Source organism: Cajanus cajan, chromosome 4 (assembly GCF_000230855.2).
Source record: "Cajanus cajan strain Asha chromosome 4, NIPB_CcT2T_4, whole genome shotgun sequence".
Lineage (NCBI taxonomy): Eukaryota > Viridiplantae > Streptophyta > Magnoliopsida > Fabales > Fabaceae > Cajanus > Cajanus cajan.
This window is the reverse complement of record NC_138520.1, coordinates 72,817,617-72,876,029: the sequence shown is the minus strand read 5'-3', so window position 1 is coordinate 72,876,029 and position 58,413 is coordinate 72,817,617. Positions and strand designations below refer to the sequence as shown.

Sequence of the window (58,413 nt, the reverse complement as noted above, 5' to 3'; positions counted from 1 at the left end):
ACGAAATTCACCAAGTTATATATCATCATCAAATGAGGTAGTCGGTCATATTCCAACCCATGCTTTTTGGGATTGCCAGTTTTCTGAGTAGAGTGGCGAGAAGTTCACCAAATTAGAAATTATCATGAAATGAGGTAGTCGGAATTTTGCCGACAATTACAAGTTTGGTCTTCGAGTTATTTATACTCCCCCAGTCGGACTCTTGCCGACAATCACGAGTTTGTCTTCGAGTTATTTATACTCGCCCAGTCGGACTTTTTTCGACAATCATGAGTTTGTCTTCGACTTATTTATAATCGCCAAGTCGGACTTTTGTCGACAATCACGAGTTTGTCTTCGAGTTATTTATACTCGTCAAGTCAGACTTTTGCCAACAATCACGAGTTTGGTCTTCGAGTTATTTATACTCGCCCAGTTGGACTTTTTTCGACAATCACGAGTTTGTCTTCGAGTTATTTATACTCGCCCAGTCGGACTTTTGCCGACAATCACGAGTTTGTCTTCGAGTTATTTATACTCGCCAAGTCGGACTTTTGCCGATAATCACGAGTTTGTCTTCGAGTTATTTATACTCGCCCAGTCGGACTTTTACCGATAATCACGAGTTTTTCTTCGAGTTATTTATACTCGCCAAGTCGAACTTTTGCCGACAATCACGAGTTTTTCTTCGAGTTATTTATACTCGCCAAGTCGGACTTTTGCCGACAATCACGAGTTTGGTCTTCGAGTTATTTATACTTGCCCAGTTGGACTTTTGCCGACAATCACGAGTTTGGTCTTCGAGTTATTTATACTCGCCCAGTCAGACTTTTACCGACAATCACGAGTTTGTCTTCGAGTTATATATACTCGCCCAGTCGGACTTTTGTCGACAATCACGAGTTTGTCTTCGAGTTATTTATACTCGTCCAGTCGGACTTTTGCCGACAATCACGAGTTTGTCTTCGAGTTATTTATACTCGCCAAGTCAGACTTTTGCCGACAATCACGAGTTTGGTCTTCGAGTTATTTATACTTGCCCAGTCGGACTTTTGCCGACAATCACGAGTTTGGTCTTCGAGTTATTTATACTCGCCCAGTTGGACTTTTGCCGACAATCACGAGTTTGTCTTCGAGTTATCTATACTCGCCCAGTCGGACTTTTACCGACAATCACGAGTTTGTCTTCGAGTTATTTATACTCGCCAAGTCGGACTTTTGCCGACAATCACGAGTTTGTCTTCGAGTTATTTATACTCGCCAAGTCGGACTTTTGCCGACAATCACGAGTTTGGTCTTCGAGTTATTTATACTCGCCCAGTCGGACTTTTGCCGACAATCACGAGTTTGTCTTCGAGTTATTTATACTCGCCCAGTAGGACTTTTGCCGACAATCACGAGTTTTGTGCCTTTGAAATAACACATGTTAGAAATCATAGAAGAGAACAATATGGGGTGATATTTATTAGAATTGAAAATTATTAGTTTGTGGTGCCTCGTTAAAAACCTTCTCGGCAAAAACCCCTCTCATTTTTATGGGGAAAAAATACTGAGTTAGGAAAAGAGTGCACCTAATACAAATGGAAAGAAAGACTAGCTATAATAGAAGCGTAAGTTTGCAGCGTTCCAAGTTCTCGGTATCATCCCTCCATCCAAGGTTCTCAGTCGGTAAGCTCCCTTGCCGACCACATCATCAATTTTATAAGGACCGACCCATTTAGGTGACAGCTTGTTCCTCATCTGAGTCAGCTGAGCACGCTTCAAAATGAGGTCTCCTATAACAAAGTCTCTTGGGACGACCTTTGTGTTGTACTTGAAAGATGCTCTTCTCTGGGCTGCTACTTGATTTATCCTTGCTTTCTCTCTTGTCTCTGTGATCAAGTCCAAGTCAACTCGTCTTCCCTGGTCGGATTCTTCCTCAGAAAAAGTTGTAGTACGTACTGAGGGTTCTGCAATTTCAATCGGGATCATGGCGTTTGTTCCGTACACTAGATTGAAAGGAGTGTCTTGGGTCGACGAATGAACAGTTGTGTGATATGACCATAACACCCGGGGAAGCTCCTCCACCCATGAAGCGCCTGAGTCCTGGACGCGCTTTTTCAAACCCGAAAGTATAACCTCGTTAGCCGACTCCGCTTGGCCATTAGATTGGGGGTGTTCGACGGAGGTGAACGTCATTCGGATGCCGATCCCTCAACAAAATTCGCGGACTCTCCCACTCGCGAATTGCGTCCCGTTATCTGATACGAGGACTTGGGGAACGACATATCTGCATACTACATTCTTCCATAAAAATGTCCTTACCTTCTCCGCCGAAATAGTTGCTACAGGCTCTGCTTCAATCCATTTGCTGAAGTAGTCTACAGCCACTATCAAGAATTTCAACTGTCTCACTGCGATCAGAAATGGGCCATGAATGTCAATACCCCACTTGTTGAATGGCCAAGGAGATAAGATCGAGTGGAGTCGTTCAGTTGGGGAGTGGTGCAAAGTCGCGTGCCTTTAACATCCATCGCACTTTTGAACCCAATTGACACAGTCATTTCTCAGAGTTGGCCAAAAGAAGCCTGCCCTCGCAACTTTGTATACTAGTGCTCGTCCTCCGATATGGCTTCCACACATGCCACCATGCACTTCATCCATCATTCTTTGCGCTTGCGATGTGGTCAAACATCTCAAAAGGGGACTGCTGAAACCCCTTCGATATAATCTCTCATTGATGACCACAAATCTGGCTGACTCCCTTTGTATCAATGATGCCTCCCTCTTATACTCTGGCAACTCTCCCTTTGTCAGGTACGCAATATACAGTCCCATCCACGAATCGAGTTCTTCTTGGATGAAAAGAACACTTTCCTGTGGAGTATTGATACTTGGCTGAGATAAAGTTTCTTGGATAACTGACCGAGTGGCTCCTGGCTTCTTTGTGCTTGCGAGCTTGGAGAGCAGATCAGCCCGCGAGTTTTTCTCTTGTGGTACGTGGTTGAGTGTGAACTCTCGGAAGTTTTCCGATAGAAGTTTGACCTTTTCCAAGTACTTGGCCAATTGAGGATCCTTCGCTTGGAAGGTTCCAGCCACTTGTCCGGTGATCAGCTGGGAGTCGCTTCTAGCTGATAAGCTCGTCGCCCCCATCTCCTTTGCCAAACTCATCCCTGCTAACAACGTCTCGTACTCGGCTTGGTTGTTGCTTGCCCGAAACTCAAATCATAATGACTGCTCTAGTAGTATTCCCCCCGGGCCTTCCAAGACAATTCCAGCTCCACTTCCTCCTAGATTCGAAGCACCGTCTACTGATAGAATCCATTGGGTTTCTCCGGCTGAGCCCTCCTCAACCGGAGGGGTCAACTCCATCAAGAAGTCGGCTAAAGCTTGAGCTTTGATCGCTCCTCTCGGCTCATACTTGATGGAGAATTCTGAGAGCTCGACCGACCACTTCATCATTCTACCTGCCAGATCGGGTTTCTGCAGGACTTGGCGAATCGGATGGTCAGTTCGGATTACCACCTCGTAGCTCTGAAAATAGTGCCTCAAATTCCTCGCGGTAACTAGTATTGCGAGGGCTAGCTTTTCAATCTTCTGGTACCTCGTCTCTGCTCCCTGTAGGACCCTGCTCACGAAGTAAATAGGAGCTTGTAAACCTTCTTGTTCCTGTACAAGAATCGAACTGACTGCTCGGTCGGATGCTGATATGTAAACCAACAGAGGGAAGTTTAGTCGTGGTTTTGTCAGGATCGACGGCGATGCCAGTGATCTCTTGAGTTCTGTGAAAGCTTCTTCACACTCGGTCGTTCAAGCAAAACGATCATTCTTCTTCAGACATTGGAAAAGCGGGTAACGCCTTATCGGCTGATCTGGACAGAAAACGAGACAACGAAGCCATTCTTCCCGTAAGTTGCTGGACTTCCTTCACCGTGGAAAGACTCCTCATGTTGATGATGGCCGAGCACCTTGTCAGGGTTTGCTTCAATGCCACGGTGAGTCAGTAGGAAACCGAGGAACTTTCCTGCTTGGACCCCGAAAGAGCACTTTTCGGGATTCAATTTGAGCTGGTACTTGCCGATAGTGTCGAACAACTCTTGCAAGTCGTCGAAATGCCGATTGACGCTTTCTGACTTCACCACCATGTCGTCCACATAAGCTTCCACATTCCGATCTAGCTGATTCACAAGGACTTTGTCCATCAGTCGCTGATAGGTCTCCCCCGCGTTCTTTAGACCGAATGGCATAACCCTGTAGCAGAAATTGGCTTGATCGGCTATGAAGGCGGTTTTGTCCTCATCTGCTGGGTGCATTCGGATTTGGTTGTACCCCGAGTAAGAATCCATAAAGCTCAGCAACTCGTATCCCGACGCTCCATCCACCAGGCAGTCTATGTTTGGCAATGGGTACGAGTCTTTGGGGCAGGCCTTATTCAGGTCGGTAAAATCCGTACACATTCTCCACTTCCCGCTACTCTTGCGCACCATGACTACATTCGCCAACCAGATTGAATACTGGATTTCCCGGATATGTCCTGCCATTACCAACTTTTGCGTCTCTTCCGCGATAGCCCTTCGTTTCTCCTCGTCGAACTTCCTTCTCTTCTGGATCACCACCTTCGCACTAGGGTCTATAGCAAGTTTGTGGCACAAGAAATCTGGATTAATGCAGGCATGTCGCTGGAATGCCACGCAAATGCCGACACATTATCTTTTAGAACCCTTACCAACCTCTCTTTGTCCTCGGGAGTTAAAGAGGTACCTATCTTTACATTTCTCCCCTCCATTACTTCCACTTCCTTGTCATCTTCTGCGGGGGGCGGGTCGGTGATCGAACTGACCCATTCTAGGGTCCAGTTCGACGGAATGGATGTGCTTCTCAGCTGGAGCGGTATATAATCGCCTTCTTGCCTTCAGACTGTCCTCGTAACACTTTCGGGCGACCTCTTGATCTACTTTGAGGACCCCGACAACCCCATTCGGCAATGGGTATTTCACCTTCAGATGTGATGTTGACACTATGGCTCCCAGCTTGTTCAGTGTAGGTCGGCCGATAAGTATATTGTAGGATGACTGAGCATTCACCACTAAATATCGGATAGTTACCGTTTTCATCTACGAACCCTGCCCGAAGGTTGTTTCCAAATCGGCGTACCCTCTAGCCATAACCTGGTCTCCCGCAAAACCTACTAGGGCTCTCGCGTAGGGTACTAGTCGGTCGTTGGGGATCTTCATTCCCACGAAAGCTTCCCAAAAAAGGATGTCGGCCGAGCTCCCTTGGTCGACCAGGACGCGCTTCACATTATAGCCCGTCATGATCGTCGAAATGACGATAGGGTCATCCTCGTGAGGAGCCACCCCTTCATAGTCGGCGTCCAAGAAGGAAATCGTGGGTTGGGGTGGCCGGCGGATTTCCGAGATGGACATGACGGATCGGGTGTACCTTTTCTGAGCAGCCGCGGTGACCCCTCCTCCTGCAAATCCTCCCGCAACTGTGTTAAAATCCCCGTGAATTGCCTACTGATGGACCTCCGATGATTTTGATGGAGTGTCCTTGGGGGGAGTTCTCTCCCTACGCCCATCCCTCCTTGTGTCGTCCTGTGCACGTCTGTGTCGCCTATCTGACGAGCCTTCTTCCTGTTTTCTTGCCACAAACTTTTTCAGGCGTCCCTCCTTGATCAAGCGTTCAATCTGTCTTCCAAGGATGAAACAATTTTCCGTAGAGTGTCCGTGAGTCCTGTGAAACTCACACCAGTCGGTCTTGAAGGGACCCAATTGGCGCTCCGTCGCTGCTGGGAATTCGAACAATGCTACGCTGTTGACATCATGGAGTATCTGCCTCCTAGGGACGTTGAGTGGGGTAAACATCTCTTCGTCGTTGGTACGTGTCCACTCGCCCCTTGGCCGACCTCCCCGATCGGCCTGTCGGTAATTTGCCTCCTTCACATTATAGCGATCATGTCGCTTATTCCAATCTGAACGCGGTCGAAGATGTTTGTTGCTCTCCTTATTACCTCCCCCTGCCTCCTCTCGGCTTTCAGCAGCCCTTTTGTTAATTTGTCCTTCCTCCGTCTTGATGTGACTCAGGGCGAACGCTCTCACCTCCGACATCGTTTGACAATTCGCTCTCTCCAGCGCGATGTCGAAGGCCCCAGACCTTAAGCCCTTCTGGAACGCGATGACAGCCATCCTCTCATCCAAGGATGCTATCCTCAGGGCGACTTCATTGAACCTTTGCAAAAAATCCTTCAGTGACTCCTCCCACTGCTGCTTGAGGTCGAACAAGTCCGACGTAATTGGTGGCTTCTTCTTGTTAGCGGTAAATTGTGCCATGAATAGCCGACTGAAGACATCGAAGTCGGTGATGGATCGGTTAGGGAGGCCACTAAACCAATCAAGGGCAGCTTTTTTGAGCGTGCCCATGAACAGCTTACAGCGAACTTCCATGCTCCCGCTGCAAATCAACATTTGTGCCCGGAAATCCGTCAAGTGTTGACTAGGGTCCTGGGTTCCATCAAAAGGCTCGACTCGGGGTATCCGATGATCCCTGGGGATGATCTCGGCCTCTATCGCTTCCGAGAAAGGTCAAAAATCCCTAGGGACTTCCATCATGACGTCTTCCTCCACCGTCCTGGTACTGGCCGCTATTCTGGCCTGCATCTCATCCGCTCTCCTCCTGATCTCCTCGTTTTCGCGTTGAATGGCCTCCTCTCTTTCCCTGGACCGCGCATTCTCCTCCCTTAAGCCATTGATCATGGCCATCATCTCCTCCATGGTAGGGTGTTGTGAGTCGTTGTTGTTATTGCCGCCTCTCGCCATGGTAAAGTGCTGGTTCTTCTATGTGACTTGGGGCGTAGGAAAAGTTTCACCGTAGCCCCACGGTGGGCGCCAAAATGTTCCGGCCAAAGGTTGGACTAGGATTTCTTCCTAGATCAAGCCTCAAAGCTAGAGCATTCAAAAGTGTAATCTGTCGTCTCAACTCTAGGGTTTTAGGTTTTATAGTTTCTTGTTTATGGGCCTCTCGAGCCCCGAGAACGTAGAAATTTCCTTAACCGTTCTTATCCGCAAGATACTTGATGAGCAAGGGTGGGGCCTTACCCACGCTATGTGACGGTATCAGTATAGGGAGTCCGGATCAGTTCCCGACCGACTAAGTCCGTTTAAGGGACATAATCGGTTATTGACCGAGTAAGATCTTAGCAAATGGGTCGGAATAGGGTCGGCCAGACTGCCGTGGAGGGGTATAATCAGATATAGACCGAGTGGGTTTTATAAGCTGCAGAAATCGGGATGGGGCCAAGCTGGCTCACGCCAAAATGTCACTCGGGCGTAGATCGAGTGACCCAAACAGAAGGAGTCGGCCGAGGTCGTAGTCGGCCTATTACTAAGGAAAGGGTAGTGTAGTGTCAGGTTTCGATAAGGATTACAACCTGTTAAGGGAAACGGGTCGGAAATTGACCGAGACAGTACAAAAATAAAATTTGAATTAACGATTAAATATTTTACTTATTGTTATGGACTGGCCTCCAGCACTTTCATTCCACCCAGGTTTGCACTAGTTATTAAATGAAATGAAATTGTATTTATTAACCTATGTTTCTTTTATTCTCATGGAGGTCATAGGTATTTTTGAGTAAGATCATTATATGTAATGATAAAAACATTATTTTTAAGATAACTACGGACTTGAATTCGGAACTAATAATTAAATTAAAATAACTTTATGTCGGTTGATGTGTGGGATGATGTTAACTTATATATTTCAAACATCCATTTATGTGAGGGATGATGTTAACTTAAATTAAATTAGTGACTATTTAACTTACTTCTATATATATTTGTTTCGTTTACAATAATTTTATGGAGATTTTTATTCTATGACAACGTTCTCAACACTAACATACATACTTCTAGTCACATGTATATCAATAATTGACATTTCATTGTAATAAAACAAATAATTGGTGTTAGATATATGTTTTGTTCAACGAATCATCTTAAGCTAATGCCTTAATCAATTGAAATAGCTTTAACGTTATCATGATGACGTAGAATTATCACTTCATCACGCAAGTTACTGTAATTAATTATAAGCTATTTATACCAACTGAATTTATTTTTCCCGTTCGTGGCTTCATATAGTTCATTCAGTCATGAGACGTAGTTTTCGTCAAAATAATGGATTCAATATTTTCAAATTATAATACGTGTTGTTTCGAGAGATTGCATATGCAAGGTAGCGACATGGCACCAAGAGAGTTCCGGAAATGATTGAACCATATCAAGGATAAAGTCTTTCATTCCCATTTTACGATTCATTTGTAGCAGTCGAAGTTCGAGAGAGGGGAAGTGAAGAAGATAAAATTGTGTGAAACTACGTAAAAAAATTATAAATAAAAAAAAAAAGTCGGCTCAATATATTATTAGGCCCGGATGAAACCTTCATATGAAATTTTTATAAATAAAAAAAAAAAGTAATATAAAAATTAGAAGTTTTATAAAAATAAAATCAATCTTTTTCCTAACAATGTTTCAACTCTATTTATCAAGAAAATAATTAATGTATCTTAATTGTCATTCTATTATAAATCAACTAATAATAAAAATTGTATAAATACTAATATATATTATATATTATTTTGAAGGCTTAAAGTAAAAAATATACTTGATTTTATGCTTGAACTGACTCTCACCCTATATGTGAAAGTAATTTGGTGTAGTGAAAATAAGAAAAAGTGTAGATATAGATAAATTGCATTAGAATTGCGATTCTTATGTATGTCCTTAGCTTTTGTGTTGGTATTGTGTGATCCTTATGCATGTAGATCATTGTGGTTTTAGCTTGTGGTAGACTTGGATAAATTTTAGATTAAGTGGTTGCAAGTATTAATTAACTAACTAACACTAATAGAAAACTTTGATATAGAGACAGAAATTTTCTGTCTCTAAAAGTAACATTTCATCCTTAACAATTTATAGATGGAATTACGGATGAAAAGAGTTTCATCACTATTCCAAGCATCCTTAATTAATTAGAGATGAATTATTACTTTCTATATTGTCACTATTTTAATAAAAACTCGTCTCTAAAAAATTTCAAAAAATAACAATCCGTCTCTAATAGTGACTAGTTTATTTCATCTATAATTAATTTTATTCTGTCTCTAACCATGACTGATTTTTTTTTTGACAAATTTGTTTCCAAACAAATACTAGCTTGTTTCTTTTTTATTGTATTAATTTCTTCTGAATTGGACCAGAAAAATAAATGCTTATTTCTTTAAATTTAACTTGTTTTCTTAAACTAAAAATTTGTTTTATTTGTTGTTCAGTTGAATTTGTTTCTTAATATGAAACTAGACCTTAGTCAACAAAGATTGATTTACTTGATAATGAAATGAGCACATATTTTAAAATGATGTATATTTAATTTTTGTTGATGTAAAGATTTTGTTAATGAATAATTTGCTAGTATCTCAATAAACATTCATAAAATCTTAAAGTTATTTCATTTTCGTTAACTCTTTAGATTTAATTCACCTTAATTTTTATCTATCCAAAACCTAGACCATCTCCAATTCATATTTCATAACCTAGTTTATCTTTTACTTATTTCTTAACAAAGTATTTGGTGATCAACCAAATAAAAAGGTTTATATATATCTTACTGTATCAGACTTTTTCCTCACTTTTGTTGAATATATCTTGTATTGATAATATATTCATGTCTATTTTTAAAAAATATTATTTTGATTTCACCACAATTAACTCGAGAATCAAAGGTTATCTTTTACTTTAGGTGACGAACCGGACTTATACAACAATCAAGCTTATGAACATTATATATATATATATATATATATATATATATATATATATATATTAAAAAATTAATAGAATGATCGAACTTTAAAATACTACAATCAAAAATCTGTTTTCCTATTACTATTCTCTCTATTCTCTAAAATACTCAAACTAGAATTAATATGAATGAACTTAATATTGTATTTATTTTAATACCTACTCCAATCCAAATGAATAAGATATTCATAACCACACACCTAAAACCAAACCATGGGATAAAACTAGCACCTTATCACAAAATTAATATATGACCTCCTAATATGATACATCATTTAACTCATTAATTGTAGCTATATCTTTATGTCAATTGTAAATTGATATTACTTTTTTATCTCTTTTTATTTTTCATTTAAAAAATATATTATCTATTAATTTGAAATTTTAAAATAATGTTAATTATTATTTTATCAATTATAAAATAACAATAAAATATATAAAATATCAAAATAATAAATGTGAGACACAAAAAATACGTTAGAAAGTTATAAACGATTTCAAAATAAATTATAGATCAATTTTTTTAAAAAAAATGTATAGTATAATTTTAGGCAATAAATGAAAGGATATACTTTTAATTGGTAGAAGAAAAATAATATTTATATCATAAAATAAAATGATAATTTTTTTTCCTAATATTAATTATGAAGAGGACAAAGTTAAAAGAGAATGGAATGAGATGCGTACAAGTCTAAACAACAATGAGTAGTGGGGGTTCATCAAAAATTAATTCCATCAATACCAAAAATGTCTCAAGAAGATTATATTTGAAATAGAGAAAAGAAATTAAAATGGAAAAACAGTATTTCAAAACATGTCAAATCTCATTCCAATTTGCACGCATGTGTCCACTTAGAGAACAAATCCTCGGAAAGATATGAGAAGCCGATAATTATATATAGCCCCTACGCATCTTTTCACTTTTCAGCATCACCTTGGGGAAAAAAATTCTAGAATACGTGTTCCTCCTATTTAAATTAAGACACATAGAATACATGTTTATTTTTAATATTATTTTAGGAAAATAAAATATTAAAATAGAATAATTATCCATTAAAATCTAGAATACGTGTTCTTTTCTCTATCATTTTCTTCTGCTTCCTTTCACTTCTAACCTTTTGTTTTATTCTTGAAAGCATGTTTATCTCGAATGTTTTATTATTAGAATTTAATATCTTATTCTTCATTTATCCGTTTTTCTACTTGTAATTTTCTTATGGTACGGTTTGCTTCATCATTCATTTTTTTGAAGTATGTGCAATCAGGTTAATTAATGTTTATTATATAATTAAATTTTAAAATAAATTATGCATATAAATAATATTATATTTGAATATATAAATTATATTTAAATTTTGTACAAATAGATATTTTTAAACATATAAATTATATTTTAAAACTATGATAAATAATTTATACTATAAAAATATTATTTTATTTATTGATAATTTATTTTAAAATATTAATATTTAATTTATATATAATTATGATAAATAAAAATTAAATTAAATAGATTAACAAAATATCTATCATAATATTATGTTTTAATTTTATTAATTAATTGTATGATTTCTATGATTAATTGTTGAATTGTTGTAATTATGTTATTTTAAAACTCTGTGGTTAAAGGGGCTCTTAAAAGTTAAGTTTAGTTAAATTTTAGTTAGCTTAATTAGAAAAAGAGTATATAAGATTTTTCTTAAGACGTGAACATCAAAAGTTTAATTCTTAAGAAAAGTTATAGAGAAGTTAGTGAGATAAACTCTCGAGGCAAAAAAGATCCTCACTTCCTCTAATTCTTTTGAGAACCTTAGAGATCCTCTCCTTAGTTGAGCATCCATAGTAGATCATCGAATTCAAAAGTTCTTCTTCCATTTTCTCTTCCTCTCTCATTTTTGAACAATTGGAGTTAAGGGAAGTTTGTGATTGATGAGTTGTGATGTTGTATTGCTTGTAAGCTTCTAATTGAATGCATCAATTGTTGGATGATTTTGACTAAAATTTCATAATTAAAAACAATTTGCTTGAGTTTTGGTGCTTGAATGTGCTTTTAGGTGAATTTGATGATGATTATGAAACGTAATGCTTGCATTGCTTAGTGAGCTGATTTTGAGTTGTTTATGATGCATATATGTTGAAATTATATGTTGCATGTTGATCTTTTTCTAAGTTTCAAATGGATTGAGCTAAAATGAGATTTTGCTAAGTGTGGAAATTCTTATCACACCAAACGCACCTTCATGGCATCAAGCATGACTCAAGTTAGAGGCTCTTTGCCTGAACAAGGCTAGGCGCGTAGGTTTGGCCACACTAGGCTTGATTGACTTGGAGACTTTATGTCTCATTCACATCGAGTGCAAGTTGATTGGCATCGGATGTGGACGAGCTAGAAACTTTCTACGTACCTCAATTGACGCCTAGCATGGAAAAGTGGCGTTAAGTGTGATTTGCTGGATAAAAACTTGGTGTTTTAAGTTGTTTAAGGGTTGAAGAATGATAATTCTATTATATAAATTATGTCATATGATAGTAATTCATTATGCATTGATCTAGAAGGATGTATGATGATGTTTAAAGTTGTTTATGAATGAGAGTGATTAAAGTTGAAAGATGTATGTTGTTTAAGTTGTATGTAGTAAGTTGATTTAAATTGATGAATTGTATATACATGTGGTGAAGATACATATCTAAGTTGAGATACATAAAAATTATTGGAGAGTAAAGTTATTTAAACATTAAAATATTTCATTGTGTGAATATAAATTGTAATGCTCTGAGAGTCTAAAGTTATCCTTCAGTTAATAAGTTGGTTTTTGAATGAGTAGTTGTTTTAAGTTATTTCCTCTAGGTTTTATATGGAATTGTATTGGGTCAGACTGAGTCATACATGTATAAAGTGACCAACTAAACAAAGTATGAAGTCGAGGAGTAAAATCCTTAATTAACTGATTGATGGGAAAATGCATAGTATTTGAAGGGTAGTCAATAGACTAATTCCATACGAGGCTTAGATATGCATGCTAAGGTTGTGATAGGCTTACACAAAAGTTGTTCTACCCTAACAATAGTAGATTTTTTTAGTTTAAGTGGTGAAATCAGATAAATTAGTTTAAGTTGTTTACTAGACACTTTGAGGGGTCTAACATTGTATTTACTTGATTTGGTTGTGATAGATCAAAAACAGTTATCTGATTAAGGTCAAACCACTTAAATAACTCACATCTATTATCTTTGTATGTTGATATACGTGGCAACGTGTTAATTATTTAAAGTTGTTTATTTGTATATATTGAAAATGTTGCAAGTTGTATTCAAAGATTGAAAGTAGTAATTGTTGATAATGTATGTTGATATTATGAACTGGTTGAATGTTGTTTTAAGTTGTTGGTGTTAGATAAGTTGTACATGTATATTATTGCTATGTTGATTCTTTCATAACCATACCTTTTTTTCTTTAGGATTGGACTACAATGATCATACTTAGTATGAAAGCATACATGATTAGCTTTGAAGGTTGGCTTGTTGGTTGAGGGTCATGCTAGAAATGACCACTTTTGTTGTACTGCTTTGATATAGTGTTGATTGTATAGAAACACTGACCAACGATAGAGTTTAACTTTCCAACACCTTGTTTAGATGTATATTGTAAATATGTATAGGGTATGTATGCAATCCCTCAAGGGACTTTGTGTTTTAAATTTTTTGTACTCTATACTTACATATATTGCATAAATGTTCAAGTGATTGTTGCACAACCCTAATATAAATGAGTAGTTTATGGTTTCAGTTACATAATATTTATTGTTTTATATAAGTGTAATACTATGTCGGGTCATTGTACATACGAACCCTCTCATTGAAGAAAAGTTTCTAAGAATATCCTCGAATAAAATAAGAGTTTGTATTTAATATATATGGGTTAATTACAATAATAATCTTGAAGGAAGAATTTTAGGAAATTTTCTTTAGTGATAACATTTTTGTAAAGAGTAGGTTTTTTTTTATGAAAGAGTTTTAAAAGATTTTTCTTAAGGATGTTTACAGGTCATGTTGGTTTAGATTTGAGTGAAAATTCAAAATGAATCAACTAAATTTAATTGGTTTGGATTTCAAAATTTTTGTTACCTAATCGAAACTAAACCAACCTAATTAATATTGAATTGATTCAGTTTGGCTCGATAGATATTCAATGCAATTTCAAAAAAAAACCAAAAAAATAAATTTTCCCTAAAGGAAATCAATTTTTCAACATTAACTATTGATAGATTGTCAAAAATTAACTAAATTGATAAATTTGTAATATAGTTTCTCTTGATTTCTTTTCTTACTCTACTTAAAGATTTTGGATGCACTACAATGCATGAAGATGACATTCAATTTATTGTAATATAATTCTTCTTGATTTCTTTGAGTCTTTGAGAAAATGAATGAGAAAATCCACATATCGATATTGTAACACAAAAACATCATCAAAATAATCAAAACAATACATGCATGTTAGTTGTTAACCAAAATAATAATAATAATAATAATAATAATAATAATAATAATAATAATAATAATAATAATAATAATAATAATATATAAATGTATTGGTTTGGTTCAAGTTGATTCAGATTTAAAATGTGTAAATTCAACTCCCAAACTAATCAATGTAGGGTTTAATTGATTCATTCGGATTGTCAAATTTTTTGGATTGATCAAATCCAATAAACACTAATTTTTCTTGATCACTTGTTTTTTTTTCTTTTCAATTTATCATTTTAATTTTTGTTTATAAACTAATTTTTAATATATAACATTTTAAGAAATTATCAATGAAAAATGTTAAATATGAAGCCTTTAAGATAAAATATACAATACTCCATATTGTTAAAAAAAATATTTTACTTTTTTTTTCTTTCTATATACACGAGGATAATAGAATACAAACAAGTCAATATTATAAAAAATATATATATATAATTACACAAATTTACTTAATATGGTTTGACACCTCATATTTATGTTTACAAAAATAATTACATGTGTTTCTGAAAATTCTTCCTTTAAATTTTACATATTAAAACTATATTGAAAACTATCCTTACAAGTTTTATGATGGACAAAACTTAGAAACATTCAACATTAGCTTTATTGTTAAGTTTGACAAATCCTTCTTCACAAGACTTTTGACAAAATTTAGTAAACCCTCTTTTACAAAAAATTTTGTGAAACTTAGTAAACCCTCCTTTTTTTTTATATGATTGTCTCTTATTTAATGCAATGACCTACTTTAGATGTTAAATAATTTTTTCATCTAATGAATTTATTTATTGACTTAATATTTTAACCTTAAGAAAGGAAACAAAATCTATAATATTCTAAAAGAAAAAAAATCTTTTAAAAAATTAAATAATATTTTATAGATTTGAATTTAGAAATTTAAAATATTTTTTAATATTAATTTCATAATATTCAAACCGAATTGAAAATAGTTAATATATGGATGCACAAGATACAAAATAGTTTCGAATAATTACTTTATCTCTCTCTAACTATAAAGGTGAGATAAATTATTGAGAAATTTCAATATTTTTGGTCTTAAAAATTGGAAACAAACAGTCTCTCCCTGAAATTGATGAAGATACGTTTTAAAAAGTGTTATCCACATAGTGGTCCCTAGTATATTACTTGTTGCCCTCAACTTTCTATTTCTCTTTCAATCTAGTCTCTTGATTAATGTTTTATCAATATCCTTCGAACATCCGTTTAGATTAAATTTGGACAAGTGAAAATTGTCCAAATTTTATAAGATTTATTTAAGGTATACCTTTAGTTAATGTGGGGTATGTATATTTATCCTCTCCTCTCACACCTATTCCATACATGAGGTCGTAAATTATGATGATCAGGAAATGTCTATAATTAAAATTATTTTAGGTCTAAGTTTTCTAATTGAGACAATATAATTTTATAAATAACTCGTATGTGTAAGTGCAATGATAAAAAGAAAAGTTATGTTAAAAATATCTTTTTATAATTGTTTATGTTTAACATGCTCTTTTAATCTATTTCTTCTCTTTATTTTATTTTATGTTTTGACACAAAAATATTTATCTTTCTTCTATATAAATTAGAATATTTTTCTTAAATGAAAATATTTCTAACTATTAATTTTTTTTAACGAGTGCGTTTTTTTAGAAATTTTTTCATAATTTTATCTCTTTTGAACTATCATTGTGTTATTTTTGAATTAATATTTAATAAAAAAATTGATCAATAGTTAAAAATAATAACCTTATATTACAATAAAAATTGTTTATCATAAATCTTAAATATGATTTATATAATGAAAATATTTATTTATCATAAATTTTAATTATATTATAATTTATATATAAAAATATTCTCTTTGAAAATCATTAAAAAAACTTTCATGCAAAATAGTCTCATTAAAGATGTTTTAATTTCACACAAAGTAGTCGTGGTTAATAATGTATAATGATGGATAAGTAACCAGCTAAGTTTAAATTTTTTATCTTTAAACTTCTCTTTTATGTAAATAAACTAAACTTGAAGATGTTATTTTACAAGTGAAACTTAAATATTAAATACCGAACCTTGTTCAAATCATTTTCACTATAAATTCAGTCACTCAGATTTCAAGTTCGTACGGATGGGTAACCTTGATCCGTTCGCGAAAAGAGCCCTACCCGGATTGTCAATGATGTTTCTGGGCCTCAAATTCTATTCTTAAATATACTTATTTTACAATTATAAAAAGAGAAAAAATAAAAAAAAAATATATATTAATAAAGATATACTTATTTAACTGAAGGGAACAAGAAAATAAAAAAATAATTTAAATTTTTTTCCTCCTTTTTAATTTAAATTCAATCTCCTTCAATTCAAACAATCAAAGAATGAGTGTCAACTGTCAAGTGACACTTCATGAACCACTAAAACAAAAATAAATAAATAAATTGACAAGCTTTTTAGAGAAAATTAAAGTTGTTTAACAGTGTAAAATTTGGGCACACAGGCTGAAACAAGAAAATATTTGCTAGCATGAAAAATAAAGCATACCCGACAGGCTCACAAAACTCATGATTTCGAAATATAAAGTTCAAAAGTGTAATAAATAATAGTCCAAAAGCAGGTTTACGAAATGACCTTTTGAAGCAATTTGAGAGAGTGAAACAAAGAGGTGGAGATCATAATGAGGTGTATAAATGTGCTGAATTCCATGCAGCAATTATGGCTATTGGATCAATTTCAAAGTCTTCCAAAATCTAATGATGGAAGAGTGAAGCATCGGATATACGATGGGTCCCATTGTCTCTCAAACCTTTTGCACCTTCATTTTATAAGTTCATTTCACCACCAAGGTGGGTTAGGTTTGCATTTTGCAATGGAATGTTCTTTCAACGGGTGAAACTTGGTAATCTTTACCAAACTTTGCTTTCTCTATCCATCGTCACTTAGTTGTATTTTTTAAATCAATTTGTCTTGTGGGTATATCTATATATTTTTTTCAAGACTGCTAGTACGATATCCAAAGTCCAAATATCTTTCTGTGGTTTTTAATCAAATTGGGCCTTTTCTTTCTTGGACTTCTTATACTCTTCGATTTGGCATGTTTTAAGAGAGTGATTGGCTGAAAAAGGAAAGAAAACTGAACTTGAATAGAAGAGAGATGTAAGGAAGAAAAAGAAGTAAAAAAATGTTTCATATTTGATCTTCTAAGAAAATGGAAGTAAAATTAACTCTCTTGATTTGCAATGGAGGGGGAGGGGAAATAAATCAAAATTATGTTTGAATTTGGACCGTCTCGGCCGTAGGCCGATTGGTATCACCGACTATAAGGACTACACCTTAAGCCTTTTCGCCTTATAGGCTCAAGGCTGGAAGGCAAGTGGACCGTCTCGGCCGTAAGCCGATTGATATCACCGACTATAAAGACTACACCTTAAGCCTTTTCGCCTTATAGGCTCAAGGCTGGAGGGCAAGTGGACCGTCTCGGCTGTATGCGGATTGATATCGCCGACTCGGCTGTATGCGGATTGATATCGCCGACTCGGCCGTAGGCCGATTGGTATCGTCGACTCGGCCGTAGGCCGATTGGTATCGCCGACTCGGACGTAGGCTAATTGGTATCGCCGACTCGGCCGTAAGCCGATTGGTATCGCAAACTATAAGGGCTACTATGCATGTGAGGTTGACTATAAACCCGTGCACTGCCCAGGCCGATTCACGACTTGATCTCCCCTCATTTGATCACCCGATTGTAACCTTGGTCGACTCACCCTCTTAGAGTCAATCGGCATATAACCAATTTGGGCCACGTCAACCAGATACTGATCTCACTCACCCATAAAGGCCTACTCGGTCATTATCCGATTGGACACTCGGCAATGGAGAGGCCCCACCTTCACTCACCAAGTATTTCCAGATTGGAACGGCTAAAGAGATCCCTACATTCTCGGGGCCCATAAGGCCCGTGAACAAGAAACTATAAAATCCAAAAACCCTAGAGTTGAGGGGGCAGTTTACACTTTTGAATTCTCTGGCTCTAAGGCACGATCTAGGAAAAAAACCCTAGTCCACCCTTTGGCCGGAACATTTTGGCACCCACCGTGGGGCTACGGTGAAACTTTTCCTATGCCCCAAGTAACACAGGAGAACCCGCACTTTACCATGGCGAGAGGCGGCACATCCAACAACGACTCACAACACCCTACCATGGAGGAGATGATGGCATTGATCAACGGTTTGAGGGAGGAGAATGCGCGATCCAGGGAGAGAGAGGAGGCTATTCAACGAGAAAATGGGGAGATTAGGAGGCGGGCGGACGAGATGCAAGCTATGATAACGGCCAACGCCAGGACGGTGGAGGAAGATGTCATGATGGAAGTCCCCAGGGATTTTTGACCTTTTTCGGAGGCCATAGAGGCCGAGACCATCCCGAGGGATCATCGGATTCCCCAAGTCGAACTTTTTGATGGAACTCAAGATCTCAGTCAGCACTTGACGAATTTTCGCGCTCAAATGTTGATTTGTGGAGGAAGTATGGAAGTCCGCTGCAAACTATTCATGGGTACACTCAAAAAAGCAGCACTGGATTGGTTTAGTGGTCTCCCTGACCGATCAATCATCGACTTTGATGTCTTTAGTCGGCTCTTCATGACACAGTTCACCGCTAACAAGAAGAAGCCACCGATCACATCGGACTTGTTCGATCTCAAACAGCAGCGGGAGGAGTCGTTGAAGGACTTTCTGCAAAGGTTCAATGAGGTCGCCTTGAGGATAGCGTCCTTGGAGGAAAGGATGGCAGTCATCGCGTTCCAAAAGGGCTTAAGGTCTGGAGCTTTCGACATCGCGCTGGAGAAAGCGAATTGTCAAACGATGTCGGAGGTGAGAGCTTTCTCCCTGAGTCACATCAAGACGGAGGAGGGACAAATCAACAAAAGGGCAGCTGAAAGCCGAGAAGCTGGGGTCGTCCCAAGAGATTTTTATTCCATATAAAAACATGAAAAGGTTTTTTGCTGAGAAGGTTTTTAACGAGGCACCACTAACCAATAATTCCAACTTTATTAAATATCATCTCTTTTATCTTTCCATGATCGAAAGGTGTGTTATTTAAAGGCACCAAACTCGTGATTGTCGGCAAAAGTCCGACTGGGCGAGTATAAATAACTCGAAGACCAAACTCGTGATTGTCGGCAAAAGTCCGACTGGGCGAGTCTAAATAACTCGAAGACAAACTCGTGATTATCGGCAAAATTCCGACTAGGCGAGTATAAATAACTCGAAGACCAAACTCGTGATTGATCGGTAAAAATTCGACTAGGCGAGTATAAATAACTCGAAGACAGACCAAACTCGTGAGTGATCGGTAAAAATCTGACTGGGCGAGTATAAATAAATCGAAGACCAAACTCGTGATTGTCGGCAAAAGTCCGATTGGGCGAGTATAAATAACTCGAAGACAAACTCGTGATTGTCGGCAAAATTCTGACTAGGCGAGTATAAATAACTCGAAGACCAAACTCGTGATTGATCGGTAAAAATCCGACTGGGCGAGTATAAATAACTCGAAGACAGACCAAACTCGTGATTGATTGGTAAAAATCTGACTGGGCGAGTATAAATAACTCGAAGACCAAACTCGTGATCGATCGGTAAAAATCTGACTGGGCGAGTATAAATAACTCGAAGACCAAACTCGTGATTGATCGGTAAAAATCCGACTGGGCGAGTATAAATAACTCGAAGACAGACAAAACTCGTGATTGATCGGTAAAAATCCGACTGGGCGAGTATAAATAACGCGAAGACCAAACTCGTGATTGATCGGTAAAAATTCGACTGGGCGAGTATAAATAACTCGAAGACCAAACTCGTGATTGATCGGTAAAAATCCGACTGGACGAGTATAAATAACTCGAAGACAGACCAAACTCGTGATTGATCGGTAAAAATCTGACTGGGCGAGTATAAATAACACGAAGACAGACCAAACTCGTGATTGATCGGTAAAAATCTGACTGGGCGAGTATAAATAACTCGAAGACAGACCAAACTTGTGATTGATCGGTAAAAAATCCGACTGGGCGAGTATAAATAACTTGAAGACCAAATTCGTGATTGATCGGTAAAAATCCGACTGGGCGAGTATAAATAACTCGAAGACCAAACTCGTGATTGATTGGTAAAAATCCGATTAGGCGAGTATAAATAACTCGAAGACCAAACTCGTGATTGATCAGTAAAAATCCGACTGGGCGAGTATAAATAACTCGAAGACAGACCAAACTCGTGATTGATCGGTAAAAATCCGACTGGGCGAGTATAAATAACTCGAAGACCAAACTCGTGATCGATCGGTAAAAATCTGACTGGGCGAGTATAAATAACTCGAAGACCAAACTCGTGATTGATCGGTAAAAATCCGACTGGGCGAGTATAAATAACTCGAAGACAGACCAAACTCGTGATTGATCAGTAAAAATCCGACTGGGCGAGTATAAATAACTCGAAGACCAAACTCGTGATTGATCGGTAAAAATCTGACTGGGCGAGTATAAATAACTCGAAGACAGACCAAACTCGTGATTGATCAGTAAAAGTCCGACTGGGCGAGTATAAATAACTCGAAGACCAAACTCGTGATTGAACGGTAAAAATCTGACTGGGCGATTATAAATAACTCGAAGACAGACCAAACTCGTGATTGACCGGTAAAATGCCGACTGGGCGGGTATAAATCTGGAGGGTCGGCTTGTCCCCATTCAACCCTTTCAATCGGTATATTGACGACAAAATATGAACTTGGTTACTCATACACAGTCAGATATCGGACGACCCTCTCATATGATTGATTTTTAAACTTAGATGATTTTCTTTACCTCGTTCAAGTCGGTATTTTGGCGACTAAATATGAAACTTGTTGCTTATTTCAATCGGATTTTGGACGATTTCATTTAATTGATTTTAAGCTTGGATTTTTTCCCTTATCTTGTTTAAGTCGGAATTTGGATGATCAAAGGTGAATTTTTATTACCAAAATGAATCGGAAATTGGGCGCCTCCTACGTTATTGATTTTAACTTGGAATAGTGCATTTACGTCCTTGAGTCGGAGTCCTAGCAATCAAAGATGAATTTTCTCACCAAAACGGAATCGGGATTCGAGCGACTGTAAGTACAGGACTCGGCATTTGGCCGAGTTTACTTGGAAAACTAATAGAATTTTGAGTACGGAACTCGGTGTTTGACCGATTGTCTATGGAAAACTTAGTTTTTAAACTTAGAAAACTTTTGTTTAAAAATCGGCATATGGCCAATTGTATTTGGGAAAAATACGTTTTAAAACATGGAAGATTTTCATTGTGTCACCCGAAATTGTGGCGATCACTTTCTGTTTGAAAACCTCAAATGTTACAATATATTTTGGGGTCATTGGTCATTGCAATCAGAAATTAAATGATTATCTTTGGTTCAAAAATCCCCATTTTTAACTTAGAATTTTTCTTATTTGACGTGTGCTCTCGGTATTTGGGCAACTGAACAACGGTTTTCAAAAACAATTAAGCTTGTAACTTAGAATTCTTCTCACTGGCCATTCGAGCTTGGTGTTTAGGCGACTAAATGGTCTTCAAAAAATCCTCAAGTTTCATAACTTAGAATTTTTCTCATGGATCAAGTGCGCTCGGTATTATCTCTTTCTTTAAATCGGAATTGTGGCGATTTGATTGTCAAAACTTAAAGGTTTAACTTAGAAAATTTTTCATCCTTCACTAAGTTAATGTCTCGTCATTCTGATCGGTAAATAGATGATTGCTAAAACAAAAGGACATCTCTTGTCAAGTCTCGAGGGATCAAGAATCGAAGCGACAAACGCCCCAAAGACTACACCTTAAGCCTTTTCGCCTTATAGGCTCAAGGCCGGAAGGCAAGTGGACCGTCTCGGTCGTAGGCCGATTGGTATCACCGACTATAAAGACTACATCTTAAGCCTTTTCGCCTTATAGGCTCAAGGCCGGAAGGCAAGTGGACCGTCTCGGTCGTAGGCCGATTGGTATCTCGGGCTATAAGGACTACACCTTAAGCCTTTTCGCCTTATAGGCTCAAGGCTGGAAGGCAAGTGGACCGTCTCGGCCGTAGGCCGATTGGTATCACCGACTATAAGGACTACACCTTAAGCCTTTTCGCCTTATAGGCTCAAGGTTGAAAGGCAAGTGGACCGTCTCGGCCGTAGGCCGATTGATATCACCGACTATAAGGACTACACCTTAAGCCTTTTCGCCTTATAGGCTCAAGGCTGGAGGGCAAGTGGACCGTCTCGGCTGTATGCGGATTGATATCGCCGACTCGGCCGTAGGCCGATTGGTATCGCCGACTCGACCGTAGGCCGATTGGTATCGCCGACTCGACCGTAGGCCGATTGGTATCGCGGACTATAAGGGCTACTATGCATGTGAGGTCGACTATAAACCCGTGCATTGCCCAGGCCGATTCACGACCAGATCTCCCCTCATTTGATCACCCGACTGTAACCTTGGCCGACTCACCCTCTTAGAGTCAATCGGCATATAACCAATTTGGGCCACGTCAACCAGATACTGATCTCACTCACCCATAAAGGCCTACTCGGTCATTATCCGATTGGACACTCGGCAATGGAGAGGTCCCACCTTCACTCACCAAGTATTTCCAGATTGGAACGGCTAAAGAGATCCCTACATTCTCGGGGCCCATAAGGCCCGTGAACAAGAAACTATAAAACCCAAAAACCCTAGAGTTGAGGGGGCAGTTTACACTTTTGAATGCTCTGACTCTAAGGCATGATCTAGGAAAAAACCCTAGTCCCCTTTGGCCGGAACAGAATTAAATTATTCTTTAAACGTAATTTCAATCGGATTGCGAATGAATTTTCCACGAAATTTGAACCAAATAATAACTTTGGACGAATTTTGGAAAGATTATTTGTTGTCATAAAAACACTTGTTGCAATTTTTTTTTTTATTAGCTCATACCAAACTTTGTTCCAAAATATATTTGAGATAGTTGTTTCACGGAATTCAGATGGACATATAATTGGTACATGTTTTATTACATTAATTTATTTCTCAAATTTCAAAATGAAATCAATATTAATTTATTTTGAGAAAATAAGATATATACATGCATCTAATTATCTAATTATGACTATTATATATGATATGTTGCCTTTGATAATAACTTCTATAATAATTTATACCCATTAAACTCGTTTATTTATATCATCTTAAATGCTTAGTTTACAATTTGAATAATTTAGTACAATTATAATATTGTTGGGTATTATTTTAACTAGTTAGCTTGCTTAACATACTAATTGAGGATTTTTTTTTTTGGATAAATACAATTTGATAATTTGAGAAGTGTTAATGCATGTTTTTTTTTACATAATTTCTTAATTGTTATCGTTATTTATATTTTTTTTTTTTTGTTTTTGTAACATTTATATATCCTAATAATAATGTATATATGGAAAATCTTATTAGCACAACGAATAATGCCAAACAAAATGAAAGGGTTAAGTATGATTCAAACCATGGATAATATGAAGAAAAAAAAATAGTAATTGTTCAAATTAGAGACTTACCAGATGGAGTATACTTTTTTTTTAGAGACACGTTGTCTCATTTACTACTAGATTTTAATTCTTTAGCAACATTTTCTTGTTTATATTTATTAAAATGTTATTATATATTAAATAAATATGTTATTTTGTAACACTTTTTTGAAAAATGTTATTATAGGTAGAGTAACATTTTTTATTTCAATATTATTGTTTCTAATTGTTTTCAAATCAAAGTCCCATATCGAGTAAAAAAAAATTATATGTTATTTTGCAATATTTTTTTTAAAAAATGTTACTATAATTGCTTCTAAAATCAAAGTCTCACATCGAGTAAAAAAAAGTATATTTCTCTCATATCTAATTGTAACCCATAATTAAAATTTCATATCGAATAGATTAATGATTCATAAAGAGTATATTTACTCATATAGTTATATTGAAGATAAATGAAATTTGATATTCTATATATAATTAGTGGTGACTAACTAAAAATATCTTTCCCTAAAAACTTAAAGAACTCCTAGAAGTTTAGGAAACATAAAAATATAATAATTGATAATAATATTTAAATTAAAATTAATATTATTTTATAAAGTTAACAAAATTTTGGCAACATCATTAGAATGTTACAAAAATACTACTTTGATAACATTTAAAAAAAATGTTACCTAATTATGCAAAAATATTATTAAAAGTCTTTAGCAACATGGACTATATACAACATTTGATAATATATTGCTAAAATAAATTAACAAAATTTATACATAATTAAGTAATATTTTTCAAATATTACTAAATACCATTTGTGTTATAGTGATTATTCTCCCAAAATTATCTTAAACATAGCATACAACAGCTAATCAAAACCTATTTCTTTCCTCGTGGCAAATAATGTTTGTGATGCACGTGAAGTCGTGGGAGAAATAACCTATGTCTATGTGGTAAAATTTCCGATCATTCTATGGATTTTATCTTGGGATCAATAACCTTGAATATAGTATATAATACTTTCTGGTCAGGGTCAATGCCATAATGTTTGTGTAAGATTATAATTTACAACAAATGTTACAAAGAATACTGATGATGGGTTGCTCATCTCATACCTCTTTGGGTGGAAATGGATTTCAGTTGAACTAAACTAACAACTTTTCATAAGGATTTATCTATGATGAATTGGGTTACAGAGAGAAATTTATGTTCCAACATACAATTAGATTAATTGCTTTAATTTATAAATTTAAACATCATTACATTGCAACTTTTAAACCAGGATCCATAATTATTTGATATAGGGGAAATACCAATTCACATAAGGGTTTTGGAATCTCTAGATCTTTAACTTTCAACAAACTAATTCTATTAGGGTCAAATCTCTCATTACATGCCAAATTTATCTTTTTATAAGTACTTGAACTTGGCAGGGGGCGAAGAATTTCACTAGGGTTGTAGAGAATTTTGAAGTATTGACATTCGCAACCCTAAATTTTGTACACCTCATCTTCTACAAATTATTAACACACAAGTCTATATGGTTGATATGCAAGAGCAACAAATTGATGAGCTACCATTAACCAAATCCAGCTTATCTTGACAAAGAATATCCATTATCTAATAAATGTCTAAATTATCACAAAAGTAGTTTTGTAATAAAAAAAAATTAATATCTAATAAGTTGTTGATTCGAGTGAAATTGATTTAAACTTTCTAAGTTGAGTTCAAATCTTATGAATAAAAAACATAATTAAGATAGGAGATCTCATTAAAAATAATCAGTCAAGTTTTTGAAAAAAATTAAACCTAAAAACAATATATTTAGCAACCCACTCATAAAATGTAACTATCGTAAAAGTAAATACATTGATTTTTTTTAAAAGATAAATAAATAATAAAAACATGTTAAACAATATATTTAAGAAAGTGTAAATCCTTGAAATTTATTGTTAATATGTTAGCTTCTCACATTCTAAGAGATCTTTCATCTTGTACAAATATACAAACAACAATTGTTTCTATATGATGAGTTTGAAGTTTACTAGGTGAGTTCACTTCCACTTGGCATAGAAGTTTTGATCACCCCACATCAACATTCTGTTCAAGGGAATCCTAAGACCCCTCTCCTTCAAATGCAAGTGTCTTGGCACAATCCTGTCCTTCAAACTGAAGGCAAAGTACTGAGGAAAGTTCTTCAACTCCTCCAAATCCCTCTCCATTTCCTTGACAAGGTACACATATTTGGGCCACAGATTGTTCTCCACGTCGTACCCAAAAATGGCCGGTAACCTGGCACAAGCCCTGAGAGCCTCCTCATACGAAAAGCCCAACTCCTGAAGGAACTGAACCTTTGCGTGAAGCTTATCAACACGCGTGTTTAACAAGTGTGCGTTCCGGGTCGTGGGCCGGTTCAGCTCGCCAATTCCAACCTAAACAAACTATGTATAAAATCATATATTGGATTTTATTTTCAAGAAATATTATTTTAAAATAATCTTACTATTTTTATCTTATCCTTGTGATAAAGGAAACAACAGTTTAAATCATAAAAATAAATAGATAAAAATTAGAAATACTAATAATTACAAATAAGGATAATAAATAAAATTTATTTTCTTAATTTATATATTATAAATATGAATGATAACCAAACACAATTCTTAAACTTATAAATATAGAAAAATAATGAGTCAAAAAAATAGAAAAATAATACGCTAACTTAATGGTTAAAATTATTAATATAAATTAATTTAATCTTTAAAATGATAAAAAAAAAAAAAAATATTTTAATTCTCGAGATTGTTACTAAAACGATGGATTCAATTTAAATACATTGACTTTGAGAGCGTAAAACTTTCTTATATTAAAATTTAATCATTTTTTAATTTTTATTATAACTTATGTAAAAAAAATATTAAAAGAAATTTAAGTTAATTAACATTATGAAAATATTTGTATTAATAGTGATATTGTTGGAATACAGTGATATTATACTAATAATCCGATCAATAATCATAGTTTATTAGGTTGTGTTTTATTAGATTATGTTTAAAAAAATTGTAAAAATTAAATTATTTTAATAAATAATTATTTATATAATCAGTTATTATTATAAGATGTTAATTTGTTTAGATATAATAATAAAAATCAATTTGTAAATAATGAATCAGCTTAAAAAGAGAAAAAGTGGATGAAAAAAATTATAAACTTCAAATGTTTAAATTTTTTTAAAAATAAATAAATTTTAAAAAAAAAACAAATTTAAATTATTGTCTTAAACATATAACATATTTTACAAATAATTTTTTTTAAAAAAAAAAGCTAAGGTATTTTTTTAATTAATTAAAATAAAAGAATCTCAGTGTACAAAAAAAATAAAATTCAATGCATTTCTGTAATTTTAAATATTAAAGTACGTTACAGAACAACACATTTTGATGTAAAATAATAAAAGAGAATGAAGATAATTTAAAATAAAATAAAGAAACGAAATCCATGCAGGGCACCTGGCGGAGGAATTGCAACGTGGGTCGGAGGCAGAGGTCGACGTGGGAGAAGAGGAGTTTGGGGCAGCGGACGACCAGACCGCGGGACTCCGATTCGTTGGCACCGAGGTCGTCGGCGAGGAAGCGGAATACGGCGGCTATGTCGGAGGGGAGGACGGCGGTGGTGAAGAGCTGAGGAGTGAGGAAGTTGAGGCGGGGAATATCGGCGTCGGAGAAGGAGCGAGACTTGAGGAATGTGATGGTGTCGATGATGTGGTCCACGTCGTTGGGGAGAGGGAGATCCTCGGGATTGGTTTTAGGATCGATTATGGTTAAGGCTCGAAGGTATCGCAGGTTTTCGCGGTACCTCGTTCGGAACTTTATGTAACCGCTCGTGTTGGGGTTGCGGTTAGAGTTCCGTGAGTGAGAAGATACAATTGGGAGATGCAGAGAGTAACGGAGGAGCATTTCTGCTTCTGATAAGATATAAGGATAATATCGTTATTTTTCCCTTTGGACCCCATTTATCCACTCAAATTTGTTCTGCTCTCCAGTATAAATTGATTTTGAATAATTAATATAAAAGACATCAGACTTGCTATCGCAGAAATTTTGTACAAAAATTACCCTTTTTGCGTGAAAAATTAAAAAGCCCTGTTACCATAGAAATTCTTCCATGAAATTATAACTATATAAAAGATATATTCCCTCTTGGTATCCTCTTTAACAATGATTATATCTTTATATTCATATTCTAATCTTTTTACCAATAAATTTATGAATAAAACAGAAAAAAAAATTACATATACAAAATAATAACTATTTTATTTTATTCATTTATTTATTTTCACAAAAACAAAGAGTGCTTTTTTCATTGCTAGATAAGATAATGCTAATTATTTGGCATTTATTTAGTTTGTGAGGACTGTTTGCCCCTCACTTGTATAAATAAATAAATAAGGCAAAACTGATACACCGTTCTAATTTAAATGCCATCAACACTAATAATATGTCAATTTTTATTAGCTTAATTAAATAATAATAATAATAATAATAATAATAATAATAATAATAACTTTTGGTACAAATTTGATTACAAGTCTTGTGCTCTTACTATATCTATTTCTAATCTTTTTCGCTTCTTGGAATGAAAAATATTTATAAGCTATTTTAACAAGTGACATCATATGATTCCATGAAATGTGTTAATTCTTTTTTTTTAAGGTTTATGTGACGAACATATTATCCAGATAAAAAAACAAAGGATAATGCATACAACAGCAGCTTGAAAACTGCTTCCATCACAACCTCGGAAAATTCAACATTTTGACCCATATTCAAGAAACTTATTATAAAATGTTTTAGTTTCTTTGTAGTATTTGGATTGCAAAAGCATCTAATAGCAAAATTCACATCCATCAAAGTACATATAACCCGATACACAATTGTAAAGAATGTGTCAACTTCAGTGTCCCCATACAAATTATAAAATAACTGCCACTTGTACCTGCCATTTCTGACACAAAGTGCAACGTTCTCATAGACCCCTGCCATATATTGCAATAGAATGTATAAGAAGTAAGAACTAGAAGCAAAATAAAATCTTATAAAATATGAACATTACAAAGACCAAAGGGGTAATCGGTTAGGCAAAGCCACAAAGAGAATGAAGGTGGAGTAAAATCCACAAGCTGGCATGATAATATGCATTTGATCCAATTCAAACTATAGTAAACCAAAGTGTAAAAACCTCTCAAGTACCCAACAATATTATAGTAAACCACAGTTTCAAATACGATGACACCAACTTGAAACAGGAGAAACGAATATTAGTATGAGATAATACTAACAACCAAAAAATACCTTTACATTTGGTAGGAAATGAATTCGTCTAGGAGACTAGAAGTTGAAAGCCCCTTCAAGCCATAAATATTTTCAATAACTTGTTTTTGGTCAACAAATTTTTAAATAACTGACATGTAAATTTAAAAATAATTTTTTCAAAGTAAGACGTGCCTATGCATTTCAAGGTTTTTCATATAGAATACCATAACATCCAAACTTGGAATTAAGTAGTGAACAATTCAACAGATACCAAATTAATATCTTCGATGTTAAATATTACAGGCTAAATTGATCTTATGCAAAAATTATACTATTTCAAGTTAAATATTGCAGGCTAAATTGATCCCAAATTAATATCTTCAATGTTAAATACCTGACTTTCTTGATCATAATAGCTTTAAGTTTCTTAGCAAGATCCTCAGATCGAAGCCTCCGTTCCAAGTTCTTTCGAGCCAAAACACGCTTCTCAGAGTTTTTGATATGAAATCTTTGTTCTTTCTTTATCATCCTCTCGATCCCACTTGCTTGCATCTTACGCTGCATCAATGTCAATGCCTGTTCCAAGTTCCCATTTAAGACTTTCACTCTAATGCCTCTGCATTGCTGAAGCTGTTGCATTTGATGATGCGCACTATTGAAGGGTTCAGTTGTGAAACCTGAATGTCTGAATAAGCTTGATAAACTCCTAGCAACTGAATTCATATCTAAGATGAATGTTCTTACTGCTTACTACTACTCTTCCTTTTATGAACACTAGTAAAAAGCAAATGAAAAAAAAAATCAATTATATACAAAAAAAGGGAAACAAAATCTGCTTACAACAAATGAAGATACATTTATTAAATATCTCAGTAAAATTTAATATGCTTCTCAACTGAAAACCCACAGTACATTGTGAAACAGAGATTATCAAGTCATCAAGCAGATCAAATTGGAAAGCTAAATATTTAGCTGTACATGAAAAGACAAATAAGCCTTATTGATCTAAATGTTGTGATGTTGAATCAAAGAGAAAAGGCACAAGTAATTTGAAAATTGAAAGTGAATATGATGTGCAGAATTCACAAACAGAATTGTATTCCCTCTCTCCACAAACAGAGATGGGGAGGAAATAATTTGCAATGGCTGCTCTGGGCATACCTACGAACCCATGTTGTAAAGTAATTGATCCAATTTGGCAGAAGAGCCATTGGAGCAACAACTAAATGGAGACCAGCCACACCCTTGTGTTTCATTAGATATGTTATCTGCTATATTGTTTGTATTGTCTTTCTAAGCCCCATTTCATCAGCTAAAATTCAATTGTTGTTATTAAACAAAGAAAGCATCCAATTTAATTCATCCAGAAATGATTAAATGTAAAAAAAAACTTAAGTCAAATAGGCAAACCATGCCAACAGGACACAAATAAAAACTTCAAACTAACTTCATTTACTGGCAACTTTGTAACAGTGAAGCAAATAATAAACAATAGCAATCTAATAAGCTGAGTTCAAAATTTACCTTTCTTCTAAGGGTAGTAATTATTCTGCATAATACAATATTTAAAGAATGTGACTTGAACACTAAGCCCCTGTCTAGTTGGAAAAGTAAACGAGCCACTAACTGAAAATGACTAACTCCTAATAACTTTTCTCTCTTCCCATAACCAGATGGAATTTTAAACCGTCTTTTTTTCTTTTTGTTTAGCGAATACCGAATTGATATTGCCTTTTGTACTTTGTTATTTTACGCATATGCATGCTTAAGACTTGATTCCAAATTTTAATAACCTTTGATGATTTCTGACCAAGAACAGTGAGAGGAAGTTGAAGTCCAGTGAGAAAGGAAAGAAGGGTTCTGCAAGTATTGCTTTATGTTCAACAAAACTACATGTTCTCGATCATACAACTGAGATTGTGAGGTTGATCAAAGCCTATGATGGCGTTGGTGGAAAGGATTCCTATTTGGGCCCAATTGTGGTTGGTATTGACTAAAGGCAAATTCCAGAAGACTTAATCAAAAGAAAATAGTCTAAAAAATCCTCCAGGACAACACAAATTAATGTTATAACTTCTTAATTAAAATACTGCTTTTCAAAAACACATGTTAGATCATATATAAATATCTGCTGATTAAATGCCTTTAATAAAAGTAGACATCTTCAAATAAGAACAGGAAGATCTTCGAACATGTATTCGTTTGTTAATGATAATGTATACTTCAGAGGTTCAAATTATTACTACATTTACTGATTTACATATTACTTATTCAAGTTGAAGTTTATGCATAGTGGTGCTTACCTGTCTGTCTCCCCACAGATTGATGGTGAGATGTACTGGTATTATGAATTCCTTGTTCATAGAAAATGTGGTATATGACTACATGTAATGATTACTTTTGATTTGTAAACAATGATTGTACAGACTGATGAATCAAACATTTACAGGCATTATCTTTCTTCAACAGCTAAAAGAGGTGGCATATTTTCTCATTTTATTTCATTGGAATAGATTATATCTACCTTTGTACATCTAATATGACACTGTCCTCTGCATATTCATACAAAGTGGTTGAAAGCTCCTATTGGAAATGATTTTGTTCTATTCTCCATTTCTCATTCAACGAGAGCCACATTTGTTTCAGACATACAAGGATAGACCCGAAGAAAAACAAAACAAGACAATTATATTTCTCTTTGTTATATTTTGATAAGATCACCAATAAGCTGATTCACATGTCATTTCTAAGATTCAAATTGCATATTTCCCATCTAGTTAATCATATTATTCTGCTTCAAAAATTAACATTTTTTCTAGGAACCATCAAATCATAGATACCAAACAATTAAACAAGAGAGGAAAAACAGATATAATCACAATTCATAACTCGGATATATCCGCTAGTGCTTGTTCTTCGTGAACTTACAATGCATGTATGGATTTGAAAGACTAAAGCATGCTATAAATCAAATCAACGAGACACTAAGAACAGTGAAAGGTGCATAGAAAACCTTATCACAGTTTTTTTTAAAATCCCTTCTTAAATTACTTTCCACAATTAAAAGTTCCTACCCTAACACACCATCACAAACTCTCTTGAATCCCAAAACTATACTCTCACTGCAGCGAGTGGTATTCACTTAAGAAAGAAAAGAAAGGAACAGAGGTCAAAAAATTTACCTCTAACATCGGAGGAAGTCACGTTGTGGAATAGGGCATGAAATGTCGAAATTCAGATTCTGATTAGAGAAGGTTTAGTTTGCTCAAACGGTGTCGTATAGGCATGACAAACCTAAACTCGGGTTATATAATGATCACCCACCGGGTTTTGAGTTATGAAACCTAAAGCCCATGAAGGATCCGTTTCAACATTCAAGTAATTCAGGATTGAAGCTATTTTTATCGTTTTTGCCTTAATAAAAAATTCAAAATTATGTTTTTTTAATAAAAATCAAAATCATAGAATTTTTATCAAATAAGAAGAGTAAATAATAAAATTAGTCTTCCAATATATATTGCTTTCAATTTAATTCTCGATTCTAATGAAAATTAAAAATAAAAGTATCCAAAAATATAATTCATCACTCATTTAAATTCATTTATTAAATAAGTTTTATTTTTTTAATAAAAATATTTATCTGTCTTGATAATATTATGTGATATATACGTGATAAATATGTGAAGTGATACATGTTACATGGGCATGACAGGTAATATATATGTTTCACGTGACATATGACTATAACACAATATTATTTTAATTCCTAAAATTATAATAATGTATCACTTTAGTTTCTAAAATTATAACTCAATATCACTCTAATCTTTAAAATTTTAAAATATTATCATAATTTTATTTTTATCAAGTAATTATAACTTGAATATTTTTAATTAAATTAATATTATAAATAAAATAATAATTATATTCAAATCATATTAAAAATTTAGCATTTAACCTTATATATAAAATACAAACAACTATACTGTAGAAAAATACTTTTAAAAACTTTTCTTTGACAAGAAAACGTTTAGAAATTATTTTAATATTTATCATAGCAGAAGGTTCTTCCCGATCATAACAGAAAATAATAATTTACCGAAAGACTTGAACGGTGGGTTTCAAATCAAGAGGAAGAAGCTTATAAAATAAAAGTTTAAATAAAGATTAACGTTAAAAGCGTAAAGGGAATACAACTATGGAAGATAGAAATTCAGTTGGCATTAGATAGACAATTAGACATATTTGAAGAAGAAACGAAAAAGTAGAAAGTTCATATGGCATTGGGATTAGGATCCTCTATAGTTGATAATTAAACTGTATGAGGTGCAGTTCTAATCTAACGGTGAGTATACCGAAGTTTTATTTTAAAAAATTAAACATGTAAACTGTAAGCATTTAATATATTATTATTATCCTCTCTTTTTTTCACAAAACTTATTGGGTCAAATCATTTACAAATGCCAACCTGCATGCAATTTACCACGCTAAAGAATTCGTGGTTGGACTTGGAATATTACATTAAATTAAAATATACTAGTTTGACTTCATCTTTTCCTGTCAGCGACAAAAGTCCTTTCTACAAAAGCACAAGTGATTGGACACCTTCAAAACACACTCTTTCAGCTTAGGCTCTTAGTCTTCAAGGTTCATGGTCCAGCTTGATGCTTGCCATGTTGCTTGGCTTGGTCCTGAGATCAGAAATCGATTTTGGACTAAATAAACTAGTCACGAAATCCAAGGTACCAATTGAAAATCCCATTAGAATCAAACAGGGATCATGAATGTAAAATAATCATTAGGGCCAAATCCAAAATAATCATAAGGAACTCAAATGCCTTTTATGCATTATATCTCTAGTAGTAGACCACGTAAAGTAACTCTACAAGTTATAAGGACACTTTGCATCCGGCGAGGTAAGGAAAGATATAATGAGATTACGGTTTCCTTGTTCGATGCTGTACAAACTCAGAGCACTTGATTTTCTGACTCACAGTAACCACAGCTAATGCTCATCAGACTTGGAAAATTATACATGAAAATAGCTCTGCTGGAGAATTCCCCAATATATATATATATATCATAATTACAGAGAGGCACTTGAATTTAGATTCTTCAAAATTTCAGCTTTTCAAAAGCTACAAGTTGGTGTGTTCATGAAAAAATCACATAATTTGGTTGAGAAGTTCTTATGAGCAGTATAGTATGGAAGAAAAAAAAAATTCAAATAAATAAGAATTTACAGTTCTGAGCCAAAGGTTGCATGTCTGTATTCTGGATTTTTTAACAATCCATAAATCTTTACAAGAAAGAACTCATTTGGTCAAATCTCTGAGCTTTCTCTAGTTGACCATTGCGAGTAAGCAGTCGAACCATAATAGCAAAGTGTTCCTTAGATGCTTCAACTTTATATCTAGACATTAAATTGAAGATTCTACAAGCATCGTCTGCTAATCCAGCTCTGTCGCATATAGATAGAATGGCTTCAAAAGTGAAGTGGTTTGGAGAATATTTCATCATATTAAAAAGGTTAATTGCATCTTGGTACAATTCATTATATCCATAGGCCCTTATAAGAGCGGTCCATGTAATAGAACCTTTAACGGGAACTGCATCAAACACCAACTTAGCCTTATTAATATCTCCAGATGAACCATACATATTGATGAGTTCTGCAGAAACAAAAGGGACTGATTTAAAGTCCCTTTTCAACATCTGCCCATGAATCTCCTTCCCAAGCTTTACAAGTTTTAGTTCACCACAAACACTCAACATCCTTGCTATAGCAACAGAATCAGGCCTGTGCTTTGACAATTGCATTGCCCTCATCACACCAAGCGCTTCAAACAGACACCCATTTTCTATACATGAATCGATCATGGCCGTCCATGAAATCACATTCCTCTGTTCCATATTATCAAATAACCTTTTAGAATACTCAATAACACCACACTTGGAGTACATCATCATCAATGAAGAAGTTATAGACACATTAGGCAAAAACCAACGTTTCAAAGCATAAGCATGAATCTGCTTCCCTTGTTCCAGTGCCCTCAACTGTGCACAAACCGGAAGAACAGTGGCAAGTGTCACTGCATCAGGCCGGAACCCTTCTTGCTGCATCCAAATCGTGGACCTCAGCGCTTGCTCCAGCTTCCCATTCAAAGCATAACCAGCCATCAGAGCCGTCCAACAAACTGCATTCCTCTCATTCGAACCATAGAAAACCCGCCTCGCCGAAATCATATCCCCACACTTGCAATACATATCAATCAATGAAGACTGCACCGGCACCTGTTTGGCATACGACTTCGTTTTCACAACATAAGCATGAAACTCCTGGCCCAACCTCCTTGCACGAACCTCCCCAATCACAGGAATAACAGTAGTCATCACAACCGAATTTGGCTTCACTCCCTCCTCCACCATCCACCTCACATACTCCAAAACCTCCCTCTGCAGCCTATTGTGCGCGAAACCGGCAAGCATCGTCCCCCACACGACAACATCCCTCTGGGGAATTTCCTCAAACACCCTGCACGCGAGCCGAACCTTCCCACACTTGAAGTACATGTCAATCATACAAGTCCTAAGAATGTAGCTATCCACCAATCCATTCTTGATCAAAAGCCCATGAGTCTTCAACCCCTGCGAAAACGCCGCAGCGCCAGCGAAGCTCTTGATCACATTGGAGAAACTATACACATTCAACTCAACCCCCAATGCCCTCATCTCGGAATAGGTTCTAACCACATCAATGTACTTTCTTTTGCCCGAAACAACAGTCCCTCTGAGCAAAGCGTTCCAGGGGTACACACTCTCGCAGGGCAATCCATCGAACAGTTTCTGTGCCTCTTGTACTGAGCCACAAGCGGTGTACATGTGAACCAGCTTTGTCCGCAAAAAAGCGTTCTTTTCGAGCCCGTTGGTTCTGATTTGGGTGTGGACTTCCCTCCCTTGGGAGAGTGACTTGGTGCGGGTGCAGGCGGCGATGAGGGCGGAGAAGGTGGTGGCGTTGACGGGGATGCCGCGCTGGTCGAGGTAGTCCAAGATGGTAAGAGCCTCCTTGAGCTTGTTGAGGCGAGCGAAACGCTTGATGTCTTTGTAGATGAAGATTGGGTTTTTGTTGTGGAGGGGTAGGGAGCATGGAAACGCGTCTTTTTCGGTGAATTGTTTCACCTTCTTCTTGTGCTTCCTTGGGGTGCGAGTGGTGAATTTGGGAGGCTTTGTGTGATGGGTTTTGGAGGGTCTGAAGCTGAAGACTCGGAAAATGCTGGGTGTGGGGTTTGGAGGGAAAGTGAGGGAGATAGAGGAAACAGAGTTTTCCATGGCTCACGAACAAATGGATTGGAATGGATATTTTTACGAGTGAAGCATGTTTTTGGAGCAGAGCAGAACAGAACATGTGAAATGATAAAGCATTACGTAATATAAACCATAGATATGTTTTTGACCATATATAGATATGAATTGTTCTTATAATTTTGGACGATGGAGATGATAGACACTGACACACAAAGGTGATCTAACAGATACTTTTTATTTATTTTTAAGTAAATTAAATATAAAATAAAATATATTTCTCTCAAGAACAAAGCTTAAATGCAGTTGATTAGTGTTGTTATATTATCATACTTCAATATTATATATATTTATATATATTACCGAAATAATTCTAATTCTCATTAAAAAAAACAACAGCACCAATTGTATTTAAGTAATTACATTTAAATTTTGTCTTATTTCATTCGGCTATCCGAAATTTTTAAGTTACCTAGCCAGTTTGCCTAATAACATAGTAGTTATTATAGAACAATCTGTAGGTACAGTCAAGTTAAATTGATTGGATTCTGCATGATGTTTTTATGTATTCCATTCTTTGATGTTAATCTTCTTTGTATTATCTAAAGACTACAATTACTCAATTTCATTGCACACTGCTTTTGATTCCTTTTCCATACAGGATAATCGTTTCTTGAAGATGATTAGTAAAGGTCTTCAAGCCTCAAACAACCACACTTGAAGGTTTTTTTCTTACTCTGTGGCACTCATCTAATTCCGAGTCTTTTCATGTATTCAATTTTGTTTCACATAATATGACTTCTAATACTTGGCGGGCTAGGCTAGGACATTTTCCTGGTAAATGTTATGAAATTCTTAAGCAGTAAAATCTATCTACATGTTTCTCCACATAATTCTCCTTTGGCAAAGCAAAGGGCACCACCACATACCAATTCGTTTCAAATAACTACTTTATTTATGTTTTCAGTTGACTCGATACATTGTATTGTAAGATTTGGGTTCCCATCTGTACCAACGGAAGAAGGCAAAAGATATCTTTTTAGCTTTAGTGGATGATCACACTTGATTCACCCAGCTTTATCTTCTAAAACATAAATCAGAATTCTTACATTGGTCAAACAGCTCCATTTTATTGCGAAAACCAAATTTTGGTCCTTAAACCATTCTGTTGATGTATAAGAGATAATATTAATAATTAGGGTCAATTTTAGTCCTTAGATAATTCTGTTAATGCAAAAGAGTTAGTATTAACTACTCGTTAGAGTTGGTCTAATAATAGAAGAAATGAGTAGTATATATTAAATTGTAGGTTCAAATTTCATTATCATTATTATATAAAATAAAAAAAAGTAGCATTAACTGAATATTAGCAGCTAAAGGTGTCCTGGATCAGTTTAGCTGGGTACAAAATCTTGCAAGCCCTATTGTTGAATGGAAATTTAAGTAAACTATCATTTTAATCCTGGAAGCATTATCATATTAATTTCTGAATCGAAGAAAATTATTAAAAGGAAGTTTTTTCTTACGGATGAGATAAGTGGAAGCAAGAGACAGAAAAAGAAGGGGAGAAAACAGATATAATAAATACTGTGATGATAAATGAAGATAAAAAATAAAAATAAGGAAAAAGACTAAAGTAATTAGTAAATATAGAAGTAGCGTTACGGTGAGTGTTGGTGCCATGAAAATGACTGAAAACTACATTTGCGAGTGCAAAGGTCCCTAATTTGGACTTTGTTCTGTTACTCGACGCACTGAAAAAAAAAAGAAAGAAAGAAAGGAATTCTGAAGACTTTTCTTTTCTTCGCTTCCCTTTGTTTACTTCTGCATACTCTTCTCTTTTGAAAGAGACACGTGGCACTTGTGTGGTATGTAACATGCCTTAGCAACAGTATCAGCAATTTTAACAGACGGATGTAACATTTTGAAGTAGTTTGAACGGTTTCTTGCAACTTTAGAGACCAAAATGGTTTACTCTTACTAGTTATAATATATTATAGTTACTTAGAAGTTGTATTCAACTATTCATAATTAGATACAAGTATTCAACACCTAATTAGCCTTATTAAAGAAGTTCTGATGTCAATGATAATTAATATAACTACATAGCTAGTTAGAATCAAAGAAGAATAAATTTTTACCAAAGTAAACCAGAGAAAGTAGTTTTAAAATCAAAGAAGAATAAATTTTTACCAAAGTAAACTAGAGAAAGTAGTTAAGTTTATATTCTATGAATCTATGGGTAGTACTTGACTAAGTCCTCGACACTCAACAGTAAACACGCAAACAAATTATTCTATTGGTGATACTTGACTAAGTCTTCAAATTCAAAGTCGTCTCCAACCGGCTATATCCACCAATTTAATGCTCCCTCTTTTTCTTTGATTCTATTCTATATATGTGTTGTAACAACATCCAAATTAAACTCATAGAGAGTAAATACAAGTATCATTCATTTTACTCTGTATCTGTCTAGTTTCCTGAGACATTAGGAACAAATTTCTCATTATTTGTTGCTCATCAAGAGCAATTTTCAATATATTGAGCAATTAATATTTCTTTGATTCCAAAGTGCCATGGTAAATTATGGAACTACACAGAGAATATCCACCTCCTCAACACCACCATCAACTGATGCTGATAACACTTATGAACCAAAAGAACTTCGTGAAAAGTTCTACAGAAATTTCAGAATCTATTGCCCCATAAACATTCCCTCAACTTCAGAAGCTGCAGGAGTCCGCATCATGAGAAACATGGTGGATTTTGGGTTATACTACTCACTCTTTGTGTGGATCATACTCTTCATAACCCTCATTCCTTGCCGTAAGGTGTCCTTGATTCTGTTGGTTATCATGACCTATGTGACAACCCTTTACATTTTGCTGTTAAGGGCATTTCCCAATTCTGTTGTGCTCCACAGAATCATAGATAAAAGGGCTGTGATGGCTTTGCTAGCAGTTGCAACTGCAGTACAGCTGATTTTGACTGAGGCAGGTGTTCACCTTGCAGTGACTTTGGCTAGTAGTGTGCCTGTAGTTTTGGTTCATGCTGTTTTGTGGGCTAGTTATGACGCCTTTGTGATTGAGGATGCTTCTGGTTCTGGTAAAGGAGAACTTGCTCCTCTTGTTGGCCATAATGGAAGTGATGCTGACAATTATTCTGATGCTGTTTGAAATTTTAGGGCCTTACTATATACATAGTCCTTTCTTGGAGGAAAAAATCAGTGAGATCTTTAAATAATGCATACATGTGGTTGTTGTAAGAATTTTGAGTAATATTGTATGTCTTGAATAAAACTATAGGGACAAAAGGTTCAATTCCATTTTCTTTTTCCTATTATACTCCCTTTGTTTTTAAGGGTACTTGTTTTCTCTAACATTTTGATCAATTACATTGGTTTTTCAAGGTCAATTGCAAAGTATAATAGAACTGCTGAATATTTATGCCAAAAATGCTACAAGCCAGCAAGTCGAAGTCGTATATTGAATGAATTGCAAGGCAAGTTCCTATGCAGAAAATTATTGTAGACCACAAAATAGTATAAATGAGCTTATTGGAAGTTGGAACCATTCAACTTGATAGTGGTAGGTAGGCCCTGCATCTTTTACAATGATTGTACAATGTCAACGATAACAACAATCAAGTTACTATGCTAATATCTATTTGCATATATTTTATTTAATTTTTATAAAATAATATATTTAAGTAAAATTTATAGTTTTTATTTTTGAACTTTGCTAACCGGAGCCTTTAGGACACTGATTAAAGAATAAATATGTAAATTTTTTTTTATTAAAAACTATAATAAAATTACATAAAAGTATCTGCATATACATTTTTCAATAAAAGGTTTTTAATTTTGATTTCTTATAATCAGTGTCTTAGTGAAACTTGTTTGCATTTTTTGTTATTTTTTTCAACGACATAATGCAGAATAACAAAAGTAATACATTTTAGCTGCTTCTTTTCTATTTTCATTTTAAGTTCACTATTATATTGTACTAATTAGTGATGTTTAAAATTGTATCTTTATTCCTTAACTATACAATATATACATATTTGCATAAAATCATATACTATCTTAGATCTTATGCAACATGAATTTTTCTTAAAAAAATAATTAATAATAAGTATTTTTTTTTCTTTTCTAAAAAATATAGTATTTTCTTCTTTTAATATTGTATTGGTTTAATTGCATATTTTGCTTTTATGAACTTTTAATTTTGTTATTCAACTTTCGAATATATACAATTTTATCATTCAATTTTGAAACAAATTTTGTTATAATGTTAATTGGTCACCTAATGCGTTAGTTGACATTTAACATGACAAGTTAATCAATATAAAATGACTTATAAATTTTCATCGTCACGCTCATGAAATCCTACAACATAGTAATGGATTTATGCTCATGGTTGAATCTCTTGCTCTCAACCTTCCCTCATGTGTTCCACCACCCATCTCAGCCATTAATTCGCATCAACACATTCCCATCATTGCTTCAACGTTAACTCAACTAGATCCCACGCAAGATCATGATTTCAAGGATCTCACAAGGATTATATGTATGGTGATTGCATTGAGTTTGGCGAAGTTGATCGAGATGAACATGTCTTGTAGTCGCGACGTGTGATTCGGAAGAATCAATAAAGAATTTAGAGATCACTTTTTACCATTGGTTATAATTTCAACAGATGTACAAAGTGCTTTTCGTTCTACTTCGTTAAAATTCATGTGAATTTTCATATCATGAATCTTCATATCAACATATATTGTATTTATTATTTTATAATTAAAAATAATTTTTAGTAATAATTTTTTAGTTATTATAAGATATATGTTATTTTATGACAATTTTTTTTGTAATAACTATAAAAATGATTTTAAAGATATTCAACTTTACACTAACACGTTACTATTTCCTAAAGAATGTAGCATATGTCATGACGATATTGCAAACTTCTGTTACTATTTTTAAATATATATATATATATATATATATATATATATATATATATAATTAATAAAATAATAAAAAACACTTATTAATTATGTGAATATCTTTTACTATATATTGGATTATAACAAATTATTTATTTCCCTTCATCTTTTATATAAGAAATAAATAATTAAATTATCAAAATCAATAAAAAATAATTATGATGGTTGATTTTTATTTATAATATTACAGAATTAAATTTCATTCAAAAAAATATCTTTTAAATTGGTTGGTTTAAATAATGATATTGATTAATTTAAATAATAAAAATATTAAATAATAGTACACCTAATTCAAAATATAATTTTTTTATCGATAAATATAACTTGTATTGTTAATCCATTAACAACTACGATAACTTACATAAGAATATAAAAAGAAAAGTAAGTACTTATTTTTTTATAATTAGGATAAAAAAATACATTTATTTCTTATATAAAGTATCCAGTAGAGAGTATTATACTAGATAAATTTGTTACCTTAAAAGATTTCACAATGTTCTCTATTAATTCAAAGAACAAAAATATTTCCACTAATTAAAATTAACCGTACCTGTGTACATGAAAATTAAAAGTCAAACATGGTATGCAAAACCTACTATAGTTAAAAGGTACAAATGCCCTCGACAAATACACAAGCCTATAACAACTACTGATCCCAAAGCTTCCATAACCCTGCATACCGAAGCACCAAGCACTCATCACTTGGCTCCTCCATTTTGTTTTGTGCTTCTCCAGGAAGCAAAGAGCACCAGCATGACAAGAACAAGAAGGATCATAACAAAACCACTAACCCCTAAAGATGCAAACAAGACGCCACTCATTCTAAACGTGCCACACAACATGACATCAAACCCCGATGCTGCAGCAACCATCACAGATAAAGAGTACAGAAGAGCAATGCACAGCATTGAGATAATAGGGACCCTAAAAGCCAAAGACCAAACCACCATCACTGTGTACACGAAACTCACTATGAACATTCCAGTCCATATCATTGCTGGTAAGAAACCAGTAGAAGCTTTCCCTAGACTTACTGTTAGTATCTTTGAGCTGTTTCCTGGGCTTATGGATTGGGATAGGTTCTGTAAAGGGTTACCTAAACCAGATAACAGTGCTACTTGAACTCCATACAACTTAACTGCTAATGCAGCACGATGTTCCTGTGGACAAATCATCTCTCTCGAACAGAAATGTATGAATGTACTATCGCTTGTGGAAGCACTTCTGTGAGAAACATTTTTTGTTAAAATTATTCCTTGGCCTCCACGTTCTAAAGTTTTGCATGTGTCTTTGATGTTTATCACGTGGGATGAGCAGGCAGATATACCACATTCCTTGTAATTTGCCTGTTCAAATTTGAAAGAATCACTCAAATATTAATTTTATAAGTTTCGAGAGAAATTGTCACTTGATCACCACGTGTTCATAATGTCTACCTATTTTTTTAATGCCACATTAAAATTGGTTTCGATCTTGATAATTCAGGATTATATAATAAGTTTTCCAAGTTTGAGGGTGTTTTTGAATAGATCCTAAGTTTTAAAATAAATGAACTATAACATGGGCTTTTCAACTTTGTTACTTTACCTACCTTATTCATTAAAAAAAAAACTAACCATAGTATTGTAAAATATCGATCGCTAGAAACATTGATTAATTTCTACAACAAGCTATAAGAACTCATACAGTAAATATTTCTTCTAATATAATTTATAGATTTGAATTTTAGATAATTTGATAAGATCAGACACAAACTATTACTATATATTGAGACATATTTTGTGTATTTTTTATGTGTTGTTTTTATTATATCTATTGTATCAGTAAGTTAGTTTTATTGTTTTTATAGTATCAGTAAGTTAGTTTCTTTTGTCAGTTAGGTTTTAGCTACTCCTATATAAGTTGTATTTTACTCATTGTTCAATATGGTAATCTTTATTCAGAAATTCCAATATGGCATCAGAGCGTGTTTAAGATCCACTTGGCTTCCGCTCTCTAAATTCGTTTAGTTCTTTTCAAGAACAAGATCTCTTGTCTTTTCCTCTCTCGATTGTCCCTCTTTCTTGGGTCTTCAAGATTACTGTCACGGAGAAAGAAACACATGCAGAAGCCACCAAGGGAACCCCTCAAGGAGATAGATCTCATAATGCATCGAGTCCCTACTACCTCCACCCTGGAGAAAAAGGAATGGTCCTTGTTTCTCCTCGTCTAAATGCCACTAAATATTATACATGGAGCAGAGGTGTTTAGAGCATTATGGTCAAAAAACAAATTGGAATTTGTTTATGGTACATTACTCATACCGAAAAAGGAAGATGCAAATTTCAAAGCATGGCAGAGATGCAACATTATGGTTATCTCCTGGATCACTCGATCTCTTTCCCCTCAGATCGCTCAAAGCCCAAATTATATGGATAATGTCAAGAAGCTATGGGATGAATTAAAAGAAAGGTTTACAAAAGGGAATTATTTTATAATTTCATATTTACTTCAAGAAAGACACTCCATCAAGTAAGGAGAAATGAGTGTCATTGACTTTTTTACAGAATTAAAGATTTTGTGGGATAAGTTAGATATGTTGAGTCAAACTCCAGATGGTTCATGTAGAGTCAAATGTACTTGTGATTTGATTAAATCCATTCAAAAGAAACAAGAAATTGAACAGATGATATGTTTCTTAAAAGGTTTGGGAGAATTTTATGGTAATGTGAAACAAAATATTTTGATGATGGATCCTGTCCTATCCATCAACAAGGCTTATTTCTTAGTCTTGCAACTAGAAGGACAACTACAAGGATCTGAAGCTAGTGATTAAAAGGTTTTTCTACTTCCTCAATTCAACAGAGTAATCAAGGGAATTGGAAGCCACAAGCGAGAGGAAATGGTAACTTTGGTAGAGGAACAGATGGAAATGCTGGAAAAGGAAGAACAAACAACTGTACAAGCAAACATTGCACATACATATTGTAATAAATTTGGTCACATAGTCGACCAATGTTACTCAAAGCATGGCTTTCCTTCGGGTTTCAATTTAAGAAACAATTTTGCAGTCAACAATTTTGTTGAGTTAGAGGGAGAGCAAAAACAATCTGAAATTGAAAATTCTTTTTGAGGATCACAAGGTGGAACCATATCACCTCTCGAGGAGTTTAGTTTGGATATGAACAGTTGCAACAATTGCTAACAATGTTGCAGCAGTCTTGTACTAAATCGACTCACTCAGTCTGTAAGTCAAATCAGTTCAGGGATTGTCAACAAATCTTCCTCACAAAAATAAGTATTGTTGGGACATATTTTATGTATTTTTTATGTGCCATTTTTTACTATTTTTATTGTATCAGTAAGTTAGTTTCTTCATTTTTAGTTAGGTTTTAGCAATCCTTACTTTCTTATATAAGTTGTATTTTACTCATTGTTCAATATGATGCTCTTTATTCAGCAATTTCAATAACTACCGCTTGCGTCAATTAATTGGTTTACACATTAAGATCCAGAAAGTTGGTTAATTTATTTGATAGGATTAAGTTTGTCTTGAATTTATATTTTATTCAAAATTATTCCTAATATTAATATTAATAAGACTCTAACTTTTCAAACTATCTATTGAATTATGAAAATGATTTTAATCAAAAGACATTTCTCAATAAAAAAAAAATAATGCAAGAAACATTTTAATTAAATCATATAAAAAAAAAGGTAGAGGAAGAATTTTAATTTAAGTTTTATAAAAATTCATACGCTATAAAAAAAATTATCATATAATAACATATCATATAGTAATATAATATTTGTTATTAAAATTTATTTTTATTTATATTATAGATATAATATATATTGATATATTATTAAAAATTGTAAATATAATTATATCTTATTAAATCTCATTAACATTAATACTAAAATCATATATAAATATATGTTAAATAGATTTATATTTACATATATCATATCTATAAAGACATTTTTTGTATGTTACTGTATATAATATTTCTTGTAGTTATATGACAATAATTAATGCAAAAAAAAAAACATTTTAAATGAAATCTTATTAAAAAAAATAAAGAAACACTTTTAATTTAAGTCTTATAAAACTCCATATTCAATATTTATAGGTTTGTAAATCCAATTTATATAGTTGCTAAGTCAATATTCATAACATTTTCTTTTTCTTTTTCAAACGAGCAGGCAAATTAATGAGGATAACTAACCTTGTCAAGGTAGCTGCTTTTCTTTTTCCGTGTTTTGGTGGGTGTGTTGTCAGAATTGTCGCTAGTTTTTTGAATCGACATTTTAAGATTCTTTTCGTCGTCGCTTTGTGTGCTCCACTCATTTTCCTCTTCAAAATTATTCAAATCAAAAGCTACTAAAACCAAAAATATAAAGACATTGGTGATCTTGCCTCGTAATATCCTGCTGCAGCATTCAAGTACGCAATTGTTCTCAGAAACTCCTTATTTCTAGGGTACTGTAAATGCAAACGCAAAAGAGAGGTGATGGTGATGATGATAACAAGAAACATGGAAAAATATGTTTTATATACTTTCCATTTTACTTCAAAACAATTTTGATTTTTCATATTTTTATTAATTGGTGAGTTTCAACTCTTACCCTATCATCACAAGTATTATAAAAATTGACCAAATCCATCGATTACAAGTACGCAATTTATCATCACAAGTATCATAAATTGTTTATTATTTAAATTTATAGACCAAAATTAAGCAATTCAAATTATGAGGACTAAAATTACTCTTATATTAAATTAGGAAGATTAAAAGTGCAATTAAGCCTTGTTTAAATGATTAACAAAATTTTACCTTAATTTGTTTCTCCGGAATTCTCCCTGACCCTCGACGCAATTTCCTGCGTATGATTGGATTTGGTTGTCTTGTCTTTGTTGGTTCATGATTTGCAAAATAGAATAAAAAAGGTCAGTTAAAGCCAATTTGAGGGGGAAGCATATATAGCAACTAAGTCCATAAGTCATAGAAAGTATATGGGTATTTTTGTGTATAAAGATCAATGAAATTGGACTTTGAGTGAAAGCAATGAAGGTGCAAATAAGCATAATTAACTTACAGGCTTTGTTGTTGGAGGCCAGAACTTGTTCTCTCTGGCTTGTTCTGAAACGAAAGAATCCATGATATGATATGATATAGGATCGCAAATTCTACAAGATCAAAGTGTAGAATATTTAACTCGTGTTGTGATGAAAATTACATAGAAACTTCGTAGTTCAGAATGTTCAGTGTTAGAACTTGGAAGCTTCTTTGGCCTAGGCTTTTTCTTTTTTTTCAAAGGCTTTAATGGGGCGGTGCACACTGATCTATTATTCATAAAGTTAGGTAATAATAATCTTATGGTGTCACATTGACTCAGAATTTTTATTTAAAATGTGTTCGTTGTTTGGTATAAAATTAGATATTTTAATAATTGATTTTATAATTAATTATTACTATTATTAAATATAATCAGAATAAAATTTTTAAAACAAATTTGTTGAAAATAAATTTTAATATAAATACAAGAAGAAAAATAAATAAATTTTATATACACTAAAATAATATGTTATTTGTGGTGATTAAAATTGTATTTTTTGGCCGGAGAAGAACCACCGAGAAACACATTTTTTTTGTTTAATAAATTAGCTAGCTTTAAATTGTGTTTAGATAGAAGATTTTAGAATTTAAAAAAAAAAAACTAAATAAAAGAAAAATAAATAAAAATGACGAACAACTTTAAATTTTCAAATGTATGGAAACAACTTATTAAGAAAAAGAGCGGGAGAGAGAGAAGTTTTTTTTACAAATTTCAGTTATTATCCCAAGAGCATGTATGTTTGGTAGATCCGTGAAAAATAAATTATTTTAATAATTAATTGTATGTATAATTTATATAATTGATTATTGTTATAATTGTGTTATAATCTAAACAATTTTTTCATTTAAGTTGCTGAAAAAAAATGGGATATTTAATTTCGTATTAATAGAACCAATAGGATCAATTTAGTGGTATGATTGGAATAATACAAGATTTTAGTATCAAATTTTGTTGTGATAGTATAATGTCTACTAATAAGAAAATTGTTTGAATACAAAAAAAAAAATCATTTTTTGCGTAAGAAATTGGCTTTAGCGAGAAAAGGTTACTAGTTTCAAATTTTCATATAAATAACAATAACTTTTAGAGAATAAAAAACTTTTTAAATATTTTGGTTGTTGTCCAAACATACAGTTTTTTTTCTTCTTTTTCACATATTTTTCCAAAAAAAATAGTTGAAATGTTTGGAAATAATCATTCCCAAACATATTATATATAAATTATTTTGTAAATATTTTTTTTCTAAAAATAGCTGAAATTGTAATAATAATAATAATAATAATAAATAAATAAATAAAAATTTCAAATGCTCTTATTTGTATTATGTATTTAGAGGAGTGCTAGTAATAAACATTTAACATATTTTTGTTAGATAAAATTTATTGAAATATATATATATATATATATATATATATATATATGTATATATATATATATGTGTATGTGTGAATAAGGATAGTTAAATAAAGTGGACGTTTGGTAAGGAAAAAAAATTTTCATACCCAAAAAATCATAATTTTTTGGAATTATAAATTCTCAAGAATCATGATTCTTGTAAATAATTAAAATCTATCTGATTACTCATAAATTTTTTTGGGAATATTAACATATGATTATCAAGAATTAAAGATTTTCGTGTTTTATTACAATAATACATTTTTTGATATATAAATATTTTTTACAAAAATATTCTTTATTAAAATAATCTCATTAGATATATTTATTTATTCAAATTTTATTACAAAAATGATATTAAACTATTTTAAAAAGTTGAAAGTTTATAAATAAAATTATTTAAATATAGAATCAACAAAAATAAATAAACAAACAAAAATATTACATTATAAATAAGAAAAATAAAAATATATTACTTCATTTCATTCCAATAAAAAAATATTAATAAATATCATTAAATTATTGAAACAAAACAGACTTTAATAATATTATTAAAATTAACAAAATCAAGGAATACTAAGATACAAGAAGAGAGATAGAGAAATAGAGATATGGAAGAGAGAGAGAGGGAGAGGGAGAGAGGAAGAGTGCAAGAGAGAGAGGGAGGGGGAGAGATGAAGAATGGGAGCAAGAGTGAGAAAGAGAGAGAGACGGAGGGGAAGGAGAGGAAGAGAAGGGGGGGTGAGAAAGACCAAGAGAAAAAGAGAAATAAAAAGAGAGATTTTTTATTTTAAAAAAAGATACGGTGATTTTTTTATATATATAAAATTTTCTTCCTAATTAAAAAGTCAAATTTTCACCCCCTTATATAAATGTTTTTGTGAAAAAGTGATATAAAAATAATTGAAACTACGTTCTTGAATTTTTATTTAAAATAACTAACAAATATAAAAAATTAAGATTTTCGATTTAGGATTCTCATAAAAGCAAAAATATTTCGCATACTAAATACTCTTAAAAACTAAAATCTTTGGTAATAATATTATTGATGCAAAATATTTACTAATTTTATCATAATTAATTTTCAACAAAAATTTGATTAATTACATTTAGTTTGTAAATAGAAGTTGAGTTTTTTTTTTTTAAGAATAGAAGTGGAGATTAAAGACAAGTAATAAATATTCTCCTTTAATTTATTGATGTATTTTTAAGACAAAATCGTGAAATTCGTCAACAATCAGAATAAATAATATTAGATACAAGGAAACTTAATAATGTAGCAAACTTAAGCAAACACCATTGTTAGATAGAGTATCTAAGTCATATATATGCGTCTTTGGGGAGCATTAACCAGGTAAATTTACTATTCTATTCCATCTAAAGTCCAGCATTAAATAAGAATAGATACAGTAATTTTTTATAAGTAAAATGGTAGCTAGATAAAGAATAAATTATTATTGAATAGAGAGTTAATAATATGTTAAAAAAATTTAAATTAAACGCCCACTTAATAATTAGTCGACAAAACTTAACTATACTTAATTTGGTTCAAAATTTTACTTATCAATTAAAGTGAAGAGAAACAAATATCAATATAATAATTTATAAACAATCTCTTCTTTAATTCATTGAAATTTTGTAAAAACTTATAAGAATTAAAGCCAATAATATACATCATATATAATAATGAGCTTAAACATAATAGTGTTTGAAAAAATAATAAAAATTAAATTATTTTAAATATTAATTATAATTAAAATAAAATTTTGTTTAAATAAATTTTTTGATAGGTGATTTTGAGATATTTGATTTTATTTAAATAGAATTACAAAAAATAATTTATGGTGAAATCAAATTAAAAAGGAAAAAATGGGTTTTTGATTTAAATATAGTACATCATTATAATTTTGATGAATAAAAAAATATTAATTTTTATAAAAATAGTTTATTTTCAAAAAAATTATTTATAATTATCTCAAACACATAACTTTTTTTAAAAAAATTTTTCAAAAAAAATATAAATAATTGAAATGTGAGATTATTATCCTTTTCTAACACACTTATTTATTCGAAATTGCATGCTCTATCAAGCATGTATTTTTTTATTCATAAATTAGTAGTAAAAATATGAATATTCTTATTACTCAAAATTGATAAAAAAACATTTTATAAATTTTAAAAATATTATAATATAAATAATAAAAATAGAACACATTTTTGTTGTTGTCATTTCTGAAAATTAACAAGAAAATAAAAATTAATTTTAGAAAATGAAGATAAAAAAAAATTATTTTCTTAAACTAAATGAGTCTTTTTTTTTTCAAAACAAAATGATTCAGAACTCACTTAATTAAACAGTGACTTATAAATAAATAAATAAATAAATAAAAGTTATAAATATATATATATATAGAGAGAGAGATAATAACTATGAACATTTTCCTTTTAATTTGCAATGATCCTCAAAACCACCACCATTGCAATGGCAAATAAAAACTATGAAGTAGACTATGTACAACTGAAAATCAAACGTTAAACACTCTCTAAACCCTTGGCACCACAACATGTGCATCTATTATGGCCAACAAGAGGAGCCAATTCTTTGGTACAAGAATCATCCTCAATCTCAAAGGCATGGTGACTAACCCATAAAACTGCATGCACCAAAACCAAAGGCACAGCACAAGCCAAAGTCACAGCAAGATGAATCCCAGCCTCGGTCAAAATCAGCTGCACTATTGTTGCAATAACTAGCAAAGCCAACACAAACCTTTTATCTATGCTTCTATGAAGCAACATGGAGTTGGGGTATGCCCTTAGAAGCAAACAATAAAGGGCTGTCACATAGGTCATGATGACCAACAAGATCAAGGACACCTTACGCTGAGGAATGAGGACTATGAAGAGTATGATCCACACAAAGAGTGTGTAGTATAAGCCAAGATTTTCCAAGTTTCTGATCACACGAATTGCTGCAGCTTCTGAAGTCAAGGGCATGTTGAAGGGCCAATATATTTTGAAGTCAGTATACAACTTTTGGTGAGGCCCTTTTGGTTCATAAGGGTCAGTTGTAGATGAAGGTGTTGTGGTTGGTGTTCTCTGAGTAGTTCCAAAGTTTGCCATGTGAGTTGAAGTGGACTTTGGAGGATCACAGAATGGCTCAATTTGATAACCTCTTCTATTGAACCACAAATTGGAGAAGTTTACTCCAAATGCACCACAGAAACTGTAAGGGTGAAAGTATGATGCGTACATGTTGTGAATTTGAATGAGATTCATGCGTATATAGTATCTTAAATCGTTTTATTTTCTAGTACAGGGACAAGCCCTATTGCCATAAAGTCATGGTGAATGTGAACGAAATTTCGTAAAGAAAAGTACAATGTTAAGGAACCTTCTTTGCTGCTTCTAATGTTGCTCGGTTGATCCCACTTAATTTTTTGGGCCCGTGTGGCTGAATCCACCCAAACTAGAGTGTAATATAAGACATCTTTGTTTTTTATTGACAATATTTCTATAAATAAATAAATATAAAAGGATAAAAGTAATGTTGAGTTTGAGACAAATATACTTGGTTTTTCTGATCATTGAACCTTTTGTTTTTACATGTTAATGTATGTTTGGAAACTATCCATTGTAAAAATAATCATTTGAAAAAACAATAAAATTGTCATTAATTAAAGCAAACATGTATTTAATTAATCATTTAAATTAATCATCTAGTCACATTAATCGAAATAACTACTAAAAATCTAAAAGAAACTATACCTATTATATTGATGACAATATTAAATGTGAGTTCTTATTTTAAGGAGAGATCAAATTTAAGCAAAAAAATCATATTTATAAAACTCAGAAAACAGAGAGAGAGAGAGAGATTCTGCCCTTTTGGTCTGATTTCTGAAATCATTGTTCACCAAAGACACAAAATTGATCATAATGAAAACACTGGAATAAATAAATTTCGTAGCAGTCATTTTTGTGGGAATTCACGTCTTTCCTTATCTCCAGAAATGAAATCCTAGAGTCTGTATTCTCTTTCAAATAACAACGAAAAAGTGGTTCTGTTTGAACGACTTCAACAACCGTAAATTGTGATTAAGTTATAACTGCCGCAAATGCTGAATGGTTTAAGAGCATATCCAATGTTAATGTAATTTTTTACGAGTCTCGTAATACCATTTAAAATTACGGAACTTTTTCTATTTTTTTCTCTATAGAAGTATTTAACGTAAGTTATTGATTTATTTTTAACTGAGTTTCACATAAACTTCACTATTTTATATTTTATTTAAATTTATTTTTTTATTGTTAAGAACTCATTCTTGGAAATTCTTGTATAAGAATGGTTTTAAGTTTTCATACCGTATTATCCACGGCAAAATGCTTCAATGCTTAAACTTGTAAGGATCAGTTCTTGTGTTTAATAACTAACATTGAAGATGAACTAATCACGATGTCTCGAATAAATAAATTCATTTGAATTCATTTCCAAAGCCAAGGTAAATCAAATGTCTTATTTCACATCAACAGCGAGACCAATATATGCGGGAATCAAATCTCACTACTGCTAAATGCACATATAATATATGGCCCCTAACAATGGTACATACAAAATCGAGCCCTAATGATGGATCAAACAAGAACAAGTTTCTATTGGGGTCAACAATCAATTTTGACGAAACTTTGGCCACACAGTAATTACTCCCGGTCTCATCTCCTCAAAACGGTACCTGCATCACAATACAAATGAAACAAATTAAGGATCAAAGTAAACCTTATTTCTATCTTTCCCAGAGACACAATGGGTATCTCATGCACTAGGCTACACTTTTTTTTTTTTTTTTTTCAATGTCCTAAACAAGGGTAAAGCATGATAGGGGAGAGAAGGAAGCAGTAGTGATAAGATATTGCATGGGGAGATTTTCCACCTGTTCTCATTGAGGAAACTTCTAACAGCTGTAGGAAGGGCGGCTTGTCCCCGACTGTGATTACCAACGCCTGTATAAATAAAAACACAATTAGGGCCACCGCTGATCGTTGAAACCATGCATGGACACATGTTTGCTAAATGAATAATTAAAATCCAAATTTTGTATTCAAGAAAATTGATAATCTTTCAACAAATAACAAAGCTCATTCAATGGTGTGCCAAGGGAAAGAAGGAACCAGTAGCTAGTGAAGCAAAAAGTATCATAACTGGAGATTTGGAGAAAAAGTTGGAAAAGAATACCAAAGGAGAAGTAATTTGGATAAAATATATTTTTTTCTATAATTTTCCCAAAAAAAACAATTAGTACAAGAGAATGATCAGCAGAATGAAGTCATGACTCATAGTGACAATAAGATGGGCTAGGCTGGATTTTCCATACCTATATAGACTCCATCTTGACCTAATTGCACGCAAAACATGATGATTGGTATTTTAACCTTTAGAAAATGTTAAACTCCCATGATTAATTTAAAAGAAAAGAAGAAAGAAATTACTAATCTTAACAGATAAAAAACATGTAGAAGTAAAGGTGATCACTTGGAGAATATGACATATCTTCCAAATTTATCAACAACTCGCAAGAGAATTACCAAGTAGTCAAGTATGCGAAAATAAATGGCTGACCAACAATGAGCAAAAAGGGAACTAAAACAATGAATGAATGTTTGTTTATATGATTAAGGGAAGGGTTATTCAGATTTTCAAGAATGTTTGCTTCGATAAAATGACAACTAACTGACACCAACAAAATGTAATTTTATGTCCAGTTACCAGACAGCAAGCTATATTATGTAAGTCTCTTAAATCATAACATAGCTACTTCTAAGAAATTTCACTTTATGCATTCTACACAAAGCAAGAGATTGAAGTTCTCTCTCTACCCATCTTTCAGGAGCAGATGCAAAATTATTGCTGGATACTTGATGCAAATAGGCAGTAGATGATGGCAATAGACATGAAAATTTGACAAGAGAACTGTTGAAAGAGAATAAACAGTATAGAAGATCTAAGCATAAAGAAAATTAAATGCTACCATGTTGGTTGAAGTTCACATTAGCCTATGCATATGCAATAAAAAAAAACTTCTCCAGAGGCATAATTCCTTATACACTATGAAGCACCAACTCCGACACTCACATGGGACACAACACGAACACAAGCACCTTGACACAGCTAAAGTCTAAAACATAGGACATGGGGGCACAGCATATATATATATATATATATATATATATATAGAGAGAGAGAGAGAGAGAGAGAGAGATACACACAAATATATATGTATATATATAAGAGGCATCATTATCATTGAAAAGAAAATTCCATAATACTAGCACTTTGCCACTTTAATAAAAACAATTAACAAACAACTTGCTAAGATCTTTAATATAGAGTCCCAGAAAATACTTAAAGAAGGAAAATAGGAAATTTACTAATTACGATTCTGTTTTTAATTTTAAAAAGATTGATAAAGAAAAAGGTAACCGTGTCTATAACTATGCCCAGCCATTTAAGGTGTGGCCGAGCCGGGTCAAAGCCGGAAAAACAAGAAGAAGAAAAATCAAAAGACACCACAAAAATGTGTTTGACGCATGTCCATGGCATGTCTGCAGTGTGTCAGCGTCGGAGGTGTGTTGGACACCCCAACACCTCCATTGCTAGGTGTGTCGGTGCTCCTAGCCTATACAAGTATAAACATTGACTTTATATGTTACCCGTGATCAAAAAGAAGCCAAGATACCTGTTATGACATGTAAAGCTAATGATCTAAGCCTTAATGGTGTTTGTATATTCAATTTTTCCCTGTCCATGAAATTGAGAGATCCAAGAGTAGAATGTCCAAGCCCATTTTCCTTCACGCCATTTGATGTGGCTGAACTCTTTGACAAACGTTGGCTTTCAATTCTGTAGAGATGTTCTTGCAATGCTTGAATAGCTTCTGTAGCATGAAGACCATGCAAATCAAGTCTCCAGATATCATTTTCATTATTCCTGATACTCAAAATTTTTTTGGCTGCATCAGAATTAAGTTCTTCAGCAGTATACCATTCTGCCCGAGCTTTCGTTGAATGATTTTGAGCAGAAAAATGATCACCTCTTAGAAAAGCACTAGAAGCTGCCCTAGAATGTCTCGATGCTGACCTGTTTAATTAGAAAGGTATGAAGTCTCAATTCAGTGTGGCTATCTAAATACAGAAATGTATCTTTTTAATAAAATAACCAACGTAAAATTTTTCATCTCTAATTATGGTCAAGGATGAAATCCCTATGATTGAAAGTCATTATTCATTGGTAACATATAAGCAGAGATGTCCTACAAATGAAAAATCTGGAAGAGGAAATATAGGATAGCATGGATTAAATAGACCCTTCAAAACTAAAAGAATGTGCAAAACTGGAAATGCTATCACATAAAATCATAATAGGCTAGAAAAATTTCTCTAGAAGTTATTGCAAATATAAGACCATATTACTATTTACTCTGACATAAATGAAAACAGAAGGAACCACCAATGAAGTAAATTCATTACTTAATGCTGTTTTTATTGTAATTGATTAAGGTTAATACAATATTTTCTCCAAGCACATTGCAAGTAGTTTTGAGACCTAAGACATTATAGGTATAGCAGATAACCATTCAAGAACTTGTTCAAGTTATCAACTAAATTACAATCAGTTTGATTTGGAGACTTCTTGATAAGGTCAAACTAAGTCAAGCATTGATCAATATGTTTCACTGCATGTAGATCCCATCTTCACTGGATATGTTTCACCATGTCATCTTATATAAGAATAGACAACAAAAGAAAAAATATGTGCGTGCATGCATACATACATACAAGCACATACACACATGCTAAATACATGTATGTATTACATGACAAAAGAAAGCTGATATTCAAAACAAACACATAAAAGCAAGAAATAACTAATGCCTTTTCCAGAAATAACTTATGTTAGCATTCGTACCGCATTGTCTTCAATGCATCCTTTCGATGACTAATGTAAATATCATCATCCTCCCATTCAGGCTCTACAGGAACAGAATTCAAGAGATTCATTTTGCATCTCAAGTTATCAACATCAGAAAGCTTATGACCTGAGGAAGCATTTTTATCCTCCAAGTCTTTATCATTGTCTTGGAAATGATCAGCAAGATTAGAATGGAAGAAAATGTCATCCTCAACCTTTTCTAAAGTAAGACTTTCATCAGTCTTGTCCTTACAAGGAGTATCATCTGAAGTAGTTGATCTAGGATCACTTGATACTATGCATTCTTCAAAATTCACAGTAGAGGCCATTGTTTTCAATAAAGCTGAGGCCTTATCAATATTGTTATTAACAGCATCCAAGATATCATCTATCAAGCTATTTTCAGCCCAAATATGCTGCTCTTTGAGCTTTTTAATAGCTAAATTAACATCTTCCTGAGCAGTGGCCCCACGATATTTTCCATCAAAATCAGAAACTAGCTTTGTGTTTATGCTATTCCCACTCGCTTTCAAAGGGGGGAAATTTTTAGTTGGGAGAAGTACTGAAGAGAAAGGCTTTGCAGGAACATGCTTCTTCTTGACTATAGGATCAAAAGTGCCTATAGCTGGGAAAGGGTCCTTCTCAACTTCAGATTCAAGATAATTGTTCTTTCTCTGCTTGAGATCAAAAGCTGTCCAACCAGAGGATTGACCCTTAGCCCGCGACATCTTCTTAAGGGAAGACCGTGCTGAAATGCTCATCTTGGTCCTTACACCATAATCTGGTCTCAAATCACTTTGCAATCTCTCTCTCTGAAGACTTATGCAGATGTGGAAGAACCCAGAAATCCTATATCTGGAGATGTTGCTTGCAAAAGGTCCAAGTCAATAACTGTAAGCACTAAGAGCACCATACAACGCACCAGTGTGTTAGAGAATCACAGTATAATACATTGATGAAAACATGATATGATCAAACATTTGATATCACAACAGTTTTCTTTTTCTAGAGACCACAGGTATATTCCGCATGAAGTAATTATGTTTGAGCCAAGTAAAATTATTATATGCCACAAATTACTGTCTTCAAGTATTTAACATAGTAGCATACTCCAGACTCGAATTCAAAACTATTGAACTAAAACAATTTTATGGCAGTTGATCTATGCACTGTAAGACATAATTTTTAAACTAGCAGAATTTTCAGGACCGTTTGGAAAAGTTTGCTTGCAATTTATTTAAACTATCTTATGAAACAAATATTTGTATAAGTATTTGGTAGAGCTTATGAAACCAGCTCATGATACGTCCATAAACTGTTTTCTACTTATTTCAATAAGCTATTTAAGACAGCTTGAAAAAAAGTTACAACTCATAAAAATTCTTCTTTAATAATAAAAACAACTTATGTATAAGTGCTTACATGATAAAAACATAGAATAATCGTTCAACTAAGTTATTTATCCAAACGCGCCCTTATTCAAATAAAACACCATTAAATAGTCCAATAAAGATTTCGAAGAAAGCGCAGCACAAAAACTATGCATAATAATTTCAAAACAACACAAAACCACCATACACTATTCCCAACAAACCTGGAACTAAATATAAAAACAGAAGAAAAAAAATGAAAACTTGAACAGAAAGAAGGAGAACCCCTGATGAAAACTAACCGTTTTTTTGCCTTTCAGAAGAAACTAATAGGAGAAAGAAGGTAGCTTGAATGTTATTTGGGAGCCAGAAAGCGCAGCCAAGGAATGAATCTATCGAAGGGTTGAAAAAGCGACAGAGCCACGAAACCAAAGACTTGTCGGTTGAAGAATTCAGCGGCGGAAGAGTGTTGCAGTGAACCAAATTTGCACCTGTTATCCATAAATCTGCTGTGTGGAGATTGCGAAGAGAGGAAGAACAAAATTTAGGGTTTTATGGATTCCCAAAGGGTCTCTCAGAGGCCACAAAAAGATTCTAGAGAGAGAAAAACCACGCGAGAGATAGAGAGAGAAATTTGACAGCCGCCGACGCCGTCACCGTCACGAATCAATAACGTCCGTCACGGAAATAATAGGCATAGCCCAGTATTAAAATAACAAAAAAAAAACATGAGAATTTATGAACTCCCCTCCTTGATTTCCGGTACCTATATATTACTATTAAGATTAATAATAGAAAATAACTGAGTTATATATATTTTCATGTTTTTAGTATTTTAAATTTAATATAAATTTATTTTTAATCTTTCAAATTTATAATTAAACTTTCAGCAATTTCAAAAAAATTTATAATTTTTATACTCAAATTTTGTTAAAAAAATCTATTAAATACTATTGTATAAAATTTATCTATTAGTGTCTCAATTAATGAAAATATTATATTAAATATAGTTAGTTCAAATTCATGTTGTGTTAGTTTTGACAGTGTTAT

General features: G+C 33.3%; 9 protein-coding genes across 12 annotated transcripts; 2 read left to right on the top strand and 7 right to left on the bottom strand.

Moving 5' to 3' along the window:
- Nucleotides 1-5,474: 5,474 nt before the first annotated feature.
- Nucleotides 5,475-6,404, bottom strand: LOC109792010 (uncharacterized). Its single transcript, XM_020351387.1, has one exon. The coding sequence runs from the start codon at nt 6,402-6,404 to the stop codon at nt 5,475-5,477; it is 930 nt and encodes a 309-aa protein (XP_020206976.1).
- Nucleotides 6,405-18,869: 12,465 nt separating this feature from the next.
- LOC145957511 (uncharacterized) lies at nt 18,870-19,325 on the top strand. The gene has a single exon (XM_083073782.1). It carries the CDS (start codon nt 18,870-18,872, stop codon nt 19,323-19,325), a length of 456 nt encoding a protein of 151 aa, XP_082929908.1.
- A 6,509-nt stretch (nt 19,326-25,834) lies between these two features.
- On the bottom strand, nt 25,835-27,945 carry LOC109789716 (Mitochondrial transcription termination factor family protein). The gene is made up of 2 exons (XM_020348746.3): nt 27,424-27,945; nt 25,835-26,346 (listed from the first exon to the last, which is right to left on the bottom strand). The coding sequence occupies exons 1-2, from the start codon at nt 27,868-27,870 to the stop codon at nt 25,969-25,971; spliced, it is 825 nt and encodes a 274-aa protein (XP_020204335.1). The 5' UTR covers nt 27,871-27,945; the 3' UTR covers nt 25,835-25,968.
- Nucleotides 27,946-28,719: 774 nt separating this feature from the next.
- On the bottom strand, nt 28,720-32,564 carry LOC109789708 (Ribosomal protein S21 family protein). Its single transcript, XM_020348735.3, has 3 exons — nt 32,409-32,564; nt 29,621-30,000; nt 28,720-28,949 (listed from the first exon to the last, which is right to left on the bottom strand). Exons 2-3 carry the CDS (start codon nt 29,947-29,949, stop codon nt 28,940-28,942), a joined length of 339 nt encoding a protein of 112 aa, XP_020204324.1. The 5' UTR covers nt 29,950-30,000; nt 32,409-32,564; the 3' UTR covers nt 28,720-28,939.
- Nucleotides 32,565-34,247: 1,683 nt separating this feature from the next.
- LOC109789712 (Pentatricopeptide repeat (PPR-like) superfamily protein) lies at nt 34,248-36,674 on the bottom strand. The gene has a single exon (XM_029269505.2). The coding sequence runs from the start codon at nt 36,553-36,555 to the stop codon at nt 34,528-34,530; it is 2,028 nt and encodes a 675-aa protein (XP_029125338.1). The 5' UTR covers nt 36,556-36,674; the 3' UTR covers nt 34,248-34,527.
- Nucleotides 36,675-38,917: 2,243 nt separating this feature from the next.
- LOC109789715 (uncharacterized) lies at nt 38,918-39,870 on the top strand. The gene has a single exon (XM_020348745.3). The coding sequence runs from the start codon at nt 39,105-39,107 to the stop codon at nt 39,702-39,704; it is 600 nt and encodes a 199-aa protein (XP_020204334.1). The 5' UTR covers nt 38,918-39,104; the 3' UTR covers nt 39,705-39,870.
- A 2,169-nt stretch (nt 39,871-42,039) lies between these two features.
- LOC109789717 (uncharacterized) lies at nt 42,040-46,837 on the bottom strand. Of its 3 annotated transcripts, none has more exons than XM_020348747.3 (4): nt 46,612-46,837; nt 46,350-46,424; nt 45,932-45,997; nt 42,040-42,878 (listed from the first exon to the last, which is right to left on the bottom strand). In XM_020348747.3, exons 1-4 carry the CDS (start codon nt 46,672-46,674, stop codon nt 42,231-42,233), a joined length of 852 nt encoding a protein of 283 aa, XP_020204336.1. In that variant the 5' UTR covers nt 46,675-46,837; the 3' UTR covers nt 42,040-42,230. The 3 variants fall into 3 exon arrangements, with proteins under 3 accessions (XP_020204336.1, XP_020204337.1, XP_029125337.1); XM_020348748.3 differs by having other exon boundaries at nt 45,741-45,997; nt 46,612-46,831; XM_029269504.2 differs by having other exon boundaries at nt 45,741-45,945; nt 46,612-46,831.
- Nucleotides 46,838-50,383: 3,546 nt separating this feature from the next.
- Nucleotides 50,384-51,335, bottom strand: LOC109789707 (uncharacterized). The gene has a single exon (XM_020348734.3). It carries the CDS (start codon nt 51,304-51,306, stop codon nt 50,560-50,562), a length of 747 nt encoding a protein of 248 aa, XP_020204323.3. The 5' UTR covers nt 51,307-51,335; the 3' UTR covers nt 50,384-50,559.
- Nucleotides 51,336-52,486: 1,151 nt separating this feature from the next.
- Nucleotides 52,487-58,036, bottom strand: LOC109789711 (smr (Small MutS Related) domain-containing protein). 2 transcript variants are annotated; one of them, XM_020348741.2, is made up of 5 exons: nt 57,666-58,036; nt 55,991-56,893; nt 54,762-55,162; nt 52,959-53,028; nt 52,487-52,760 (listed from the first exon to the last, which is right to left on the bottom strand). In XM_020348741.2, exons 2-5 carry the CDS (start codon nt 56,752-56,754, stop codon nt 52,697-52,699), a joined length of 1,299 nt encoding a protein of 432 aa, XP_020204330.1. In that variant the 5' UTR covers nt 56,755-56,893; nt 57,666-58,036; the 3' UTR covers nt 52,487-52,696. The 2 variants fall into 2 exon arrangements, with proteins under 2 accessions (XP_020204330.1, XP_020204331.1); XM_020348742.3 differs by having other exon boundaries at nt 55,991-56,884.
- Nucleotides 58,037-58,413: the final 377 nt, after the last annotated feature.

Excerpts from the sequence above, each read along its gene's own strand:
- LOC109792010 (XM_020351387.1), bottom strand. The coding sequence starts at position 6,404 with ATGGAAGTTCGCTGTAAGCTGTTCATGGGCACGCTCAAAAAAGCTGCC.
- LOC145957511 (XM_083073782.1), top strand. The coding sequence starts at position 18,870 with ATGGAAGTCCGCTGCAAACTATTCATGGGTACACTCAAAAAAGCAGCA.
- LOC109789716 (XM_020348746.3), bottom strand. The coding sequence starts at position 27,870 with ATGCTCCTCCGTTACTCTCTGCATCTCCCAATTGTATCTTCTCACTCA. Across the intron at positions 26,347-27,423 it reads CGTTGCAATTCCTCCGCCAG|GTTGGAATTGGCGAGCTGAA; the intron begins GTGCCCTGCATG and ends TAGTTTGTTTAG.
- LOC109789708 (XM_020348735.3), bottom strand. The coding sequence starts at position 29,949 with ATGAATTCAGTTGCTAGGAGTTTATCAAGCTTATTCAGACATTCAGGT.
- LOC109789712 (XM_029269505.2), bottom strand. The coding sequence starts at position 36,555 with ATGGAAAACTCTGTTTCCTCTATCTCCCTCACTTTCCCTCCAAACCCC.
- LOC109789715 (XM_020348745.3), top strand. The coding sequence starts at position 39,105 with ATGGTAAATTATGGAACTACACAGAGAATATCCACCTCCTCAACACCA.
- LOC109789717 (XM_020348747.3), bottom strand. The coding sequence starts at position 46,674 with ATGGATTCTTTCGTTTCAGAACAAGCCAGAGAGAACAAGTTCTGGCCT. Across the intron at positions 45,998-46,349 it reads TTCCGGAGAAACAAATTAAG|TACCCTAGAAATAAGGAGTT; the intron begins GTAAAATTTTGT and ends TTGCATTTACAG. Across the intron at positions 42,879-45,931 it reads CTGCAGCAGGATATTACGAG|GCAAATTACAAGGAATGTGG; the intron begins GCAAGATCACCA and ends AAATTTGAACAG.
- LOC109789707 (XM_020348734.3), bottom strand. The coding sequence starts at position 51,306 with ATGAATCTCATTCAAATTCACAACATGTACGCATCATACTTTCACCCT.
- LOC109789711 (XM_020348741.2), bottom strand. The coding sequence starts at position 56,754 with ATGAGCATTTCAGCACGGTCTTCCCTTAAGAAGATGTCGCGGGCTAAG. Across the intron at positions 53,029-54,761 it reads AGCTTTACATGTCATAACAG|GCGTTGGTAATCACAGTCGG; the intron begins GTATCTTGGCTT and ends TTATTTATACAG. Across the intron at positions 52,761-52,958 it reads AGTTTCCTCAATGAGAACAG|GTACCGTTTTGAGGAGATGA; the intron begins GTGGAAAATCTC and ends ATTGTGATGCAG.